This window comes from Mirounga angustirostris, unplaced genomic scaffold, assembly GCF_029215605.1.
Source record: "Mirounga angustirostris isolate CCGP_5_RB_7025 unplaced genomic scaffold, mMirAng1.0.hap1 SCAF_6, whole genome shotgun sequence".
In the NCBI taxonomy this organism is placed as follows: domain Eukaryota; kingdom Metazoa; phylum Chordata; class Mammalia; order Carnivora; family Phocidae; genus Mirounga; species Mirounga angustirostris.
Genome location: NW_026991714.1, coordinates 3212012 through 3284100, shown reverse-complemented (window position 1 = coordinate 3284100; position 72089 = coordinate 3212012). Strand labels below are relative to the sequence as shown.

General features: G+C 42.0%; 1 protein-coding gene and 1 pseudogene across 3 annotated transcripts; both read right to left on the bottom strand.

Annotated features, from left to right (window-relative positions):
- Nucleotides 1-23817: 23817 nt before the first annotated feature.
- Nucleotides 23818-37132, bottom strand: LOC123845622 (T-cell surface glycoprotein CD1a-like; annotated as a pseudogene).
- Nucleotides 37133-49974: 12842 nt separating this feature from the next.
- On the bottom strand, nt 49975-53530 carry LOC123845831 (T-cell surface glycoprotein CD1a-like). Of its 3 annotated transcripts, none has more exons than XM_045876683.3 (6): nt 53354-53530; nt 52519-52785; nt 51546-51824; nt 51078-51356; nt 50655-50745; nt 49975-50508 (listed from the first exon to the last, which is right to left on the bottom strand). In XM_045876683.3, the coding sequence occupies exons 1-6, from the start codon at nt 53412-53414 to the stop codon at nt 50463-50465; spliced, it is 1023 nt and encodes a 340-aa protein (XP_045732639.1). In that variant the 5' UTR covers nt 53415-53530; the 3' UTR covers nt 49975-50462. The 3 variants fall into 3 exon arrangements, with proteins under 3 accessions (XP_045732639.1, XP_054363860.1, XP_054363859.1); XM_054507885.2 differs by having other exon boundaries at nt 51243-51356; XM_054507884.2 differs by lacking the exon at nt 50655-50745.
- Nucleotides 53531-72089: the final 18559 nt, after the last annotated feature.

The following is a 72089-nucleotide window of genomic DNA, read 5'->3' as shown; positions in this document are numbered from 1 at the left end:
GAGAAGTGTCTGTTCATGTCTTCTGCCCATATATTGACTGGATTATTTGTTTTTGGGTGTTGAGCTTGATAAGGTCTTTATAGATCTTGGATACCAGCCCTTTATCTGGAATATAAAAATGTCTATGCTCCCCAGAGCAATTTACACTTTAAATGCAATCCTTATCAAAATACCATTGACATTTTCACAGAGCAGAAACAAACAATCTTAAAATTTGTATGGAACCAGAAAAGACCCTGAATTGCTAGGGAAATGTTAGAAAACAAAACCAAAGCTGGGGGCATCACAATGCCTGACTTCAAGGTATACTGCAAAGCTGTAGTCATCAAGAGAGTATAGTATTGGCACAAAAACAGACACATAGATCAATGGAACAGAATAGATATCCCAGAAATGGAACTTTAACTCTATAGTCAACTAATCTTCAACAACGCAGGAAAAAATATCCAGTGGAAAAAAGACAGTCTCTTCAATAAATCTTGCTGGGAAAACTGGACAACCACATGCAGAAGAATTAAACTAGACCATTCTCGGGGGGCGGAGCAAGATGGCGGAGGTGCAGGAGACCTAGATTTCGTCTGGTCTCAGGAATTCAGCTGGATAGGGATCAAACCATTCTGAACACCTACGAACTCAACAGGAGATCGAAGAAAAGAATAGCAACAACTCTGAACAGAAAAGCGACCACTTTCTGGAAGGTAGGACGTGCAGTGAAGTGAATCCGAGCCGATGATATTCGGGAGGATAGATGGCGGGGGAGGGGCCTCCATCGGCGCTTCTGGCAAGTGATAGAGCCGCGGAGCACAAAATCGCAACTTTTAAAAGTCAGCTCCGCCGAGGGACGTCACTCTGGTGGCTAAGCGGGGGGTGGACCCCTCCGGGACAGTGTGGTCTCAGGACCCTCGGGGTCACAGGAAGACCGGGGGCGCCTGAGTGCGGCAGAGCTCCCAGGTATCGGAGCAGGGAAGCCGGCTGCAGAGGTGGAGCCCAGGCGCGGGCTCTCAGCTCAGGGTGGCCATAAACCGTGATCCGCGGCCCAGTCGGGCCCCTGCTCCTCCAGCAGGGACCCCACAAGCGGCAGATCCGGGGAGACTCCCCTTCCTCCCCCGGGAGGAGCCGCGCAGGAGCGCACTGCGGGGATCTGCTGGGTTTGGAGACTCCACCCGGGGTCGGGGGCCAGAGATAGAAACGCGCGGTCACAGGCCGGGTGAGCACTGAGTGCGGCCGGAGAGCGGGGAGACGGGAGTGACTGGCGGCTTTTCTCTGGGGGCTCCCTGAGGAGCGGGCCCCGAGTTCTCGGCTCCTCCGGGGCGGAGATTGGGAGGCCGCCATGTTCACTCTCGGCCTCCAAAGCTGTACGGAAAGCTCGCAGGGAACAAAAGCCCCGGAGAGCAAACCCGGGCAGATTACTCAGCCGGGAGGGGGCAAGGGCGGGCAATTCCGCCTCCGGCAGAGACATTTGGAAACCACGGCAACAGGCCCCTCCCCAGAAGATCAGCGAGAACAGCCGGCCAAGACCAAGTTTACCGATCAATGAGAATGGCAGAACTCCAGCGCTAGGGGAATAATGCACGTAGAATTCACGGCTTTTTTACCATGATTCTTTAGTCTTTCAAACTAAATTTTTAACTGTCTTTTTTTTTTTTTAATTTTTCTTTTTCCCTTTTTCAACCATCATCTTATCACTCCCTTTTTTAAAAAACATTTTTATTTTTCATTTTTAGAGTCATATTCTATCCCTTCATAGTAGTTACCCGTATTTTTGGCATATATATATAAGTTGTTCTCTCTTTAAAATTGTGACATAGTTTCTTCTAACAAATCAAAATATACCTTAAATCTCTATTGTATGGTTTTTTTCTACTCCCCTGCCTGATCACATTCTCTCCCTATTTTTTCTTTTTTTTTTAAATCCTCTTCTTTCTTTTTTCAAACAACTTCTTATCAATTACTTTTATAAAATTTTTTATAATGTTCATCCTTACAGTCATATTCCATCCCTTCATCATATCAACCCTTATTTTTGTACATATATAAGTTTTTCTTTAGTTAAAATTTTAGGAGGCACTTTCTTCTAACAGACCAAAATATACCCAAAATCTAGTGTGTGGCACTGATCTATGTACCAGCCTGATCATATTTCACCAAAATCTTTTTGTTTTGTTTTGTTTTGTTCTGTTATTGTTTGTTTTATCTTTATCTTTTTCTTTTTCTTTTTCTTTTTTCTCTCTTTCTCTTTCTTTTCCCACTGCTTCAGGTCTTTTCTGAATTGTTTAGAGTGTATTTTCTGGGGACGTTGTTACCCTGTTAGCATTTTGTTCTCTCATTAATCTATTCTCCTCTAGACAAAAAGACAAGACAGAAAAAATCACCTCAACAAAAAGAACAAGAGGTAGTACCGACTGCCAGGGACCTACTCAAAACGGACATTAGTACGATGTCAGATCTAGAGTTCAGAATCATCACTTTAAAGATACTAGCTGGCCTTGAGAAAAGCATGGAAGTTATTAGAGAAACCCTTTTTGGAGAAGTAAAAGAACTAAAATCTAACCAAGTCGAAATCAAAAAGGCTATTAACGAGGTGCAATCAAATATGGGGGCGCGAACTGCTAGGATAAATGAGGCAGAAGAGAGAATCAGTGATATAGAAGACCAAATGATGGAAAATAAAGAAGCTGAGAAAAAGAGAGATAAACAACTACTGGATCACGGGGGCAGAATTTGAGAGATAAGTGATACCATAAGATGAAACATTAGAATAATTGGGATCCCAGAAGAAAAGAAAGAAAGAGGGGGGCAGAAGGTATATTGGAGCAAATTATAGTAGAGAACTTCCCTAATTTGGGGAAGGAAACAGGCATCAAAATCCAGGAAGCACAGAGAACCCCTCTCAAAATCAATAAAAATAGGTCAACACCCTGACATCTAATGTAAAACTTATGAGTCTCAGAGACAAAGAGAAAATCCTGAAAGCAGCTCGGGAGAAGAGTTATGTAGCCTACAATGGTAGAAACATGAGATTGGCAACAGACCTATCCACAGAGACCTGGCAGGCCAGAAAGGACTGGCAGGATACCTTCAGAGCACTAAATGAGAAAAATATGCAGCCAAGAATACTATATCCAACTAGGCTGTCATTGAAAATAGAAGCAGAGATAAAAAACTTCCAGGACAAACAAAAACTAAAGGAATTTGCAAACAGGAAACCAGCCCTACAAGAAATATTGAAAGGGGTCTGCTAAGCAAAGAGAGAGCCTAAAAGCAACATAGACCAGAAAGGAACACAAACAATATACAGTAATAGTCACCTTACAGGCAAGACAATGGCACTAAATTCCTATCTTTCAATAGTTACCTTGAATGTAAATGGGCTAAATGCCCCAATCAAAAGACACAGGCTATCAGATTGGATTAAAAAACAAGACCCATCGATATGCTGTCTGCAAGAGACTCATTTTAGACCCAAAGACACCCCCAGATTGAAAGTGAGGGGGTGGAAAACCATTTACCATGCTAATGGACACCAAAAGAAAGCTGGGGTGGCAATCCTTATATCAGACAAATTAGATTTTAAACCAAAGACTGTAATAAGAGATAAGGAAGGACACTATATCCTACTTAAAGGGTCTATCCAACAAGAAGATCTAACAATTGTAAATATCTATGCCCCTAACATGGGAGCAGCCAATTATATAAGGCAATTAATAACAAAAGCAAAGAAACACATCGACAACAATACAATAATAGTGGGGGACTTTAACACCCCCCCCTCACTGAAATGGACAGATCGTCTAAGCAAAAGATCAACAAGGAAATAAAGACTTTAAATGACACACTGGACCAAATGGACTTCACAGATATATTCAGAACATTCCATCCCAAAGCAACGGAATACACATTCTTCTCTAGTCCCCATGGAACATTCTCCAGAATCGATCACATCCTAGGTCATAAATCAGGTCTCAACCAGTACCAAAAGATTGGGATCATTCCCTGCCTTTTTTCAGACCACAATGCTTTGAAACTAGAACTCAATCACAAGAGGAAAGTCGGAAAGAGCTCAAATACATGGAGGCTAAAAAGCATCTTACTAAAGAATGAATGGGTCAACCAGGAAATTAAAGAAGAATTTTAAAAATTCATGGAAACCAATGAAAATGAAAACACAGCTGTTCAAAATCTTTGGGATGCAGCAAAGGCAGTCCTAAGAGGAAAGTATATAGCAATACAAGCCTTTCTCAAGAAACAAGAAAGGTCTCAAGTACACAACCCAAACCTACACCTAAAGGAGCTGGAGAAAGAACAGCAAATAAAGCCTAAACCCAGCAGGAGAAGAGAAATAATAAAGATCGAGCAGAAATCAATGAAATAGAAACCAAAAGAACAGTAGAACAGATCAACGAAACTAGGAGCTGGTTCTTTGAAAGAATTAACAAGATTGGTAAACCTCTGGCCAGACTTATCAAAAAGAGAAGAGAAATGACCCAAATCAACAAAATCATGACTGAAAGAGGAGAGATCACAACCAACACCAAAGAAATACAAACAATTATAAGAACATATTATGAGCAACTCTATGCCAGCAAATGAGATAACCTGGAAGAAATGGATGCATTCCTAGAGATGTATCAACTACCAAAACTGAACCAGGAAGAAATAGAAAACCTGAACAGACCTATAACCACTAAGGAAATGGAAGCAGTCATCAAAAATCTCCCAACAAACAAAAGCCCAGGGCCAGATGGCTTCCCAGGGGAATTCTACCAAACATTTCAAGAAGAATTAATACCTATTCTTCTGACACTGTTCCAAAAAATAGAAATGGAAGGAAAACTTCCAAACTCATTTTATGAGGCCACCATTACCTTGATCCCAAAACCAGACAAAGACCCCATCAAAAAGGAGAATTACAGACCAATATCCCTGATGAACATGGATGCAAAAATTCTCACCAAACTACTAGCCCATAGGATCCAACAGTACATTAAGAGGATTATTCACCACAACCAAGTGGGATTTATCCCTGGGCTGCAAGGTTGGTTCAACATCTGCAAATCAATCAATGTGATACAATACATTGATAAAAGAAAGAACAAGAATCATATGATCCTCTCAATAGATGCAGAAAAAGCATTTGACAAAGTACAGCATCCTTTCTTGATCAAAACTCTTCAGAGTATAGGGAGAGAGGGTACCTACCTCAATATCATAAAAGCCATCTATGAAAAACCTACAGCGAATATCATTCTCAATGGGGAAAAACTGAGAGCTTTCCCCCTAAGGTCAGGAATGCAGCAGGGATGTCCACTATCACCACTGCTATTCAACATAGTATTGGAAGTCCTAGCCACAGCAATCAGACAACAAAAAGAAATCAAAGGCATCCAAATCAGCAAAGAAGTCAAACTCTCACTCTTTGCAGATGATCTGATATTTTATGTTGAAAATCCAAAAGACTCCACCCCAAAACTGCTAGAACTCGTACAGGAATTCAGTCAAGTGGCAGGATATAAAATCAATGCACAGAAGTCAGTGGCATTCCTATACACCAACAACAAGACAGAAGAAAGAGAAATTAAAGAGTCGATCCCATTTACAATTGCACTCAAAACCTTAAGATCCTAGGAATAAATCTAACCAAAGAGGCAAAGGATCTGTACTCAGAAAACTATAAAATACTCATGAAAGAAATTGAGGAAGACACAAAGAAATGGAAAAACGTTCCATGCTCATGGATTGGAAGAACAAATATTGTGAAGATGTCAATGCTACCTAGAGCAATCTGCATATTCAATGCAATGCCCATCAAAATACCATCCACTTTTTTCAAAGAAATGGAACAAATCATCCTAAAATTTGCATGGAACCAGAAAAGACCTCGAATAGCCAGAGGAATGTTGAAAAAGAAAAGCAAACCTGGCGGCATCACAATTCCAGACTTCAAGCTCTATTACAAAGGTGTCATCATCAAGACAGTATGGTACTGGCACAAAAACAGGCACATAGATCAATGGAACGGAATAGAGAGCCCAGAAATGGACACTCAACTCTATGGTCAACTCATCTTTGACAAAGCAGGGAAGAATGTCCAACGGGAAAAAGACAGTCTCTTCAACAAATGGTGTTGGGAAAATTGGACAGCCACATGCAGAAGAATGAAAGTGGACCATTTCCTTACACCACACACAAAAATAGACTCCAAATGGTTGAAAGACCTCAATGTGAGACAGGAGTCCATCAAAATCCTAAAGGAGAACACAGGCAGCAACCTCTTCGACCTCAGCCGCAGCAACTTCTTCCTAGAAACATCGCCAAAGGCAAGGGAAGCAAGGGCAAAAATGAACTATTGGGACTTCATCAAGATAAAAAGCTTTTGCAAAGCAAAGGAAACAGTCAACAAAACCAAAAGACAACCGACAGAATGGGAGAAGATATTTGCAAATGACATATCAGATAAAGGGCTAGTGTCCAAAATCTATAAAGAACTTATCAAACTCAACACCCAAGGAATAAAGAATCCAATCAATAAATGGGCAGAAGACATGAACAGACATTTTTCCAAAGAAGACATCCAAATGGCCAAGAGACACATGAAAAGGTGCTCAACATCGCTTGGCATCAGGGAAATCCAAATCAAAACCTCAGTGAGATACCACCTCACACCAGTCAGAATGGCTAAAATTACCTTGTCAGGAAATGACAGATGTTGGCGGTAATGCGGAGAAAGGGGAACCCTCCTACACTGTTGGTGGGAATGCAAGCTGCTGCACCCACTCTGGAAAACAGTATGTTTTTTGAGGAACCTCAGGGTTTCTCAAAAAGTTGAAAATAAAGCTACCATATGATCCAGCAATTGCACTCTTGGGTATTTACCCCAAAGATACAAATGTAGGGATCCAAAGAGGTACGTGCACCCTGATGTTTATAGCAGCAATGTCCACAATAGCCAAGCTATGGAAAGAGCCACAATGTCCATCGATGGATGAATGGATAAAGAAAATGCGGGATATATATACAATGGAATATTATGCAGCCATCAAAAGGAATGAGATCTTGCCATTTGCAATGACGTGGATGGAACTGGAGGGTATTATGTTGAGCGAAATAAGTCAAACAGAGAAAGACATGTATCATATGACCTCACTGATATGAGGAATTCTTAATCTCAAGAAACAACTGAGGGTTGCTGGACTGGGGTGTGGGGTGGGAGGAATGGGGTGACTGGGTAATAGACACTGGGGAGGGAGGGTATGTGCTCTGGTAAGCGCTGTGAATTGTGCAAGACTGTTGAATCTCAGATCTGTACCTCTGAAACAAATAATGCAATATATGTTAAGGAAAAAAAAAAAGAAGGAGAAGATAGTAGAAGGGGAAGAATGAAGGGGGGGAAAAACAACCTCTGAAACAAATAATGCAATATATGTTAAGAAAAAAAAGGGGGGGGGCACCTGGGTGGCTCAGTTGGTTGAGCGACTGCCTTTGGCTCAGGTCATGATCCTGGAGTCCCAGGATCAGGTCCTGCATTGGGCACCCTGCTCGGCGGGGAGTCTGCTTCTCCCTCTGACCCTCCTCCCTCTCATGCTCTCTGTCTCTCATTCTCTCTCTCTCAAATAAATAAATAAAATCTTAAAAAAAAAAAAAAGAAGAAGAAGAAGCTAGCAGGAGGGGAAGAATGAAGGGGGGAAATCGGAGGGGTAGACGAACCATGAGAGATGATGGACTTTGAAAAACAAACTGAGGGTTCTAGAGGGGAGGTGGGTGGGAGGATGGCTTAGCCTGGTGATGGGTATTGAGGAGGGCACGTTCTGCATGGAGCACTGGGTGTTATGCACAAACAATGAATCATGGAACACTACATCTAAAACTAATGATGTAATGTATGGTGATTAACATAACAATAAAAATTTTTAAAAAATCTAGACCATTCTCTTATACCATATAAAAAGATAAACCCTAAATGGATGAAAGACCTCAATGTGAGACAGGAATCCATCAAATTTCTAGAGAACATAGGCAGTAACCTCTTTGACATCAGCCACAGCAACTTCTTTCAAGACATGTCTCTAAATTCAAGGGAAGCAAAAGCAAAAATGAACTTTTGGGACTTCATCAAGATAAAAAGCTTTTGCACAGCAAAGGAATCAGTCAACAAAACTAAGAGGCAATCCACGGAATGGGATAAGATATTTGCTTGTGTTGTCTTCTAGGATTTTTATGATTTCATGTCTCACGTTTAGGTCCTTAATCCACTTTGGATTTATTTTTGTGTATGGTGTAAGAAAGTCATCTAGTTTCTTTCTTTTGTATGTGCTGTCCAGTTTTCCCAACACCAGTTGTTGAAAAGACTTTCTATTTCCCATTGCATATTCTTGCCTCCTTTTTCAAAGTTTAATTGACCATAAAATTTGGGTTTATTTCTGGGCTCTCTGCTCTGTTCCATTGACCCTAGTGTCTACTTTTGTGCTAAGTCCATACTGTTTTAATTACTACAGCTTTGTAGTATAATTTGAAATCTGGAATTGTGATGCATCCAGATTTGTTTGTCTCTCTCAAGATTCCTTTGCCATTCAAAGTATTTTGTGGTTCCATACAAATTTTAAGATTGTTTGCTCTAGTAGTGTGAAAAGTGCTATTGGTATTTTGATAGACATTGCATTAAATCTGTAGTTGCTTTAGGTAGTATGGAAATGTTAACAATATTTGTTCTTCCAATCCATAAGCATGGAATATCTTTCCATTTCTTTGTGTCACCTTCAATTTTTTTTCATCAGTATTTTACAGTTTTCAGATACAAGTCTTTCACCTCTTTGGTCAGGTGTATTCCTAGGTATTGAATTATTTTTGGTGCAACTGAAATGGGATGGTTTTCTTGATTTCTCTTTATGCTGCTTCACTATTAGTGTATACAAATATCAGAATGTGTACTCTGCTGTTTTAGGATGGAATGGTCTGAAATATCATTTATTTAACTGGTTCAATATGTCATTCAAGGTCACTGTTTCCTTGATGATTTTCTAATTGGATCATCTGTCCATTGATGTAAATGGAGTGCTAAAGTCCCCTACTATTATTGCATTACTATTGATTACTTCCTTCATGTTTGTTACTAACTGCTTTATGTATTTGGGTGCTCCCATTTTGGGTGCATAAGTATTTACAATTGTTATATCTTCTTGTTGGATTGTTCTCATTATTATTATATAGTGTCCTTCTTTGCCCCTTGTTACAGTCTTTCTGTTAACATCTATCTTGTCTGATACAAGTATTGCTATGTTGGCTTTCATTTCACATCCATTAGCTTGATAAATGCTTCTCCCCTCCTTCACTTTTAATCTCATGTGCTTTTAGGTCTGAAACGAGTCTCTTGTAGGCAGGATAGAAATGTGTCTTGATTTTTAATCCATCCCATCACACTACATCTTTTTATTGGAGCATTTAATCCATTTATATTCAATGTAATTATTGATAGATATGTACTTATTGCCATTTTGTTACTTGTTTCATGTTTGTTTTTGTAGTTCTGTTCCTTTCTCCTCTTTCTCTTTTCTCCAATGGACAGTTGGCTTTCTTTATTAGCAGGATGCTTGGATTCTTTCTTGTTACATTTTGCATACCTATTGCTAACTTTTGATTTCTGGTTACCATTCAGTATGTATAGAACAGCTTTTGTATCTAGATGTCAATATTAAGTTAAGGTCACTTAAGTTTGAACACATCCTTTACTCCTCTCCCATCCACTACCTATGTTTTAGGTATATTTTATCATAATTTATATCCTTTCATTTTGTGAGTTCCTTGATGATGCTTATGAATATCTTTATTTTTATTGCTTTTGTGCTTCCTTTCCTTTTGGTCTTTGCTTTTCATTCAGAGTCCCCCTTAACATTTCTTGTAGTGCTGGATTAGTGGTCATGAATTCCTTTAACATTGGCTTGTCTGGTAAATTCTTTTTTTTTTTTTTTTAATATTTATTTATTTGACAGAAAGAGACACAACAAGAGAGGGAACACAAGTAGAGGGAGTGGGAGATGGAGAAGCAGGCTTCCCACCGAGCAGGGAGCCCGATGTGGGGCTTGATCCCAGGACCCTGGGACCATGACCTGAGCCGAAGGCAGATGCTTAACAACTGAGCCACCCACGTGCCCCAAGTCTGGGAAATTCTTTATCTCTCCTTCTATTCTGAATGATAGCCTTGCTGGATAGAATATTCTTGTCTGCAGATTTTTCCTTTCAGTACTTTGAATATATCACACCATTTTCTTCTGGCCTGCAAAGTCTCTCCTGAAAAATCAGCTGAAAATTTTATGGGTTTCCCTTGGATGTAACTGTCTTCTTTTCTCTTGCTGTTTTTTTTTTTTTTTTTTTTTTTTTTAGTTTTATTATGTTATGTTAGTCACCATCCTTTCTGATGGCTGAGTAATATTCCATTGTATATATGGACCATATCTTCTTTATCGATTCATCTGTTGAAGGGCATCTCGGCTCTTTCCACAGTTTGGCTATTGCGGACATTGCTGCTATGAACATTGGGGTGCATATGGCCCTTCTTTTCACTACATTGGTGTCTTTGTGGTAAATACCCAGGAGTTCAATTCCTGGGTCATAGGGTAGCTCTATTTTTAATTTTTTGAGACACCTACACACTGTTTTCCAAAGTGGCTGGACCATCTTGCATTCCCACCAACAGGGTAAGAGGTTCCCCTTTCTCCACAACTTCAACATGTGTTGTTTCTTGCCTTGTCCATTTTTGCCATTCTAACTGGTGTAAGGTGGTATCTCAGTGTGGTTTTGATTTGTATTTCCCTGATGGCTAATGATGTTGAACATTTCTTCATGTGTCTCTTAGCCATTTCTTTATCTTCTTTGGAGAAATGTCTGTTCATGTCTTTTGCCCATTTTTTGACTTGATTATTTGTTTTTTGGGTGTTGAGTTTGAGAAGTTCTTTATAGATCTTGGATACCAGTCCTTTATCTGTAGTGTCATTTGCAAATATCTTCTCCCATTCTGTGGGTTGCCTCTTTACTTTGCTGTGCAGAAGCTTTTGATCTTGATGAAGTCCCAAAAGTTCATTTTTGCTTTTGTTTCCCTTGAATTTAGAGACAGGTCTTGAAAGAAGTTGCTGTGGCCAATGTCAAAGAGGTTACTGCCTATGTTCTCCTCTAGGATTTTGATGGATTCTTGTCCCACATTGAGGTCTTTCATCCATTTAGAGTTTATCTTTGTGTGTGGTGTAAGAGAATGGTTGAGTTTCATTCTTCTGTATATAGCTGTCCAATTTTTCCAGCACGATTTATTGAAGAGACTGTCTTTTTTTTATTGGATATTTTTTCCTGCATTGTCAAAGACTAGTTGACCATAGAGTTGAGGGTCCATTTCTGGGCTCTGTATTCTGTTCCATTGATCTATGTGTCTGTTTTTGTGCCAATACCATGCTGTCTTGGTGATCACAGCTTTGTAATATAGCTTGAAATCAGGTAACGTGATGCCTCCAGCTTTGGTTTTCTTTTTCAACATTCCTTTGGCTATTCAGGGTCTTTTCTGGTTCCATACGAATTTTAGGATTGTTTGTTCCAGAACTTTGAAAAATGCCATTGGTATTTTGATCGGGATGGCATTGAAAGTATAGATTGCTCTAGGCAGCATAGACATTTTAACAATGTTTATTCTTCTGATCCATGAGCATGCAATGTTTTCCACCTTTGGTGTCTTCTTCAATTTCTTTCATAAGTGTTCTGTAGTTTCTAGAGTATAGATCTTTCACCTCTTTGCTTAGGGTTATCCCAAAGTATCTTACGGTTTTTGTGGCTATTGTAAATGGAATTGATTCCCTAATTTCTCTTTCTACAGTTACTTTGTAAGTGTATAGGAAAGCTACTGATGTCTATTCATTGATTGTGTATCCTGCCACATTACTGAATTGCTGTATAAGTCCTAATAATTTAGGAGTGGAGTCTTTTGGGTTTTCCACATAAAGTATCATGTCATCTGTGAAAAGAGAGTTTGACTTCTCCTTTGCCAATTTGAATGCATTTTATTTCTTTTTGTTTTCTGATTGCTGTTGCTAGGACTTCTAGTACTATGTTGAACAATAGTGGTGAGAGTGGGCATCCTTGTCGTGTTCCTGATCTTAAGGGAAAGGTTCTCAGCTTTTCTTCATTGAGAATTATATTCACTATGGGCTTTTCATGGATGGTTTTTATGAAATTGAGGAATGTTCCCTCTATCCCTGCACTCTAAAGAGTTTTAATCAGGAAAGGATGCTGTATTTTGTCAAATGCTTTTTCTGCATCAATTGAGAGGACCATATGGTTCTTCTCCCTCTTCTTATTAATGTGTTCTATCACATTGATTGATTTGCGAATGTTGAACCACCCTTGCATCCCAGGAATAAATCCCACTTGGTTGTGGTGGATGATCCTTTAATATACTGTTAGATCCTATTAGCTAGGATCTTGTTGAGAATTTTGGCATCCATATTCATCAGGGATATCCATCTGAAATTCTCCTTTTTGATGGGGTCTTTGCCTGGTTTGGGGATCAAGGTAATGCTGGCCTCATAGAATGAGTCTGGAAGCTTTCCTTCTCTTTCTATTTTTTGAAACATCTTCAGGAAAATAGATATTATTTCTTCTTTGAATGTTTGGTAGAATTCCCCAGGGAATCCATCAGGTTCTGGACTCTTGTTTTTTGGGGAGGTTTTTGATCACTGCTTCAATTTCATTATTGGTTATTGGTCTGTTCAGGTTGTCAATTTCTTCCTGTTTCAGTCTTGGTAGTTTATAGGTTTCTGGAAAGCATCCATTTCCTCCAGGTTGCTTTGTTTATTGGCATATATTTGTTGATAATAATTTCTGATAATTGTTTCTATTTCCTTGGTGTTAGTCATGATCTCTCCCCTTTCATTCATAATTTTATTAATTTGGGTCCTTTCTTTTTCTTTTGGTAAGTCTGGCCAGTATATTTTCAATTTCATTTTTTAAGTTCATCACTGATTCGTTCTTTTTTATGCTTTCTATCTCTTTGTTGAGGATCTCACTGAGGTCCTCTACTCCTTTCTCAAGTCTAATGAGTATCTTTATGACCATTACTTTAAATTCTCTATCTAGCATATTACTTATCTCCTTTTCACTTAGTACTCTTGCTGGAATTTGGCCTGTTCTTTCCCTTACATGTATTCCTTTGTCTTCTCATTTTGTCTAAGTCTCTGTGTCTGGTTCTGTGTGTTAGGAATTTTAGGTATGTCTACTGTTCTTGAAAGAAGTGGCCTTATGAAGAGGTTCTGGGGCCTCAGTCACCATTTCTGTGTAGCTACCTTTCTCCAGGGCAGGACTCATGTTGGAGCTGTGTGGCCCATGTCAGGACTGGACGTGCATTGCCAGGAGAGACTGCTTTGAATATACTCTTATCAAGAGCATATTGGAGAGGAGATGTCTGAAAAAGAAAACTAGGATTGGAGGCACAGTGTTAGCAAGAATTGCACAGGTGTGTTGTTGGAGGGGTCTGCAGCCAGTGAGACGCTAACAGGCTGGTTAGGAGGGGGTGGATCCACAGAGGGCACTGGGGCAGGATGCATGGTGTTAACAAGGTTTACACAGGTGTGCTGTGGGAGGGCACCTGGAGCATTAACCTGACCGGAGGGAGTGTGCCTGCAGGGAGACATGGGTCTGTGGTGTGATGATGGCAAGGGAGTTAGTGATTGTTGGCTCAACACAGGTTTCCACAGTTGTCTGTGTGCTCACGCTCAGGGAAGGAGGAGGGAAATGGCACCTGCCAGCTCCTTTATTCCTGGAGGGGTCCCCCAGCTATCTGTGTCCTTCTGGGGAATGCTCTGACATTAGTAAATCACACTTCCTCCCATAAACCTCAGTGTATTTCAAACTGCAGCATCTGTGCTGTTACTCTGTTGGCTTTGGTGGTGTGCTCTTTAAGGGTGGGAGGTTTCAGTTTTCTCTTGAGCTCCTAGCTATCCCAGAACTGAGCCTGCTGAGTTTTTATGTTCCACGTATTCATCCCCGTGGATTTTAAGAACCCCAGAAATTAAGTCCCGCTGGTTTTCAAAATCAATTGTTATGGGAATTCGTCTTCCAAGTGTGGGCTCGCTGATATGAGTCTTTTTCTATGCCTTACCTGCCCCCCACTGCATCCCTTCTTCCTGTGGCCATTGTGCTGGTCCCTTTAGCTCCCTACTGTGTCCCACCCATCCTACCCTGTTCAGTGCAGCCTCTTCTCTACATTTAGTTGTAGAGAGTTAGTTCTGCCTGTCTTTGGGGGTTTTTTCTGGATTGTTTACACTGAAATGGGTGTTACCTAGTTGGGAAAAGGTGATCTTAGAGATTTCCTGCAGCACCATCTTCCCCAGAACTCTGTGCACTGAGTTTCATTATAATATACAAACTCTATCCAACAACATGACTGCATGAAATAATATTTTCTTTTTTTTTTTTTAATTTTATTATGTTATGTTAGTCACCATACAATACATCATTAGTTTTTGATGTAGTGATCCATGATCCATTGTTTTTGTATAACATCCAGTGCTCCAGGCAGTACGTGCCCTCCTTAATACCCATCACCAGGCTAACCAATCCCCCCTCCCCCCTCCCCTCTAAAACCCTGTTTGTTTCTCAGGTCCATAGTCCTCATGGTTCATCTCTCCCTCCAATTCCCCCCGCCCATTTTTCCCTTCCTTCTCTTAATGTCCTCCATGTTATTCCTTATGTTCCACAAATAAGTGAAACCATATGATAATTGACTTTCTCTGCTTGACTTATTTCGCTTAGCATAATCTCCTCCAGTCCCATCCATGTTGATGTAAAAGTTGGGTATTCATCTTTTCTGATGGCTGAGTAATATTCCATTGTATATATGGACCACATCTTCTTTATCCATTCATCTGTTGAAGGGCATCTTGGCTCTTTCCACAGTTTGGCTATTGCGGACATTGCTGCTATGAACATTGGGGTGCATATGGCCCTTCTTTTCACTACATCTGTGTCTTTGGCGTAAATACCCAGTAGTGCAATTGCTGGGTCATAGGGTAGCTCTATTTTTAAATTTTTGAGGAACCTCCACACTGTTTTCCAAAGTGGCTGTACCAACTTGCATTCCCACCAACAGTGTAAGAGGGTTCCCCTTTCTCCACAATCTCTCCAACATTTGTTGTTTCTTTCCCTGTCCATTTTGGCCATTCTAACTGGTGTAAGGTGGTATCTCATTGTGGTTTTGATTTGGATTTCCCTGATGGCTAATGATGATGAACATTTTTTTCATGTGTCTGTTAGCCATTTGTCTGTCTTCTTCAGAGAAGTGTCTGTTCATCTCTTCTGCCCACTTTTGACTTGATTATTTGTTTTTTGGGTGTTGAGTTTGAGAAATTCTTTATAGATTTTGGATACCAGCCCTTTATCTGTAGTGTCACTTGCAAATATCTTCTCCCATTCTGTGAGTTGCCTCTTTGTTTTGTTGACTGTTTCCTTTGCTGTGCAGAAGATTTTGATCTTGATTAAGTCCCAAAAGTTCATTTTTGCTTTTGTTTCACTAGCTTTTGGAGATGTATCTTGAAAGAAGTTGCTGTGGGCGATGTCAGAGAGGTTACTGCCTATGTTCTCCTCTAGAATTTTGATGGATTCCTGTCTCACATTGAGGTCTTTCATCCACTTTGAGTTTATCTTTGTGAATGGTGTTAGAGAATGGTCAAGTTTCATTCTTCTGCATGTGGCTGTCCAATTTTCCCAGCACCATTTATTGAAGAGACTGTCTTTTTTCCATTGCATGTTTTTTCCTGCTTTGTCAATGATTATTTGACCATAGAGACGAGGGTCCATATCCGGGTTCTCTATTCTGTTCCATTGGTCTGTATGTCTGTTTTTGTGCCAGTACCATGCTGTCTTGGTGATCACTGCTTTGTAATATAGTTTGAAATAGGGCAACGTGATGCCCCCAGCTTTGTTTTTCTTTTTCAACATCTCCTTGGCGATTCGGGGTCTTTTCTGATTCCATACAAATTTTAGGATTGTTTGTTCCAGCACTTTGAAAAATGTCATTGGAATTTTGATCGGGATGGCATTGAAGGTATAGATTGCTCTGGATAGCATAGACATTTTAGCAATGTTTATTCTTCCGATCCATGAGCATGGAATATTTTTCCATCTTTTTGTGTCTTCTTCAATTTCTTTCATGAGTGTTTTGTAGTTCCTAGAGTATAGATCCTAGACCTCTTTGGTTAGGTTTATTCTGAGGGATCTTATGGTTTTTGGTGCTACTGTAAATGGAATCGTTTCTTTAATTTCTCTTTCAACAGTTGCGTTGTTAGTGTATAAGAAAGCAACTGATTTCCGTGCATTGATTTTGTATCCTGCCACACTACTGAATTGCTGAATGAGTTCTAGTAATTTGGGGGTGGAGTCTTTTGGCTTTTCCACATAAAATATCATGTCGTCTGCAAAAAGAGAGAGTTTGACTTCTTCTTTGCCAATTTGAATACCTTTTATTTCTTTTTGTTTTCTGATTGCTGTTGCTAGGACTTCTAGTACTATGTTGAACAACAGTGGTGAGAGTGGGCACCCTTGACGTGTTCCTGATCTTAAGGGAAAGGTTCTCAGCTTTTCTCCATTGAGGATGATATTCACTGTGGGTTTTTCGTAGATGGATTTTATGAGCTTGAGGAATGTTCCCTCTGTCCCTATACTCTGGAGAGTTTTAATCAGGAAAGGATGTTGTATTTTGTCAAATGCTTTTCTGCATCAGTTGAGAGGACCATATGGTTCTTCTCCCTCTTCTTATTAATGTGTTCTATCACATTGATTGATTTGCGAATGTTGAACCACCCTTGCATCCCGGGTATAAATCCCACCTGGTCGTGGTGGATGACCCTTTTAATGTATTGTTGGATCCTATTAGCTAGGATTTTGTTGAGGATTTTGGAATTCATATTCATCAGGGCTATCGGTCTGAAATTCTCCTTTTTGATGGGGTCTTTGCCTGGTTTGGGGATTAAGGTAATGCTGGCCTCATAGAATGAGTCTAGAAGCTTTCCTTCTGTTTCTATTTTTTGAAACAGCTTCAGTAGAATAGGTATTATTTCCTTGAATGTTTGGTAGAATTCCCCAGGGATCCATCAGGCCCTGGACTCTTGTTTTTTGGGAGGTTTTTGATCACTGCTTCAATCTCGTTACTGGTTATTGGCCTATTCAGGTTGTCAATTTCTTCCTGTTTCAGTCTTGCCAGCTTATAGGTTTCCAGGAAGGCATCTATGTCATCCAGATTGCTCAGTTTATTGGCATATATTTGTTGATAATAATTTCTAATAACTGTTTCTATTTCCTTGGTGTTGGTCGTGATCTCTCCCCTTTCATTCATAATTTTATTAATTTGGGTTCTTTCTCTCTTCTTTGGATAAGTCTGGCCAGTGGCTTATCAATCTTATTAATTCTTTCAAAGAACCAACTTCTAGTTTCATTGATCTGATCTACTGTGTTTCTGGTTTCTAATTCATTGATTTATGCTCTAATTTTAATTATTTCTCTTCTAATGCATGGCTTAGGCGTCATTTGATGCTTTTTCTCTAGTTCTTTAAGGTGTAGAGTTAGTTGGTGAATTCAGGATTTTTCTTTTTGAGTGGGGCTTGGATGGCTATGTATTTCCCCCTTAGGACCGCCTTTGCAGTATCCCATAGGTTTTGGACCGATGTGTTTTCGTTCTCATTGATTTCCATGAATTGTTTAAGTTCTTCTTTGATTTCTTGGTTGACCCAAACATTCTTGAGCAGAGTGGTCTTTAGCTTCCAAGTGTTGAATTTCTGCCAAATTTTTTCTTGTGATTGAGTTCCAGTTTTAGAGCATTGTGGTCTGAGAATATGCAGGGAATAATCTCAATCTTTTGGTATCAGTTGAGACCTGATCTGTGACCCAGTGTATGGTCTATTCTGGAGAAAGTTCCATGTGAGCTTGAGAAGAATGAGTATTCTGTTGTTTTAGGGTGGAATGTTCTGTAAATATCTATGAGGTCCATCTGGTCCAATGTATCATTCAAAGCTCTTGTTTCCTTGTTGATTTTCTGCTTAGATGATCTGTCCGTTGCTGAGAGTGGAGTATTGAGGTCTCCTACAATTAACGTATTGTTATCAATATGACTCTTTATTTTGGTTAACAGTTGGCTTATGTAGATGGCTGCTCCCATGTTGGGGGCATAGATATTTACAGTTGTTAGATCTTCTTGTTAGATAGACCCTTTAAGAATGATATAGTGTCCTTGTGTGTCTCTTATTACAGACTTTAGTTTAAAATCTAATTTGTCTGATATAAGAATTGCTACCCCAGCTTTCTTTTGAGGTCCGCTGGCATGGAAGATAGATCTCCATCCCTTCACTTTCAGTCTGGATGTATCTTTAGGGTCAAAATGAGTCTCTTGTAGACAGCATATGGATGGGTCCTATCTTTTTATCCAATCTGCAACCCTGTGCCGTTTTATGGGAGCGTTTAGGCCATTCACGTTGAGAGTGATTATTGAAAGATATGAATTAATTGTCATCATGTTGCCTGTGAAGACGTTGTTTTTATAGATTGTCCCTGTAAATTTCTGTTGTAGATCACTCTTGGGGTCTTTCTCCTTTTATAGAACCCCCCTTAATATTTCTTGCAGGGCCAGCTTAGTGGTCACATATTCTTTCAACTTCTGCCAGTCGTGGAAGCTCTGCATCTCTCCATCCATTCTAAATGAAAGCCTTGCTGGATAAAGTATTCTTGGCTGCATGTTCTTCTCATTTAGTACCCTGAATATGTCTTGCCAGGCCTTTCTGGCTTGCCAGGTCTCTCTGGATAGGTCTGACGTTATTCTGATGTTCCTCCCTCTGTACGTAAGGAATCTCTTCCCCCTAACTGCCCTTAAGATGGTTTCCTTGGTGCTAAGATTTGCGAGATTTACTATTATATGCCGGGGTGTTGGCCTGTTTTCCTTGATCTTAGGAGGGGTCCTCTCTGCCTCTAGGACTCGAATGTTTGTTTCATTCCCCAGATTAGGGAAGTTCTCAGCTACGATTTGCTCAAATACATCTTCTAGCCCTCTCTCTCTCTCCACTCCCTCCGGGATTCCAATGATTCTGACATTGGAACATTTCATGGTGTCACTTATTTCTCTGATTCTATTTTCATGGATTCTGAGTTGTTTTTCCCTGGCCTCCTCTTGTCCCTTTCTATCTATTATACTGTCTTCCAGATCGTTTATTCTCTCTTCTGTCTCAGTTACCCTAGCGTTAGATTATCTAGATTGGACTGGATCTCACTGATAGCATTTTTAAGTTCTGCCAATTCCCCTTTTATTTCTGCCCTTAGAGACTCTATGTTGCCATTAATTGATTTCTCCATTCTAGCCATTGTCTTCACAATTGCTAGCCTGAATTCCATCTCCGACATCCTGGTTATATCTGCATCCATTTGTAAATCTGCAGCATAAGTCATAATCTCTGAGTCTTTTCTATTTTGGGGTCTCCTCCTCCTAGTCATTCTGTTGATGGGTGTTTGAGGGAATGTATAGAGTCCAAATTATTGACCAGAACCCAAGCAAGATGCACCTGTTTTCTTGGGACCTTAGGGTTGCTGGCCTCTTGTTTTCCCAGCCTGCCTTCTGCAGGAGGGGCCTGCCGCGCTGTTGCTCAGGTATCCCTGTTTGGGCTGAGTTGCCCTGAGCCCCTGTGGTGGGGGATGGGCTCAGTGGGAATCAGTCTTTGGGGCTTTTGTTCTCTGGCACCTTTCCCTAGCGGCTTTCCGCGTCTCTTCCGCGAGTCAGAGCAGAAGAGACCGTTTCCAACCCTCTGCCTCAGAGCAGAGAGACCGCAGTCTGTTCTCCAGTGAGCTCTCCAGGCCACACTGTCTCCGTTTCTGTCTGTGCTGCTATAAACTGCAGCGTCCTGGGTTGTGCGCCCCTCCGCAGCGCTCCCAGTCCTGCCTCCAGGTCAGGGCCCATCTCTGCCCTTTGTGCTTCTAAAACCGCCAGCTGCTCTCAGTTCACGCGCACGGGACTCCACTGCTTGGGGTCCTTCCTATCCCAGGGACTGCAGTTCACGTGCGCGCGACCGTCGCTCTGGGTTTCTGTCCAGGGGGCTGCAGTTCGCGTGTGCGCAACCCCGCCAGTCTGGTTTTCCACCCCGGGGGCTGCCCTAAAGTCCTTTCCCGATGCTACTGGTCTGCGAGTCTGTGCCTGTCTGCAGCACGCGAGGCTGTCGCTCACCACCGGTGCAGGATCCCCACAGCCAGGCACCCTCCCGCTGCTGTTTATCCTCCGATAGCTGCCCGCAGGATCACGGCTCTCCGCTTCGTACCTCAAAACCAACCTCCTGCAATATTCTGTTTGTAGAGATCCAGATCTTCTTACATCTCAGGCTGGTTTCATGGGTGCTCAGAGTGGTCTGGTAGATATCCAGCTCAATTCCGGGGACCAGTTGAAATAGGGTCCCCTACTCCTCCGTCATCTTTCCCCCCTCCGAAATAATATTTTCTAAAGTGGTGTCCCTTAACTGATGTTTGACCACTCAGAATCGTGACATCATAGGTTGCCTTTGGGTGTTAGATATATACCTGTCTTATAATGGATCCCCAACATCTAACAGAAAGCTTGATAAGTGGTAAGTGCTCATAGATTATTTATTTATTTTTTAAATTAAATTAAATTTAATATAATTTAATTTTTTTTAGAAAGAGAGAGGGAGCATTCGCAACAGGGGTTGGGGGGGCAGAGGGGGAATTTAGAAAGAGAGAATATTGAGCAGGCTCCTCACTTGGTGCAGGGCCCAAAACAGGGCTTGATCTCATGACCCTGAGATCATGATCTGGGCCAAAACCAGGAGTCAGACGCCCAACTGACTGAGCCACCCAGGTGCCCCAAATTCTTGAATGATTGAATAATTTGCTTTGGACATCCAATTATTCTTAAAATTATGGAGATATTCAACTTAAAAAGTTCTTGAGGATCAGAAAGCACTAGTTGTAACCTTATTTGAGGAAATGAGAATCTTACACTGTTTCCTTTAGGATAAGAACATATGCTAATAATTATGATGTTCACACAGAGGGTCCTGTTGTGAATTTTCTATTACTTTAATTAGATACCATGAGACTTTGTAGCAAGTGAAGTTAATAGAGTGTTCTGGAATCATGTATCCAGATTCCCTTCTTACTATTCCTACCTTCATTTCCTCCCCAGAAAATGCCAGTACCCTTATGTCTGGAGGCCAGACAGGGACTACGGCCACTCATACAAAAATTCTTAGTGACAGGACTTTGGCACCCCTGCAATTTGCTTTGTAATACCCCCATCTTGGCGATAAAAGTCCAATAGCTCATATAGAATGGTACAGGAAACATAAGAGCTATCAACAACTCTGTTATTTCTATTTACCTAACCGTTATACCTTCCCAGGACAAATCCCTTTAGACACAGTGCTGGATCTAAAAGAAGCTTTCTTCTGCATCACAGTGCACTGGCTTCCCAGTTCCTTTTTGCCTTTGAGTGGCAAGACCCCTCCACCCAGGTTACTCAAACCTAACTTGGACTGTCTTCCCTCAGGGCTTTAGAGACAGTCCACATTCATTTGGACAGGCCCTAGCCAAGGACTTCTCCACTTTTCAGCTCTCCAGAAGCAGTGTCTTACTTCAATATGCTGATGATTTACTTATCTACAGCCCTAATGAGAACACCTCTGACACAAATACCATCCTGGTGCTTCAGAGCTTCCCTTCTGGGGCTCTAAGTTCTCCCCTTCAAAGGTCCAAATTTCCTCTCAGAAGGTTCAGTGCTTAGGATTAATATTAACTCCAGGGACTAAGAGCCTCTCTGACCACCATAAGGGTCTCATTTTAACATGAAAATTCCCTCTACAAAACAGTAGCTTCATTCCTTTTTTGTATCTCAGGGTTTTGTCGAATATGGATACCCCAATTTGGATTAATAACAAAACTTCTTTATGAGGCCCTGAAGGGACCTGAGGAGGAGTTTCTGGAGTGGGACCTTGAAATGAAAAAAGCTTTTGGAACTCTCCAACAGGCACTTACACGGGCCACACCAGTGTCCCTGCCCGACCTCCAGAAGTGTTTCTCCTTATATGTGCATGAGAGAAGGGGAGTGGCCCTTGAAGTCTTGATCCAAATGCTTGATCCTTCCCAATGCCCATTCACACATCTGTCTAAGAATCTAGATCCTGTGGCACAGGGATGGCCTCCCGGCCTCTGAGCACTGGCATCCATGGCCCTACTGGTAGAAGAGGCCTCTAAATTAACCTTGGGATAAGGCATAACTGTTTATATACCCCAACTGGTATTGGACACCCTAAATTCTAGGGCATTTCATTGGATCTCCTAGGCCAGAATTACAAGATACCAAGCCCTTTTATTAGAAACAGCAGAACAGTGTCTGTCCCCGGACTTCTGCCCTCCTCCTCAGGAGCACTGCAGTGCCCACTGGGCTCCACATCAGCCAAGGTATAGACCTCTAAAACACCAGTTATTGAGCCCCACTGGTTGCACAAACTCACAAATGAGCCCCTGTCATTTTCCCCGTCATTGGCTTTGGGGAAGTGTTTTCCTTGCGTAATCCCCTGCACACTCCTTTCTCCCCACCCCCTCTCCCTCTCTCTCCTGTCTGTGACAAGGGCTCCCTCCCCTCCACAGCACCCATGATCCACTTCCCCAAGTCATGTCTCTGTGCCTCCTACCTTCCATGATGTGGTCTCTTCTCTGCCTCTAACTGTGCAATTTGTTGTGTCAGTCCTCAAATTAATTTCATGGGTATTCAGAATTATTTGATATTTATCATGCTGTGTTTGAGGGTCCAGGCAAGCTTGGGGTCCTCCTACTCCTCCTCCATGTTTACTCCTCCTTCCAGACCCTCTTGCTTCTTTTCTGTTCTTTTCTTTAACATTCTTATGGTGAGAACACTTTAGATATACCCTCCTGGCAAGTTCCATGTATACAATTTCTCTGCCTCCTTCCATGCAAGTTTCATCTTCAGGCTTCCTTCTCTGGTGTTGAAAACTGAATTACACTTGTCTCGGGCTTCATACCCTTACCTTATCATCGGGACAATAGAGAGCATCTCATTCCCCTGCCATCAACCACAAGGATCAGGCAGTGGGTCCACTCCAACAGGTTTCTGCAGTTAAATAACTGGAATGGTCACAGGTAAAACTGTTTCTCCTCAGGGGCTCAGAGACTTCAGAAAAGATCCAGAGGAGTGTGAATTCCCTTGGCCAGGTGACAAGACTTAACAAGAAGAGCATCAAACATATCAACTACTACAAACTTGTCAGGAAGCAAAAGAAAAACCTACAAATGTGGCATAAATTCAACACAGATTTTTATTGAGCACGTATTTCATGCCGGTGAGTGTCCTTGTCAAGGATATACATATTAATAAGACATTGACTTTGCTCTTATGAATCCTAACAATTAGAAGGGACGAGGGACCTAACTGGAGGTAAGGAAGTGTGGGGAATGAGACATAGATTTACAAAAGTTCAGGAAAAGTGGTGGACATTCTCAACAGTAGACTGCTTCTACTTCTGAATGAGGGAGCATTCTCAGGAGGAAGTAACATCTGATGCCTGATGACCCAAGCATGTGCTGGGACTTCATTTCATTCAAATATAAATATTGAGATATAAGTTCCAGAAACAAGTCAGGACAACAAATCCCACTAAATTACACTAAGCTTATATTGACAACTGATCATTAGGCAGAACTGAAAGAAAAAGTTGCACACAGAGAGTGGCAAGCACATCACCGCTGAGCTACGTTTAGGTAAGTCCTGGAGCCTGGGCTGCTGGGATCTCACTCCACAGGGAAGCCGGTGCACTGAGGTCTCCAGTGTGTTTTCCTGGGAGGAACAGAGGAGGAGGTCCCTCTGTAGTAGGAGGTGAGGACTGCAGGGAGGAAGGGCAATGGAAGCAGGAGGGCTGGGGACAGACTGAAAGGTAGGGGGCCACATGGGAAAGAGCAGGAAGGGGGTTCCAAGAGACTTACCAGTGCTTCCAGAGCCACAATGCCAGACCTGCCAGAAACACCAGGGTCACTGCAACTGCCAGGAAGACCAAACCCATGGAGTGGGGCTGCTCTGTGGGTTCGGTGCACAGAGGGTGTCATTTTCCATCCACCTCGGGTTGAACTGCAACACCCTGGTCCTCTTTGGTCCTGTCAACTTTTGCCTCACCAACTGCCATTCCTCTTCTGTCTTCCCTGATCCCTCCTCAGAGATGGACCCTTCACCCAAATCTCCACATCCTCCCACATCTGCAGGAACTTCACCCTCAACTCTTGCATTTCTTGGATTACTGACTTTTTGGTCCTTTGTGGTCTGGAGTCCCTAGAATCCCCAATTTTTCATCTGGCTCTCCTGCTCTGCTAGAGGAATACCCACCCTTTTCCCAGCTGGACCCCAGTCTTTCTCACCCCAGTAGAGGACCATGTCCTGGCCTCCTAGACTGCTGTGTCTCACTCAGCACAACAGGCCAGCTGTGTCCCTGGTTATTACATAAAAGGACATCTGAAGGTACCATGTCCCATCAGCATGGGGCAGGACGTTGCCTTGCTGGGTGCCCTGTTGCTCCTACTCACCCCACATCCACATCACCCACACAGGCTTTGGGTAGAAGCCAGAAACGTGGGTCACCAGCAGCAGATGGACAGAACCGGGACTGGGGCCAGTGGACAACCAGGCCTCTGGCCTCACTGCACAGACAGGACAGGAATTCACAGACTGAGAGGGTAGATATTCACATCACTTTAGATAGACATCTTTCCACCTCTAGAAACCTGTCCCCATCATCCTCTCTCCCTCTTGACTCCTTTTTACCCTGAATTTGAAAGAATGGTACAAATTTATGAGTGCAGAATAGAGAATTCTTGGAGGGAGCAGGACTGACCTTGTTGCTGGAGATATGCCTTCCCTGCATCAAGAAGACCCATCAGGAACCAGGGCAGGTGCCACTGAGGAGCGTGTATAGCATTTCATTGAAAACATGATACTGATTAAATAGTGTGAAGACCTGCTGAGCCCTACTTCCTCCCTTTGGAGATAGCCGCCATGATGTGTTCTGGAAACTCATGAGATCTGATCCTTGATAAGCAATCTGTGCAAAGGCTTCTGATACTTTTCCAAAGTGGGAATCACAGCTCCTGCGATCTGTACCTGGAAAGGATCTGGGGAAGAGAGACTGAGAGTAACAGTACAGGGGGAGAGAAAGAGATGAAATGAGATGGGTGGAAGCCATGATGGTGGAAGCAGAAGAAGAAGTTCAGGGGATTGGAGGGAATGGAGCACAGTTTGGTTTGAGGTTTGAGGGGGCGCTCACACAAAGCAGAAGTGGTGGTGGACGGAGGCAGAGGAAGAGGTGAATGATAAAGGAAGGAACAAATATTGGAGGAGAGAGATGAAGGGTGTGGGCAGAGAATAGGGAAGGGCTCAGTGGGAGAGCTGAGGTAAAAATAATCTAGCTTCAAGGGAGTGCAGTGGGTACAGGGAACACATAGATAAAGTTCACTAATGGGACTTAATGAGGAGACAAGTACAGTTCAAGGAGTCTGTAACAGAGTGAGGGAGGAGAGGTTACAGGCCAGGGAGAGGGGTGGTGTCAGGTGACACTAGTCAGGAACAGAAGAGCACAGCCTGTGGTCAAGAGAGGAGTGAAGTATCAGAAGACATGAAGCTTTTCAAGAATTGGGGTCTGGCTTCTACTCCCTGCCTAGATGAGTGTGATTCAGATTTATGATGGGGAGACATGAGGTTTAGAAGCCACTGGAGGCTCTTTCCCAGAGGAAGATGGAATTCAAGTAGACTCCTACATACACATACTCATACATACTTACACACATATTGAAATGCACACAAGCACATGTTCACACATCACACACAACAAAGACTGTCACAAACACATATGCACACACACACACATGCACACTCACACATGCACCCACTGGGTAGGGCCAGATCTTACCATCTTCACTGTCACCACCTGGGAGGAGAACCACCAGCAACACAAGTTGCAGGAACAGCATTATATTTGCAGATGTTCTTTCTTTTCTTACAAGTCAGCCTTTGGCATCTCTTCTAGCAAACCTACACCACACAGCACCTCTCTTCTGACTTCCTTCTCAACACACAAGCCTTCCCTGGGTCTCTGCAACAATGCAAATGTGCTCCTCCCTGAACCCTGGACACCTGCTCAGACTCTCACTTCCCCTCCTGGTCTGACTCTCCTTCTGGCTCCCAGCTTCTCCCTGTCACCAGCTTCCATCCTGCTCCACATCCCCTAATTCAGAACAAGTCTTACATGGCATGAGAAATTGACCGCACCTCTCAGGCTTTTCCTTCTCCAGAGAGAAACCCATGTAAACACACAGCCCCCTGCACCCAGCACTGGACCCTGCCTTCATTCTGTCCCTCCTGCCCTTGTGACACTCCCCATGTATTTCCTTCCCCATCTCACCCCTACCCCAGCTCATTTACATTTCCAATTTCCTGCTGCTTATGTTAAAAAACAAAAAATCATCCAGGTAAATTTGAATATCCAGTTGTTTTTATTAAGTGATTCAAGAATGGGGTAGCACACATCTGGCAGGTAAAGGGGAACTCTGGAGAGATGTATAAACAGGAAGATTTTATAGGAAGACATTGCCATAAGAAGAAAAAGGAGTGTTTCAGGAAAGGTTACTTTCCCTTAATTGTGAGAGGAGAGGGTCTCACCATTCAGATGACCTCCCCTCCCTGGTGGATGGAGAGGGCCCATATGACAGAATACCTCACTGGTGCTGACCAGAAAAATCTCACTGACAGGTGAACAGGAAGTGGTAACTGTAGTTAGGTTAGGGATTAAACAAGGTTTGGGTACTTGATCTGGCCTGAGGTGCCATTTTGGGCCAATGGGTTTCTTTTTAATGGTTGCTCTATTTGCTTGTCCAAGTTCCCCCATGACTGCATGTGTAACAGTATCGGCAACCACCAGTTCACTATTATTCTTAGGGAGGAACCAGTAGCCATCACAGAGACCATGGGGCATTGAAACATCTGAAGTATACCCCCTCAGTCTGACTTGCATTAATATATACCCACTCACCAGTCACTTAGCACCGGCCTGGATCCAAGGACCTTGCTACACTCATGAAAATACTGTGTTCACAATGCAATCACTTTATACAAGGAGCTTTTATTCTACTTGGGAAGAAAAACACATAAACCAAGAACTATACATTTTGTTGTGCTGAGTTACTTTTTCTTTGTTTGGTTCCTTTATTTTAAGTTCTAGTATAGTTAACACACAGTGTTATATTAGTTTCACAGGTACAGTATAAGGATTCTACAATCCTATACATTACTCAGTGCTCATCAATATAAGTGTAATCCTAATCCCCTTCACCTATTTCCCCCATTCCCCCACCCATCTCCCCTCTGGGAACCAGCAGTATGTTCTCTATAGATAAGATTCTGTTTTTTCCTTTGGCACTTTTTCTCTTTGCTCATTTTGTTTGTTTCTTAAATGCCACATATGAGTGAAATCATATGGTATTTGTCTTTCCCTGACTGATTATTTCACTTACCATCATATTCTAGCTCCATACATGTTGTTGCAAATGGCAAGATTTCAGTCATTATTATTCCTGATAAATATTTCATTGTGGGTACATACCACACCTTTTTTTTTTTTTTCTGTATTCCTCTATCTATGGGCACTTGGGATGCTACCATACATGGACTATTGTAAATAATGCTTCAGTAAACATTCGGGTGCATGTTTATTTTCATTTCACTGTTTTCACATTCCTTGGGTAAGTATCCAGTAGTAGAATTACTGGATCTTATGGTAAATCTGTTTTTAATTTTTTGAGGAACCTCCATACTGTTTTCCACCATGGCTGCACCAGTTTGCATTCCCATCAAGTGTACAAGAGTTCCCTTGTACAAGAGTTCCCTTTACACCACTTCCTCTACAACACTTGTTTCTTGTGTGTTTTTGAATTTAGCCAATGGGACAGGTGTGAGGTGATACCTCATTGTGGTTTTGATTTGCATTTCCCTGTTGATGAGTGATTGTTGAGCTTTTTTCCTGTCTGTTGGCCATCTGAATGTCTTCTTTAGAGAAATGTCTACTCATGTCTTCTACCCATTTTTAATTGGATTATTTGTTCTTCTGGGGTTGAGTTGTCCAAGTTATTTATATATTTTGGAAACTAACTCTTTATCAGATGTTATTAGGAAATATCTAGTCACATTCAGTAGATTGTCCAACCATTTTGTTAACTATTTCCTTTGCTATGCAAAAGCTTTTTTTGAAGTCCCAATAGTTCATTTTGCTTTTGTTTCTCTTGCCTAGTGAGATGTGTCTAGCAAGAATTTGCAGTGGGCAAGGTCAAAGCAATTGCTGCCTGTGTTCTTCTCTAGAATTTTGGTGGATTTATGTCTCATGTTTATGTCTTTCATCATTTTGAGTTTATTTTTGTATATGTTGTAAGAAAATGGTCCAGTTTCATTCTTCTGCATGTGGCTGTCCAGTTTTCCCAGCACCATTTGTTGAAGAGACTGTCCATTTTCCAGTGGATATTCTTTCCTGCATCAAAGATTAGTTGACCATAGAGTTGAGGGTCCATTTCTGGGTTATCTATTCTGTTCTATAGATCTATGTGTCTGTTTTAGTGCCAATACCAACTGTCTTGATGATTACAGCTTTGTAATACAGCTTGAAGCCTGGAATTTTGATGCCACCAGCTTTGGATTTCTTTTTCAACATTCCTTTGGCCATTCAGGATCTTTTCTGGTTCCATATAAATTTTGGTATTATTTGTTCTAGCTTTGTGAATAATGTTGCTGAGATTTTGATAGAGATTGCATTGTATGTGTAGATTGCTCAGGGCAGCATAAACATTTCAACAATATTGTTCTTCCAATCCATGAGCATGGAATGTTTTTCCATTTCTTTGTGTCTTCCTCAATTTCTTTTATAAGTCTTCTATACTCTTCAGAGTACAGATCCTTTACACCTATGTTTAGGTTTATTCCTAGAAATTGTAAATGAGATTGATTCCTTTCTCTTTCTTCTGCCTTATCATTTCCTTATAGAAATGCAACAGACTTCTGTGCATTGATTTTATATCCTGCCGCTTTGCTGAATTCCTATATGAGTTCTAGCAATTTTTTTATTTTCATTTTTTCTTTTATTATGTTATGTTAATCACCATACATTACATCATTAGTTTCTGATGTAGTGTTCCATGATTCATTGTTTGCATATAAACCCAGTGCTCCATGCAGTACATGCCCTCTTTAATACCCATCACCAGGCTAGCCAATACCCCCACACCCTCCCCTCTAGAACCCTCAGTTTGTTTCTCAGAGTCCATAGTCTCTCATGGTTCGTCTCCCCCTCTGATTCCCCCCTTTCGTTTTTCCCTTACTGCTGTCTTCTCTCTCTCTTTTTTTTTTTTTAACATATAATGTATTATTTGTTTCAGAGGTACAGGTCTGTGATTCAACAATCTTACACAATTCACAGTGCTCACCATAGCACATACCCTCCCCAATGTCTATCACCCAGCCACCCCATCACTCCCACCCCCCACCACTCCAGCAACACTGTTTGTTTCCTGACATTAAGAATTCCTCATATCAGTGAGATCATATGATACATGTCTTTCTCTGATTGACTTATTTCGCTCAGCATAATACCCTCCACTTCCATCCATGTCATTGCAAATGGCAAGATTTCATTCCTTTTGATGGCTGCATAATATTCCATTGTATATATATACCACCTCTTCTTTATCCATTCATCTGTCAATGGACATCTTGGCTCTTTCCACAGTTTGGCTATTGTGGACATTGCTGCTATAAACATCAGGGTGCACATACCCCTTCGGATCACTACATTTTTACCTTTGGGGTAAATACCCAGTAGTGCAATTGCTGGGTTGTATGGTAACTCTATTTTCAACTTTTTGAGGAACCTCCATACGGTTTTCCAGAGTGGTTCACCAGCTTGCATTCCCACCAACAGTGTAGGAGGGTTCCCCTTTCTCCACATCCTTGCCAATGTCTGTCATTTCCTGACTTGTTAATTTTAGCCATTCTGACTGGTTTGAGGTGGTATCTCATTGAGGTTTTGATTTGGATTTCCCTGATGCCGAGCGATATTGAACACTTTTTCATGTGTCTCTTGGCCATTTGGATGTCTTCTTTGGAAAAATGTCTGTTCATGTCTTCTGCCCATTTCTTTTTTTTTTTTAAGATTTTATTTATTTATTTGACAGAGAGACAGAGAGAGAGGGAACACAAGCAGGGGAAGTGGGAGAGGGAGAAGCAGGCTTCCCGCTGAGCAGAGAGCCTGATGTGGGGCTGGATCCCAGGACCCTGGGATCATGACCTGAGCCGAAGGCAGACGTTTAACAACTGAGCCACCCAGGCGCCCCTTCTACCCATTTCTTGATTGGATCATTTGTTCTTTGGGTGTTGAGTTTAATAAGTTCTTTATAGATTTTGGATACCAGCCCTTTATCTGATATGTCATTTGCAAAAATCTTCTCCCATTCTGTCGGTTGTCTTTTGGTTTTGTTGACTGTTTCTTTTGCTGTGCAAAAGCTTTTTACCTTGATGAAGTCCCAATAGTTCATTTTTGCCCTTGCTTCCCTTGCCTTTGGCAATGTTTCTAGGAAGAAAGTTGCTGTGGCTGAGGTCGAAGAGAGTTCTAACAATTTTTGAATGGAGTCTTTTGGGTTTTCAACATAGAGTATCATGTCATCTGTGAAGAGTGAAAGGATGGGGTGGCTGGGTGACAGACATTGGGGAGGGTATGTGCTATGGTGAGTGCTGTGAATTGTGTAAGACTGTTGAATCACAGACGTGTACCTCTGAAACAAATAATACATTATATGTTAAAAAAAAAAAAAAAGAAGATAGCAGGAAGGGAAGAATGAAGGGGGGGGAAATCGGAGGGGGAGACGAACCATGAGAGACAATGGATTCTGAAAAACAAACTGAGGGTTCTAGAGGGGAGTGGGTGGGGGGATGGGTTAGCCTAGTGATGGGTATTAAGGAGGGCACGTACTGCATGGAGCACTGGGTGTTATACAAAAACAATGGATTGTGGATCACCACATCAAAAACTAATGATGTATGGTATGGTGACTAACATAACATAATAAACCTAAAAAAAAAAAAAAAAAGAAAGGATGCTATAGGGTGCCTGGGTGGCTCAGTTTGTTAAGTGACTGCCTTCTGCTCAGGTCATGATCCCGGAGTCCCAGGATCGAGTCCTGCATCAGGCTCCCAGCTCAGCAGGCAGTCTGCTTCTCTCTCTGACCCTCCCCTTTCTTGTGTTCTCTCTTTCACTCTCTCTCTCAAATAAATAAATGAAATCTTAAAAAAAAGAAAGAAAGAAAGAAAGGATGCTATATTTTGCCAAATGCTTTTTCTGTATCCATTGAGAGGATCATATGATTCTTGTCCTTTCTTTTATTAATGTGCTATATCACATTGATCAATTTATGGATGTTGAACAATACTTGCCGCTGAGAAATAAATCCGGCATGCTCATGGTGAATAATCTGTTTAATGTACTGTTGGATCCTGTTTTCTAGCATCTTTGTGAGATTTTTTGCATCCATGTTCATCAGGGATATTGATCTGTAATTCTCCTTTTTGGTGGGGTCTCTGCTAGGTTTTGGGATCAAGGTAATTCTGGCTTCATAGAATGAGTTTGGAAGTTTCCCTTCCATTTCTATTTTTTTGAAACAACTTCAAAAGAATAGGTGTTAATTCTTCTTTAAATGTTTGGTAGAAATCCACTGGGAGGCCATCTGGCCCTGGACTCTTGTTTTTTGGAGATTTTTGATTACTTCTTCAGTTTTTTTGCTGGTTATGGGTCTGTTCAGGTTTTCTATCTCTTCCTGTTTCAGTCTTGGTTACTTATTTATATGTTTGTAGGAATGCTTCCATTTCTTCCAGATTGCCTACTTTGTTGGCACATAGTTTCTCATAATATTCTTTTATAATTTATATCTTCAGTGTTGATTATGATCTCTCCTCTTTCATTTATGATTTTATTTATTTGGGTCCTTTCTCTTTTCTTTTTGATAAATCTGGCTAGGGGGTTATTGATCTTATTAATTCTTTCAAAGAACCAACTTCTAGTTTGGTTGATCTGTTCTGTTATTTTGATTTCTATATCATTAATCTCTGCTCTATTCTTTATTGTTTCTCTTCTCCTGATGAATTTAGGCTCTATTTGCTGTACTTTTTCCAGCTCCGTTAGGCGTAAGGTTAGGTTTTGTATTTGAGACTTTTCTCATTTCTTGAGAAAGGTCTGTATTCCTATCTACTTCCTTCTTAGGACCACCTTTGCTGCATTCCAAAAGTTCGGAACTTCATGTTTTCATTTTCATTTGTTTCCATGTATTTGTAAAAAATTCTTCTTTAATTTCCTGGTTCACCTATTCATTCATTAGTAGGATATTCTTTAACCTCCATGTATTTGTGTTCCATCCAAATTTTCTCTTGTGACTGAGTTCAAGTTTTAAGCATTGTGGTCTGAAATACGCAGGTATAATCTCAATCTTTCGGTGCCAGTTGAGACCTTATTTATGACCCAGTATGTGATCTATTCTGGAGAATGTTCCATGTGCACTTGAGAAGAATGTGTATTCTATGACTTTAGGATGAAATGCTCTGAATATACTTCTGAAGTCTATCTGGTCCATTGTGTTATTCAAAGCCCTTGTTTCCTTGTTGATTTATTTTTTTTAATTATTATGTTATGTTAATCACCATACATTACATCATTAGTTTTTGATGTAGTGTTCCATGATTCATTGTTTGCATATAACACCCAGTGCTCCATGCAGAACATGCCCTCCTTAATACCCATCACCAGGCTAACCGATCCCCCCACCCATTCCCCTCTAGAACCCTCAGTTTGTTTTTCAGAATCCATTGTCTCTCATGGTTCGTCTCCCCCTCCGACTTCCCCCCCTTCATTCTTCCTTTCCTGCTATCTTCTTTTTTTTTAACATATAATGTATTATTTGTTTCAGAGGTACACGTCTGTGATTCAACAGTCTTACACAATTCACAGCACTCACCATAGCACATACCCTCCCCAGTGTCTATCACCCAGCCACCCCATCCTTCCCACCCCACCCCCAACTCCAGCAACCCTCAGTTTGTTTGCTGACATTAAGAATTCCTCATATCAGTGAGGTCATATGATACATGTCTTTCTCTGATTGACTTATTTCGTTCAGCATAATACCCTCCAGTTCCATCCACGTCGTTGCAAATGGCAAGATTTCATTCCTTTTGATGGCTGCATAATATTCCATTGTATATATATACCACCTCTTCTTTATCCATTCATCTGTCAATGGACATCTTGGCTCTTTCCACAGTTTGGCTATTGTGGACATTGCTGCTATAAACATCAGGGTGCACATACCCCTTCGGATCCCTACATTTGTATCTTTGGGGTAAATACCCAGTAGTGCAATTGCTGGATCATATGGTAGCTCTATTTTCAACTTTTTGAGGAACCTCCATACGGTTTTCCAGAGTGGTTCACCAGCTTGCATTCCCACCAACAGTGTAGGAGGGTTCCCCTTTCTCCACATCCACGCCAACATCTGTCATTTCCTGACTTGTTAATTTTAGCCATTCTGACTGGTGTGAGGTGATATCTCATTGAGGTTTTGATTTGGATTTCCCTGGTGCCGAGTGATGTTGAGCACGTTTTCATGTAAATCACCCATATTTTTATTGAGGAAATATTCCATGCAAGTGAGACACTTGGCAAAGATAGAAATATTTAAAAGACATGGACATGCTCTCAAGAGACCTAAGAGTTAGAAGGCAAAAGGAACCTAATGGGGGCAACAAGGGCTTGGGTGCAGGAATAGATTAGCCAAAGTGCAGGTCAAGATGGTGGAAATTCTCACAAAGTAGACTAATCTACTTGTGAATCAGGGAATTCTCACTGGAGGAAGTGATATCTGATGCTTGTGACCCATGGAGGTTGCCGGGAATCCATTTTACTTTGAGTTCAATTTTGAGATTTAAGTTGCAAACCAAGTCAGAAGAACAAATCCAGCTAAATTACACTGAGTTTATATTCTCAACTAATCATTAAGCACAAATGAAACACAAAAGTTGCACACAGAGAGTTACAAGGACATCACTGCTGAGCTGGGTTTAGGTATATCCTGATCCTTGGGCTGATGATTTCTCATGCCAGTGGGAGGCCAGTACATTGAGGTCTCCAGTGTGTTTTCCTGGGAGGAACAGAGGAGGAATCATTCTGCAGCAGGTGGAGGTGAGGAATACATGGTGGGAATGACAACAGGAGCAGGAGGAGTGAGGACAGACTGAAAGGTGGGGAGCCACTTGGGAAAGAGCAGGAAGGTGGCTCCATAGATTTACCAGTGTTTCCAGAGCCACAAGGTGAGAACTGCCAGAAGCACCAGGGGCACTATCATTTCCAGGAAGACCAAGCCCATGGGTTGGTGCTGCTCTGTGGGTTTGGTGCAGAGAGTGTGTCATTTCCCATCCACCCATGGTTGAACTGCACCTCCCTGGTCCTCTTTGCTCCTGTCACCCTCTGCTTCACCAACCGCCCTTCCTCTTCTCTCTTCTTCCATCCCTCCTCAGAGATGGACCCTTCACAAACCCTCTGCACCACCCACATTTACAGAACTCTCACACTCAGCTCTTCCATTTCTTGGATTACTCATTTTTGTCCTTTTTGTTATGGAGTCTCTAGGAACCCCAATTTTTCTTCTGGTTCTCCTGCTCTTCTGGAGGAATACCCATCCCCTTTCCCAGCTGGGCCCCAGCTCTTTCTCACCCCAGTAGAGGACAATGTCCTGGCCTCCCAGACTGCTGTGTCTCACCTGGCAGGACAGGCCAGCTGCCTCACTGGCTTTTACATCCAAGGATATCTGAAGATACCATGTCCCATCAGCATGGGGCAGGACGTCACCTCGCTGGGTGCCCTGTTGCTCCTACTCATCCCGCATCCACATCACCCACACAGGCTTTGAGTAGAACCCAAGACATGGCACACCAGCAGGAGATGGCCAGGACTGGGACTGGGGCCAGTAGACAGCCAGGCCTCTGGCCTCACTGCAGAGACAGGACAAGTATTCACAAACTAAGAAGTTAGTTCTTCACATCACTTTAGATGGACACATTTTTTCCACCTCTAGAAATCTGTCACTGTCAACCCCTCTTCACTCTCTCACCATGAATTTGAGGGAATGGTGCAAATTTATGAGTGCAGAGTAAAGAAATCTTGGAGGGAGGGAGCAGGACTGACCTTGTTGCTGCAGATGTGTCTTCCCTGCATCAAGAAGACCCAAGAGGAAATGGGGACAGGTGTCACTGATGTGCGCTTGTAGTCTTACATTGATCACATGATACTGATTGAATAGTCTGCAGACCTGCTGAGCCCTTCTTCCTCCCTTTGGAGATGGCCACCATGACTTGTTCTGGAAGATCATGAGATCTGATCCCTGATACGCAATCCACATGAATCCTACTGATGGTTTCCCAAAGTGCAGTTCACCGCCTTTTGCTGCCTGTACCTGAAAGGGATCTGGGGAAGAGAGACTGTGAGTTTCAGGACAGGGGGAATGAAAGAAATGAAATGAGATGAGTGGAAGCCAAGGATGGTGGAAGCAGAGGGAGAAGTTCAGAGGATTGAAGGAAGTGGAGCAAAGTTTGGTTTGAGAAGAGGCTCAGCCAAAGGAGAAGTGTTGCTTGCTGGAGGCAGAAGAAGAGGTGAAAGACTGAGGAAGGAGCAAATGTTGAAAAAAGAGACATGAAGGGTCTGGGTAGAGAATAAGGAAAGGCTCAGAAGGAGAGCTGGGGTAAAAACAATCAAGGGAAAGGGAGTTCTGTGGGCCAAAGGGAATACATAGACAAACATCACTAATGGGATTCAATGCGGAGAAAGCAGCGTTCAAGGAGACAGTCACAGAGTGAGGGAGCAAACGTGCCTGGATGGAGCCAAGGGAGAGGGGTGGTCATGGGAGACACAAGTATGAGACAGTGAGGATAACCTGCAGTCAATAAGAGGAGGGGAAATTGCAGAAGGCATGAAACTTTTCAAGAATTGGGATCTGGCTTCTACCTCCTCCCCTAAAAGGTGTAATTCAGTTTCATAATGAGGAGACATGAGGTTCAGAAGCCAGTGGAGGCTCTTTCCTAGAGGAAGAAGGAACTCAAGGAGACATACACACCTGCCACCTCCATCCCACCACTGAGGGAACTGAACTCACATTCAAGCTGCCATTCACTGAAATGGTCCTGAAATATCAGAGGAAATCTAATGGAGAATGTATGGAATGACCTTTCCTGTTCCATCAACTCCTTGTTGCTGAAGTTGCCCTTGGATCAAGGCCACAGGCATGTGAAATTGCCAGAGTCACTGTCCCATCCATGAGTCTGTAGCTCATCCAGCCAAGCTGAGCCTAGCTTTTGTGTTTACAGTGTCCATTATAAAAGGATGTGGTCAGGATGATTTGGAAGGAGAATGTATCCTGGAAGTCTGTGGAAAAAGCATATATAGACTATGGGAGAGGAAGACATTGGGAAGAAGAGAGAATGTAGATGTGCCAGGGAAGGGAACCAAAATCTGGATGACAGGAAAGCCATTATTGTCTCAGGAGTTATGTGCTGCCCCAGAACTATGAGCTTCGTACCCATCTGGAGTCAGGGAGCTCAGGAAGGAACCAGGGTGACACTCTCCTTCCCCATGTATGTGCTGGGGAACCCACACCACAAGTGCACACACACACACACCACAAGCATACACATGCACACATGCACAAAAATCCTACACACCCATAAAAAACTCACACATTTACACAGTCTTGAAGAAATAAACATGCAAAGACACACACGCACTCAAGTATACACAGAGACACATATATACACACACGCACATATGTACACACACACATTCACATATTAAAACACACACATAGACACACAAGCATAAACACACACACACACACACACACTTGCACCCAATGGGCAGGGCCAGATCTCACCATCTTCACTGTCACCACCTGGGAGGAGAACCACAAACAACACAAGTTGCAGGAATAGCATTGTATTTGCAGATGTTCTTTCTTTGTCTTACAAAGTCGGTCTTTGACAGTTGTTCTAACAAACCTACCCCACACACAGAGCACCTCTCTTCTGACTTCCTCCTCCACACACCAACCTTCCCTGAGTCTCTGCAACAATGCAAATATGCTCCTCCCTCAACCCTTGACACCTACTCAGGCTCTAACTTCCTCTCCTATCTGACCCTCCTCTCTGACTTCCAGCTTCTCCCTGTCATTGGCTTCCATCCTGCTCCCTGTTCCCTATTTCAGTTGCTATGGAAAAAGTCTTGTGCAGCATGGAAAAATCATCCCACCTCTCATGGCTTTCCTTCTCATCCAGATAGTAAGCCGTGAAAACGCACCCCTCCTAGCACCCAGCCCTGAACCTGCTGTTACTGCCCTTGTGAAACTTCTCATGTATTTCCTTCTCTGTTTTGCCCCCACTCCAGCTCATTCATATCTTGACATCTCACTGCTCCTCTTAAAAAAATAAAACCCAAGCAGGTAAATTTGATGATCTAATTGGTATTATTAAGTGATTGAAGAATCTGGCTGCATCCCATCTAGCAAGTAGAGGGGTTCCATCTGCTGAGAGAAAGGCGGGAACCCTTAGAATGTCCAGTCCCCAAAACTGAAAAACAAAGTACCTGGCTGGGGATGAGACTGGACAAGAACAGAGCTAGTGACCCACTTTCTGCCCCAATCAGGCTAGCCAGCAGGGTACCAAGAGCAGCTCCTGCTGCTGGAGGGGCAAGAGTCTGAAGATACTTGCCCATGAGGCTCTTCCTCTTAGAAAAAGAAAATCACAGGCCCGAAAAATGGTGTCATGTAGACCCACTTCCCACACTGAGGCTTCACACTGGGACTTCATACCCAGTCTAATTACAGTTTCAACCTCCCCCAGAAATTTGGTCTTAACCAGTCAAGCAGGAACTTTTCCTTTCCACCAGCACTACTGAGTGTCACCTGAGTCCTCTCCATATGCCACAGGCAAATGAGGTCATGTGTATGATAAGACCTCTTGCTTTTCTCCAAGAAAACAGGCCTGACCCCTCAAACAATGATCTTTTGCTATTAACTCCCTGGCCCCAACCTCCCTCTACAAAAACCTTCCATTTTGTACAACTCCTCTGAGAGCACCCTTGCATGCCAGATGGGGAGTCTCTTGATTCATGGATCATTTAATAAAGCCACTTAGATCTTCACATATATGTGGTTGACTTCTCTTATTGAACAGTCTGAAGTTTGAATCTAGGTGATTAAATGTAGACATGAAAAAGGAAGGAGCTTAGAGGAAGAGATTATTCCTGATATCTTAAATATCTTCACACAGAGCTGCTTCTCCTACCTGTTGGAACCACTCTCAGAATATGATTACTATACAAATAGTAAAAGCTGAATAAGTGATGAAACAAAAGAATGAATCGATGTATTGTGTCAAGAAGAATTCCATGGACTCTGAAAAACAAACTGAGGGTTCTAGAGGGGAGGGGGGGTGGGAGAATGGGTTAGCCTGGTGGTGGGTATTGAGGAGGGCACATTCTGCACGGAACACTGGGTGTTATGCACAAACAATGAATCATGGAACACTACATCTAAAACTAATGATGTAATGTATGGGGATTAACATAAGAATAAAAAAATAATAAAATAAAATAAAATAAAAATTAAAAAAAATTTTCATCTAACAGCTACAGGGCTATTAACTGGGATTGTATTAAATTTATGGAATAACTTGAACAAATTTGATATCTTATAAAATTTCACCTTTTCATCCAAAAAAAAAAGAATTCCATGGAAAATTTCTTGCATTTTGAGTATTTAACTGTCATTGGCATGACACTTCCTGGTTTATTACATGTGCAGCTTGTCCTTTCATCTGTAGGAAAGCCCTGAAGTATAAAGATTTGCCAGTTACTTAGGCCAACAGCAGACCCAGCACCTCAATTTCTGACCAGTCGTTTGTTAGAATCTATGAAAACCCCCAGGACAGGGATTGCTCCAGATGTCAGGGTTAACATGCAAGACAGGGGAAGAGTGTCACAAGATGAGAACACATGGGGGAAAAAAAGGCAAACAGGCAAGAAAAAGAATAAAGGCATACTTTCAAAAACCAAAGGAAAAGAAGAGGGAAGTGAGGAGGAACCTGCAAGGAAGAGAGACATTAGCCTAGCATCCCCTAGGGGCCACCTCTATCACAGGGGATCTACCAGTCACAAAGGATAGAAATACACCTTGCTGGGTTTAAGCCATATGGGGAATGTATTGGCTGATGGAACTGGGGGCCCAGGGTCATTGGGGATCCAGCCCCTTCTGTGGGTCTGTGTATATGCCTTTGCCTTTCTGATGCTTTGATTTTGTTGTTGCTGCTGTTTTCGGCATCACTGGAGTATGAGGATAAAGGAACATTGGACCTATGGACAGAGTGCAGCTTTCCAGCCTCCCAGGAAGGAAGGTTGGGAGGCACCACAGGCCTTGTGGGCCCTCGCTGGCTCTAACAGATGCAGCAGAGCCTGTGATGTGACATGAAGGAAGGTCATCTCAAGGAAAGTCTTCCAACAATTTCTCAGAGAGGACGGCCTGAAGAACCACAGGAGTCTGGTGCACATGGGGCATGCAGGAAGCCGCACCTGGATGCACACATCCTTACCTATGGAGCCTCCAGTGAGGCATGCAGCATTTTGTAAGGAAAATGCAGAATTGGTCAAGAGAACTTCTATTGAAGCAAATCATGAAAATTAATATTTTATGTAGCATTCATCACATGTTTGAATACTTTTATTTGCTGGCCAATAAACTCTGCTTTCTTTTTAAAAATATAAAATGAAGTAACCACTTGATATTTTAGTGTATGTGCACATGGAGCCATGATGCCCACAGCCAGGCCAATTAACATGGCCACCACTTCACATCCTAACCCTCTTCTTTCTTTCTTTCTTTCTTTTTTTTTTTTATTAAATTCCAGTTAGTTAACATACTGTGAATATTAGTTTCAGGTGTAGAATTCAGTAACTCATCACCTACATACAAGACCTAGTGCTCGGGCGCCTGGGTGACTCAGTTGGTTACGCGACTGCCTTCGGCTCGGGTCATGATCCCGGAGTCCCGGGATCTAGTCCCACATCGGGCTCCTGGCTCAGCGGGAAGCCTGCTTCTCCCTCTGACCCTATCCCCTCTCATGCTGTTTCTCTCTCTCTCTCTCTCAAATAAATAAATAAATAAAATCTTAAAAAAAAAAAAAAAGACCTAGTGCTCATCACAAGTGTCCTCTTTAAAGCCCATCACCCATCTAACCCATCCCCCACCCACATCCCTCCATCAAATCCTCAGTTTGTTCTCTATCTTTAAGAGTCTTTTCTATGGTTTGCCTCGCTCTCTTTTTTTCCCCCTATGTTCACTGGTTTTGTTTCTTAAATTCACATATGAGTGAAATCATATGGTATTTGTCTTTCTCTTACTGACTTATTTCCCTGCTCAGAATACACTCTAGCTCCACCCACATCTTTGTAAATGGCAAGATTTCATTCTTTCTATAGTGAATAATCTTCCATTGTATATATATATACGACATCTCTTTTATCCATTCATCAGTCGGCAGACATCTGGGCTCTTTCCAGTATTTGACTATTGTTGATAAATGTTGCTATAAACCTTGGGGTGCTTATGTCCCTTTGAATCAGTATTTTATAATTTTTGGGTAAATACATGGTAGTGCTATTGTTAAGTCATAGAGTAAGTTCTATTTTTAACTTTTTGAAGACATCCATACTCTTTTCCAGAGTGGCTACACCAGTTTTCAATCTCACCAACAGTGCAAGAATGTTCCCCTTTTTCTGCATCCTCACCAACATCTGGTGTTTCCTGTGCTGTTAATTTTAGCCATTCTGACAGGTGTGAGATGATATCTCATTGCAGTTTTCATTTGTATTTCACTATGATCATTGATGTTGAGTGTCTTTTCATGTGACTCCTGGCCATCTGCATGTCTTCTTCAGAAAAATGTCTATTCATGTCTTCTGTCCATTTCTTAACTGGATCATTAGTGTTATGGGTGTTTATTTTGATAAGTTCTTTATAGATTTTGGATACTAACCCTTTATCATATATGTCATTTTTCAAATATCTTTTTCCATTCTGAAGGCAGCCTTTTAGTTTTGTTGATTGTTTCTTTCCCTGTGCAGAAGATTTTTATCCTGATGATGTCCCAATAGTTTATTTTTCTATTCTTTCCCTTGCCTCGGGGTACCTATCTAATAATAAGTTTCTACGGCCCATATTAAAGTGGTTGCTGCCTGTGTCCTCCTCTAGGATTTTCATGGTTTCCGATCTCAGATTTAGGTCTTTCATCCATTTTGAATTTGTTTTTGAGTATGGTGTAAGAAAGTGGTACGTTTTCATTCTTCTGCATGTTGCTGTCCAGTTTTCCCAACACCATCTGTTGAAGAGAGTCTTTTTTTCCATTGGATATTCTTTTTTTTTATTATTTTATTTTATTACGTTATATTAGTCACCATACAATACATCATTAGTTTTTGATGTAGTGATTCACGATTCATTGTTTTCATATAACACCCAGTGCTCCATGCAATACGTGCCCTCCTTAATACCCATCACCGGGCTAACTCATCCCCCAACCCCCTCCCCTCTAAAACCCTCAGTTTGTTCTTTCCTGCTTTCTCAAAGATTATTTGGCCATAGAGTTGAGGGTCCATGTCTGGGCTCTCTATTCTGTTCTATTGATCTATGTGTCTGTTTTTTTGCCAGGACCATACCGTCTTGATGACTACAGCTTTGTAATGCAGCTTGAATTCCAGAATTGTGATGTCTCAAGCTTTGCTTTGCTTTTTCAAAATTGCTTTGACTGTTCAGGGTCTTTTCTAGTTCCCTACACATTTTAGGTTTGTTTGCTCTAGTTGTGTGAAAAATGTTGGTGGTATTTTAATAGGGATTGGATTAAATGTGTAGATTTCTTTGGGTAGTATAGGTATTTTAACAATATTTGTTCTTCCAATTCATGAGCATGGAATATTTTTCCATTTCTTTGTGTCATCATCATTTTCTTCATCAGTGTTCTATAGTTATCAGAGCACAGGACTTTTCTTTCCTTGGTTTCCATATCTTATGGGTTTCAGTACAATTGTAAATGGGACAGATTCCTTGATTTCTCTTTCTGCTGTTTCATTATTGGTGTGTAGAAATGCAACAGATTTCTGTACATTGATTTTATATCCTGTGACTTTACTGAATTCATATATCAATTCTAGCAGTTTTTTGGTGGAGTCTTTCAGATTTTCTATATAGAATATCATGTAGTCTGTGAATAGTGAACGTTTGACTTCTTCCTTGCCAATTTAGATGCCTTTTGCTTCTTTTTGTTGTCTGATTGCTGAGGCTAAGGACTTCCAGTGCTATGTTAAGTAAAAATGGCTAGAATGAATATCCTTATCTCGTTTGTGACCGTAGCGGAAATGCTCTCAGTTTTTCCCCATTGAGGATGATTTTAGCTGTAGGTTTTTCACATATGTCCTTTATGATGTTGAGGTATGTTCCTTCTATCCCTACTTTCTTGAATTTTTTTTTTATCAAGAAATGTTACTGTATTGGGGCGCCTGGGTGGCTCAGTTGTTAAGCGTCTGCCTTCGGCTTAGGTCATGATCCCAGGGTCCTGGGATCGAGCCCCGCATTGGGCTCCCTGCTCTGCGGGAAGCCTGCTTCTCCCTCTCCCACTCCCCTGCTTGTGTTCCCTCTCTCGCTGTGTCTCTCTCTGTCAAATAAATAAATAAAATCTTAAAAAAAAAAAAAAGAAATGTTACTGTATTTTTCAAATGCTTTTTTTGCATCTAAAGGTCATATGGTTCCTATCCTTTCTTTTATTAATGTGGTGTATCATGTTGATTGATTTGGGAATATTGAACCACCCCTGTAGTCCAGGAATAAATCCCACTTGATTGTAGTGAATGATTCTTTTAAAGGACAGTTAGATTCAATTTGTTAGTCTCTTATTGAGAATTTTTGCATCCATGTTCATCAGGGATGTTGGCTTCTAATTCTCCTTTTTACTGGGGTCTGTCTCTGGTTTTAGAATCAAAGTAATGTTGGCTTCATGGAATCAATTTGTATTCTTCTTCAATTTCTATTTTTTGGAATAGTTTGAGAAGAATAGTTATTAACTCTACATATTTGGTACAATTCCCCTGGGAAGCCATCTGGTGCTGGACTTTTGCTTCTAGGGAGGTTTTTGATTACTGATTCAATTTCTTTGCTAGTTATTGGTCTGTTCAATTTTTCTATTTCTTCCTTTTCAGATTTGGTAGTGTGTATGTTTCTAGGAATTTATCCATTTCTTCCAGATTGCCCCATTTGTTGGCATATAATTTTTCATAATATTCTCTTATAATTGTTTGTATTTTGTGATCTCTCCACTTTCATTTATTATTTTATTTATTTGGTTCCTTTCTCTTTTCTTTTTGATAATTCTGGCTGGGGGGTTATCAATTTTATTAATTCTTTCAAAGAACCCACTTCTGGTTTCTATGATCTGTTCTACTGCTTTTTGTTTGTTTGTTTGTTTCTATATCATTTATTTCTTTTTTTTATTTTATTATGTTAGTCACTGTACAATACATCATTTCTGTTGTAATCATTATTATCCCCCTTCTGCTGGCTTTAAGGTTTATTTGCTATTCCTTTTCTAGCTCCTTTAGGTGTAAGGTAAGGTTGTGTATTTGAGGCTTTCTCACTTCTTCAGGTAGGCCTGTATTGCTATATATTTCTTTCTTATGTCCACTTTGCTGCATCCCAAAGTTTTAGACAATCTTTTTCTCATTTTCAATTGTTTTTATGTATTATTTTATTTCTTATTTAATTTCCTGGTTGATCCATTTATTCTTTAGTAGGATGTTCTTTAACCTCCATGTATTTTTGGTCTTTTCAAATTTTTTCTTGTGGTTGACATAAAGTCTCATACTGTTGTGGTCAGAAAGCATCTGTCATGTGATCTCAATCTGTTTGTATATATAAAGGCCTGATTTGTGACCCAGTATGTGGTCTATTCTGAAGAATGCCTCCTATGCAGCTGAAAAGAATGTGTATTCTGCCACTTTTATATGAAATGTTCTGAATATTAAGTTTATCTTGTCCAGTGTGTCATTCAAAGCCATTGTTTCCTTGTTGATATTCTACTTATATGATCTGTCCATTGCTGTAAGTGGGGTGTTAAAGTCCCCTACTAGTATTGTAGTATTATTAATGAGTTCTTTTATGTTTGTAATTAATTGGTTTACATATTTGGGTGCTTCCAAATTGGAGGAATAAATATTTACAATTGTTTGATCTTCTGTTAGATAGACCCCTTTTATGTGATATAGTGCCTTTCTTCATCTCTTGTTACAGTCTTTGGTGCTATATCTACTTTGTCTGATATAAGTACAGTTACTCCAGCTTACTTTTGACATCCATTAGTATAATAAATGGTTCTTCATCCCCTCACTTTCAATCTGCATGTGACTTTATGTCTAAAATGAGTCCCTTGTGGCAGCATATAGATGGGTCTTATTTTTTCATCCATTCTGACATCCTATGTCTTTTGATTAGAGCATTTAGTCCATTCATATTCAGAGCAATTATTGAATAGATATGGATTTAGTGCTATTTTATAACCTATTTTGTTTCTGTTTCTGGAGATTTTCTCTGTTTCTTTCTAGTATTTGTCACATTTGCTCTTTCTTTCCCACTCAGGAAGTCCCCATTAATATTTCTTGCAAGGCTGGCTTGTTGGTCATGAACTCCTTTAGTTTTTGTTTGTCTGGGAAACTCTTTATCTCTCCTTCTATTCTGAATGACAGCCTTGCTGGATAGAGTATTCTTGGTTGCATATTTTTCCCATTCAGCACTTTCAATTTATTATTCCACTCCCTCTGGCCTGCCAAGTTTCTGTGGAGAGATCTGCTACTAACCTTATTTGCCCTCCTTTGTAAGTTAGGGACTTCTTTTGTCTTGCTGCTGTTAGGATTTTTTTTTCTTTGTATTTTGCCCATTTAACTATGATATGTCTTGGTGTTGGCCTGCTTTTGTTGATTTAGATGTGAGTTCTCTGTGCCTCCTGGATTTGGATGTCTATTTCCTTCCCCAACGCAGGGAATTTTTCAGCTATAATTTGCTCAAATAGACCTTCTGCTTCCTTTTTCCTCTCTTCTTCTTCTTGTATTGCTAAGATATGAATGTTTTTTATACTTTATGGAGTCACTGAGTTCCCTAAGTCTACATTTATGATCCAATATTTTTCTTCCCCTCTTCTTTTCAGTTTCATTATTTTCCATAGTTCTGTCTTCCATATCGCTTCTTCCATTCTTGTGGTCATTACATCCATTTGGTTTCACATCTCAGTTATAGCATTTTTTTTATTTTGGCCTGACTAGTTTTTAGGTCTTTTATCTCTGCTGTAAGGGACACTGGATGTCGTCTATGATTTTCTCAAACACCGCTAGTATCCTTATAATTGTTGCTTTGATTTCTGGATCAGGCATATTACTTATCCATTTCAATTAGTCCCTGGCTGTGACATTTTCTTGTTCTTTCTTTTGGGATGAAATCCTCCATCTTGGCATTTTGCGTAGCACTCTGTCTTCTTCTGTGTTTTATGAAAGCCTGTTATGTTTCTTGTTCCTGGGAGTAATGGCCTTATGAAGAAGATACCATATACTGTACAGGGCCTGTTACTTCAGGGAGTCTTTGGTATGTGCTGTGTGTACTCTGCTACTGTGTTTTGACTGTTCTCCCACTCCAGTCATCTGCAGAGGATATCCTTGACTGTAGTGGAGAGTGTTTGGACCTTATTCAGTGTGTGGTGAGTTTTAACTCTGTGTGCCCTGGTCTGCTTGTTAAATGAGACATGATGTTATTTTCACTAGAACTGAAGTTTTGCAGAACTATATGGTCAGTTGATGTGGTGAATGTGGAGATTTCCCTGGTCTTCTGGGGGAGGAGGCTGCTGCTCTGGTTCTCAGGCACACTTGCCCAAGAAGGAAAGCCCTTGCAGAACTCAGGGAATGGGATAGGTACAAGCAGTATAGACCACTACTGCTGACACTGTCCTGCTCACTGAAGTTAGTTTATGCTGAGTGGCAGGGGAGAGAAAAAGCCCCAGCAACCCCTTCATCCCTAAAAGGGGGATTCCCTACCGCTACTATCAGGGAAGTGCTCCCAGAAGAGCGAACATTCTCCCTTGGTATATTCCAGGTGTCCCTGAGATCCCTGCCTTCACCCTATCTGTTCCTGACCTGCTATCTGCCAGGGAGCACAGTGACCCCTGGGATCAATCCCAGGCATTAAACCTCCAAACATTCCGGACCTGGCATGTCAGGGACCCATGCTGGTTGTCTGAGGGAGGGTCTTGTCACACTGGGACTGGTGCAGGCTTGTCCCAGAAGGGCAGTTGCATCCAGGCACAGGAGCATGGAGTTTGTAGTAAAGTGCAGCAAATAACCAGTGTCCAGGTTAGCCACACGCAGCAATGTCTCCGTGCCGATGCTCTGGGGTAGGGGAGGGCAATGGTGCCCTCCAGCTCTTTTGTCCCCGGAGAGGTGGTGCCACCTCTCCCACATGAACCCCAAAAGGTGAAACAGTCTCTCCCATGTGTCCCAGGGGATCCTCAGATCATGCTATCTATCCCCAGACTTCTGCCCTCCTTCCCCACAGGAGCACTGCAGTGCGCACTGGACTCAACATTAGCCACAGCACAGACCTCTAAAACTCGTCTTTGAGCTCCACTAGTTGCAAATTTCACAAAAATCAACCACTCCCACTTTCCTAGTCAATGGCTGTGGGGAATTCTTTTCCTTCTGTGATACCCTGGGTGCTCCCCACTCTCTCTCTCCTCTGTAGGTGACCAGGCCTCCCTCCCCTCCACAGCACCTCTAATTGTATCTCCCCCAAAGTGTGATGCCCTACCTCCTACCTTCCATGTTGTGGCCTCTTGTCTCCTTCTAGTTGTGCAGTTTGTTCTGTCAGTCCTCAGATTGATATCTTGGTTATTAAGAAGGATTTTATATTCACATAGCTGTGTTCCAGGGTTGGGGAAAGCTTGGGGTCCTCCTACTACTCTGCCAACTTAGCTCCTCCCCAAAGGGTCCCCAAAAAAGACCCCCTTTTTTTCTTTTCTTTTCTTTTCTTTTCTTTCCCTTTCTTTCCTTTTTTTGTGGTGAGAACACCTTGGATCTATGTTCTTAGCAAATTTCACTTATACAATTTCTCTGCCTACTTGCATGCAAATTTCATCCTCAGGCTTGCTTCTCTGGTGCTGAAAAATGGATGGCACTTGTCTCCATCTTTATACTCTGCATCTTCTCATCCAGGACAGGAGAAAGCATCTCTTTTTTCATCGACCACAAGAATCAGACTTTGTGGAACCTGTGCCACCTGGAGCAGGTATCTGGTCTTGAACCATCACTCTGGGTGATACAAATGGCATTTGTCTGATGATTGGCCTCACCTGCCGGTTACCTGCCCATCCTTCAGCCTGTCTCATTGTCAAGGATGCTTTCTCCTGATGGCCTCAGGCTGATCAGAGCCCAAGGCTACACATGAGGATGGAGTCAACCATCCAAAAACCACATGGTGGCCATGTGAGAGTGACAAGGTGGACTGAACTTAGAGAAACAACCAGTCTGATCCAGGTGGGAAGATTGCAAACATCCCATGATTTGCTCTCCCCCGTTCCTATATTTTTAACTTTGCCACCTCTCTCATCCCAATGTTTTGTTTTGTTTTGTTTTGTTTTGTTTTGTTTTGTTTCCAGAAATGTCCACATGTGTAGGGCTGGGAGCCTGCATGTGGTCTCTCTGGATGCCCCACTGCCCTGGGCTCCTCTCTCAGCCCCTAAACAAATTAGAACTAAGTTCCTCTCCCCTAGTTCAATCCACATAAATTCCTGTACTAAGAAAATAGAAACAAAATGAAAAAGGTAAACAAATCAGGAAAGACCTTTTCCTCCCCCACTACTTGACATTCAAGATGTCCCAGCTACATGGCCAGGCTTGAGAATGGTTTGCTGAGTTAATTAATGAAACCGAGAGTAACTGAAGTATAGCCATGGATGTTTCCATTCCCACTGAATGGGAGTCATCAGTCACAAAGGGTCTGTCTTCATTATTCATGGAGTCTGTCTGTGCTGATTGGCTACCTGCTGATGTTGATTTGTAGCCCCCAGACACATGTGCTCACCACTCTTCAAAGAGGCAAGGAGAGAGACCTGAAATGTGTCACCCACTTTATGTATTGACTGGTGAGGCTGAGCCATGTGCCCCTCAGCCTTCCCGTGTTAATTGCCACACTGTAAACACTTGTCTTGCTCATGGCCCATTTGGTGTCACGTTTTCTGAATTACATGCTCTTTCTTGGTGATTTCAGTGTTTAAAAAGGCCCTGAAGCCCAGAGCTTCAGGGCTGACTGGTGTCCTAAGCACAAGAAGGGGGGATGTGCCTCATGACAAAACACTTGTGCAGGTAAGGCTCACTCAGTCTCCCTATGCAGAGGTGTGGGCCATGAGGTGAGAGGTAATGAATTATCAATGCAGTAAATCCAGGAAAAGAAATAAGACATTCATGACATCTATATGGAGCCAGAGAGTGCTAAAGTAACATCTAGGACACTAAGAACACCACAGAAAAGGGGAGAAAGAAACTATACTTGTGGATTCGTAAGATGATGACTATTTCTTGTTTATTTGTTTCTAAAAGCACCATGGGCAATAGCTGTGGGGCTAAAACCAAAGACACTGATGATCACAGCACCCAAGCTGAGAAATGTTATACTTCTGAGCTAGTATTTCAGCATAGGGAAATACGTCACACAATGAATTATTTGGAAATACATATATATTAAGAAGCTGTCTTTAATTGGAGAGAGATAAACCATGAGAGACTATGGACTCTGAGAAACAAACTGAGGGTTCTAGAGGGGAGGGGGAGAGGGGATTGGTTAGCCCGGTGATGGGTATTAAGGAGGGCACGTACTTCATGGAGCAGTGGGTGTTATACGAAAACAATGAATTGTGGATCACTACATCAAAAACTAATGATGTATTGTGCGGTGACTAACTAACATAACAAAATAAAATTTTTTTTAAAAAAGAAGCTGTCTTTACACAGAAACACACATGAATCCAGGCTGTGTACTCACCAGGTGGAAAGTATTATAAGCAGAGGCTCCCAGGAACCCAACCCCAGATTTCTCCCAGAAACAATGGCTCAATATCTGTGCCCTCAGTGACCATAACACAGCAGCCATGAATGCCAGGAGGCACTGAATGCATGGTCCTTGTTGGATCCCCATTCCTTCCTGACCATAGCACTCTTGTTCTCTTTCCTGGACCATCTCTTTTCTGTTCAGGGACACACTTGCCCTGCTACCTCTCAGGCATCACCTATATCAGTGCCTCTCATATTTTATGCCTCTGTGAATCCCTTGCTGGTTTTGCTAAAATGCAAATTGTGATTCAGTGACTCTCAGGTGAGACCAAGACCCTATATTTCTAACAAGCCCCAGTGTGAAAAACTCTGTGGCTACCCCTGAGCCTCACACACAGCAAGTATCCTGCCTTCCTCTTTTTATTCAGAATACTTGGAGCAACAGGTCCACTCCAATAAATGTCTACAGTTAAATAACTCGAATGGTCACAGGTAAAACTGTGTTTCTCCTCAGTCTCAGAATTGACACAAGGAACCATGAGAATGTGAAGTCCCTCGGCAAAAAAAAAGACTTTTAACAAGAAAAGCATCAAATATCTCAATTACTGCAAACATGTCAGGAAGTAAAAGAAGCTGAAAAAGCTATAAATGTGGCAAATATTCAACACAGATTTTTATTGAGGACATATTCCATGTAGGTCAGACACCGTACCAAAAAGTCAAAAAAAAAAAAAAATGGACTTTGATCTCAACAGGTCTAAGTATTAGAAGGAGAAAAGGGACCTCACAGGGGACAATACGGGGTGGGGTCAGAAATAGATTTGCCAAAGTGCAACTAAAAATTGAGGAAATTTTCACCAGGCAGAGACTGCTTCCACTAGTAAATCAGGGAAGGCTCTCGAGGAACTGACATTTGATGCCTGATGTCCCATGGAGGTTCTGGGACTTCATTCCACCAGAGTTAAATTTTGAATTTTAAAGTCCCAGAATCAGGTCACAACAACAAATCCCACGAAATTACACTAAACTTATAGTGACAACAGATAATTAAGCAGAACTGAAAGACAAAATTGCATGTAGAGAGTTGCAAGGACATCACCACTGAGCTGGGCTTAGATAAATCCTGGAGCCTGGGCTGCTGGGATCTCACTCCACAGGGAAGCCGGTGCACTGAAGTCTCCAGTGTGTTTTCCTGGGAGGAACAGAGGAGGAGTCACTCTGCAGCAGGTGGAGGTGAGAACAGCAGGGGGGAGGCCACTGGAAGCAGGAGGGTTGAAGACAGACTGAAAGGTGGGAAGACACACAGGAAAGAGGAGGAAGGTGGCTCCAGAGACTCACCCCCGCTTCCAGAGCCACAACGCCAGAACTGCCAGAAGCACCAGGGGCACTACTACTGCCAGGAAGACCAAGCCCACGGAGTGGGGCTGTTCTGTGGGTTTGGTGCACAAAGCATGTCATTTCCCATCCAATCCGAGTTGAACTGCACCTCCCTGGTCCTCTTTGCCTCTGTATTTCTCTGCCTCACCAACCACCCTTCCTCCTTTCACTTCTCCCATTCTTCCTGAGATGGACCCTTCACCCAACTCTCTCTATCTTTCAACATCTAGAGGGCTCCCACCCTTAGTTCTCCATTCCTTGGTTTACTGATTTTAGTCATTTTTGGTCTGGAATCCCTAGCAACCCAAATTTTCATCTGGCTCTCACACTCTGCTCTAACCACCAACGACCTCCTTTCCCAGGTGGGTCCCAGCTCTTTCTCACCCCAGTGGAGGACCATGTCCTGGCCTCCTAGACTGCTATGTCTCACTCGGCATGACAGGCCAGCTGCCTCACTGGCTTTCACATCCAAGGACGTCTGAAGATACCATGTCCCATCAGCATGGGGCAGGACGTCACCTCGCTGGGTGCCCTGTTGCTCCTTCTCACCTCGCATCCACATCACCCACACAGGCTTTGGGTGGAAGCCAGAGATATGGCACACCAGCAGGAGATGGCCAGGACCAGGACCGGGGCCAGTGGACAGCCAGGCCTCTGGCCTCTCTGCAGACACAAGACAGGTATTCACAGACTGAGAGGGTAGATCTTCACATCACTTTAGATAGACACATCTTACTACCTCTTGAAACCTATCACCAACCCCCATCTCCCTCTTGGCTCCTTCTTTGAAGGAATGGTGTAAATTTATGAGTGCAGAGTAGAGAATTCATGGAGGAAGGGAACAGGACTGACCTTGTCGCTGGAGATCTTCCTTCCCTGCATCAAGAAGACTCAAGAGGAACCGGGGGCAGGAGTCACTAAAGAGTGTGTGTAGTCCCTCATTGGTCATATGGTACTGATTGAATAGTTTGCAGACCTGCTGAGCCCTACTTCCTCCCTTTGGAGATGGCCACCATGTCATGTTCTGGAAGCTTGCGAGATCTGCCCCTTGATAAGCAATCCACACAAATCCTACTGATGCTTCCCCAGTGTGTAGCTTACAGCCTTCTGCCAGCTGTACCTGGAAGGGATCTGGGGAAGAGAAGTTGTGAGTTATAGGACAGGGGGACTGAAGGAGATGAAATGAGATGAGTGGAATTCCTGGAGGGCAGAAGCAGAGGGGAAAGTTCTGGGGATTGGAGGGAATGGAGCACAGTTTTGTTTGATGGGAGGCTCACACAAAGAGGAAGTGGTGGTCACTGGAGGCAGAGGAAGAGGTGAATGATAGAGGAAGGAAAAAATGTTGGAGGAGAGACATGAATGATGTGGGCAGAGAATAAGGAAGGGCTCAGCAGGAGAGCTGGGGATAAAAAACAATCTAGGGTGAAGGAACTGCAGTGCAGTACAGGGAAAACATAGACAGAATTTGCTGATGGGATTGAATGGGGACAAAAGTACAGTTCAAGGAGTCAGTCACAGAGTAAGGGAAAAGAGGGTGCCTGGTTGGAGGCCAGGGAAAGTGATGGTCATGGGAGACACTAGTGGGAGACAGGAGAGCACAGCCTGTGGTCAATGAGAGGAGTGGGAATTAGCAGAAGATATGAAGCTTTTCAAGAATCGGGGTCTGGCTTCTACCCCCTGCCCAGAGGTTGTGATTCAGATTTATGATAGGGAAACCTGAATTTCAGAAACTAGTGGAGGCTCTTTCCTAGAGGAAGAAGGAACTCAAGGAGACACACACACACTTGCACATCCATCCCTCCTTCCCTGAGGGAACTGAACTTACATTCAAGCTGCCAGTGTCTGACATGGTCTTGAAACACCTGACGAAATCCAATGGAGTATGTGTACAATAACTTTTCCAATTTCATCAGCTGCTCAGTGGTCCAGTTGCCCCTGGACCAAGGCCAAAGGAAAATGAAAGCCCCAGTCTTATTGTCCCAGCCATGAGTCTGCAGCTCATTCAGCCAAGCTGAACCCAGACTTTGTGTCCAGGAATGGTTGTAAAAGGATACGGTCAAGATAATTTGGAAGGACATCGGCTCCTGAAAAGCTGTGGAAAAAGGACAGACAGACTGAGGAAGAGGGAGTCATTGGGAAGGAGAGAGAATGGAGAAGAAGGTGCCAGGGACAGGAACCAAAATCTGGAGGACAGGGAAGCCATAGTTGTCTCAGGAGACATGTGCTGCCCCAGAGCCCTGAGCTTCGTACCCATCCTTCAGAAGAGCACAGGACACTGGGGTCAGGGATGCTCAGGAAGGAACCAGGCTGACACTCTCCCTCTCCAGCTATATGGTGGGGACCCACACCACAAATGGTCACATACACTCACAAACAAACACACTTACAAAGTCACACAACTTTACACACTCTTGCACAAACATACACAGATACAAATGCACACATGTATACAGACACAGAGACACACATATGTACATATGCAAACACAGACATACAGACACACACCCACGGGTACACATATGTAGACACACACAGAGTTGCACACCTATACACAAATACACAAACACATACTTACACACATATGCATACATAGAGACACATAGGCATGTGTACACACATCATACCCACATGCACCCACAGGGCAGGGCCAGAGTTCTCACCATCTTCACTGTCACCACCTGGGAGGAGAACCACCAGCAACACAAGTTGCAGGAACAGCATTGTATTTGCAGATGTTCTTTCTGTCTCTTAGAAAGTAGGTCTTTGACATCTGTTCTAGCAAACCTACCCTACACACAGCCCCTCTCTTCTGATTTCCTTCTCCACACAGAAAGCTTCCCTGGGTCTCTGCAACAATACAAATGTGCTCCTCCCTCAACCCTGGACACCTACTCAGACTCTCACTTCCCCTCCTGGTCTGACTCTCCTCTCTGGCTTCTAGTTTCTTCATGTCACCAGCTTCCATCCTGCTCCACATCCCCTAATTCAAATGCTACAGAATGAGTCCTGTGTGGCATGGAAAAGTCATCCCATCTCTTGTGCCTTTCCTTCTCATCCAGACAGTAACCCATGAAAACACATGGCTCCCCAGAACCCAGCCCTGGATGCTGTTGTCCCTCTGTCCCTCCTGCCCTTGTGACACCCTCCATTTATTTACATTCCTATCTCACTCCCACCACAGCTCATGCACATCTCTTGTTTCTCACTGCTTGTGTTAAAAAACAAAATCAACCAGGTAAATTTGAAGATCTAGTTGGTTTTATTAAGTGATTCAAGAATGGGGCAGCATCCAGAAGGGGGCGGAGCAAGATGGCGGAGGAGTAGGAGACCTGGATTTCCTCTCCTCTCAGGAATTCAGCTGGATAGGGGTCAAACCATTCTGAACACCGACAAACTCAAAAGGAGATTGAGGAAAAGAAGAGCAACAACTCTCTCATCAGAAAAGCGACCACTTTCTGGAAGGAAGGACGTGCGGAGAAGTGAAACCGAGGCGATATTCGGGAGGATAGACGGCGGGGGAGGGGCCTCCATCGGCGCTTCTGGCAAGTGATAGAGCCGCGGGGCACAAAATCGGAACTTTTAGAAGTCTGCTCCGCCGAGGGATGTCACTCTGGGGGCTAAGCGGGGGTGGAACCCTCCGGGACAGTGGGGTCTCAGGACCCTCGGGGTCGCAGAAAGACCGGGGGTGCCTGAGGGCGGCAGAGCTCCCAGGTAACGGAGCAGGGAAGCCGGCTGCAGAGGCGGAGCCCAGGCGCGGGCTCTCAGCTCAGGGTGGCCATAAACCGTGATCCGCGGCCCAGTCGGGCCCCTGCTCCTCCAGCAGGGACCCAACAAGCGGCAGATCCGGGGACACTCACCTTCCTCCCCCGGGAGGAGCCGCGCGGGAGGGCACCGCAGGGATCTGCTGGGTTTGGAGACTCCACCTGGGGTCGGTGCCAGAGAGAGAAACGCGCGGTCACAAGCCGGGCGAGCACGGGGTGCGGCCGGAGACCGGGGAGACGGGAGTGACTGACTGCTTTTCTCTGGGGGCTCACTGAGGAGCGGCGCCCCGAGTTCTCGGCTCCTCCGGAGCGGAGATTGGGAGGCCGCCATTCTCACTCTCGTCCTCCAAAGCCATAGGGAAAGCTTGCAAGGAACAAAAGCTCCCAAGAGCAAACCCGAGCAGATTACTTAGCCCGGACCGGGCAAGGGCAGGGCAATTCCGCCTCCAGCAAAGACTTTTGGAAACCATGGCAACAGGCCCCTTACCCAGAAGATCAGCAAGAACAGGCAGCCAAGACCAAGTTTAGCGATCAATGAGAACGGCAGAACTCCAGCGCTACGGGAATACTGCACATAGAATTCATGGCTTTTTTACCATGATTCTTTAGTCTTTCAAAGTTAATTTTTTTTTAACTGTCTTTTTTCTTTTTTTTTTTTAATTTTTCTTTTTCCCTTTTTCAACCAACATCTTATCAATCCCTTTTTTAAAAAATCATTTTTATTTTTCATTTTTAGAGTCATATTCTATCCCTTCATAGTAGTTACCCACATTTGGGCTTATATATATAAGTTGTTCTCTCTTTAAAATTTTGAGATAGTATCTTCTAACAGATCAAAATATACCCTAAATCTCTAGTATATGGTTTTTTTCTACTCTCTCTCTTTTTTTTCTGCCTGGTCACATTCTCTCCCTTTTTTTTTCTTTTTTCTTTTTTTAAATCCTCTTCTTTATTTTTTCAAACAACTTCTTATCAATTCCTTTTATAAAATTTTTTATAATTTCCATCTTTACAGCATATTCCATCCCTTCATCATATCAACCCTTATTTTTGTACATATATAAGTTTTTCTTTCTTTAAAATTTTGGGAGGCACTTTCTTCTAACAGACCAAATACAACCAAAATCTAGTGTGTGGCACTGATCTATATACCAGCCTGATCATATTTGATCACATTCTGGTTTTTTTTTGTTTTGTTTTGTTCTGTTTTTGTTTGTTTTTATCTTTATCTTTTCCTTTTCCTTTTTTTTTTCTTTTTTTCTTTTTCTTTTTTCTCTCTTTCCCTTTCTTTTCCCACTGCTTCAGGTCTTTTCTGATTTGTTTAGAGTATATTTTCTGGGAGTGTTGTTACCCTGTTAGCATTTTGTTCTCTCATTAATCTATTCTCCTCTGGGCAAAATGACAAGACAGAAAAAATCACCTCAACAAAAAGAACAAGAGGTAGTACCGACTGCCAGGGACCTACTCAATACGGACATTAGTACGATGTCAGATCTAGAGTTCAGAATCATCATTTTAAAGATACTAGCTGGGCTTGAAAAAAGCATGGAAGTTATTAGAGAAACCCTTTCTGGAGAAGTAAAAGAACTAAAATCTAACAAGTCGAAATCAAAAAGGCTATTAATGAGGTGCAATCAAATATGGGGGCACTAACTGCTAGGATAATTGAGGCAGAAGAGAGAATCAGTGATATAGAAGACTAAATGATGGAAAATAAAGAAGCTGAGAAAAAGAGAGATAAACAGCTACTGGATCACGAGGGCAGAATTCGAGAGATAAGCGATACCATAAGATGAAACAACATTAGAATAATTGGGATCCCAGAAGAAGAAGAAAGAGAGAGAGGGGCAGAAGGTATAATGGAGCAAATTATAGCAGAGAACTTCCCTAATTTGGGGAAGGAAACAGGCATCAAAATCCAGGAAGCACAGAGAACCCCTCTCAAAATCAATAAAAATAGGTCAACAGCCTGACATCTAATAGTAAAACTTATGAGTCTCAGAGACAAAGAGAAAATCCTGAAAGCAGCTCGGGAGAAGAGTTATGTAGCCTACAATGGTAGAAACATTAGATTGGCAACAGACTTATCCACAGAGACCTGGCAGGCCAGAAAGGACTGGCATGATATCTTCAGAGCACTAAACAGGAAAAATATGCAGCCAAGAATACTATATCCAGCTAGGTTGTCATTGAAAATAGAAGGAGAGATAAAAATCTTCCAGGACAAACAAAAACTAAAGGAATTTGCAAACACGAAACCAGCCGTACAAGAAATCTTGAAAGGGGTCCTCTAAGCAAAGAGAGAGCCTAAAAGCAACATAGACCAGAAAGGAACACAGACAATATACAGTAACAGTCACCTTACAGGCAAGACAATGGCACTAAATTCCTATCTTTCAATAGTTACCCTGAATGTAAATGGACTAAATGCCCCAATCAATAGACACAGGCTATCAGATTGGATTAAAAAACAAGACCCATCGATATGCTGTCTGCAAGAGACTCATTTTAGACCCAAAGACACCCCCAGATTGAAAGTGAGGGGGTGGAAAACCATTTACCATGCTAATGGACACCAAAAGAAAGCTGGGGTGGCAATCCTTATATCAGACAAATTAGATTTTAAACCAAAGACTAATAAGAGATGAGGAAGGACACTATGTCCTACTTAAAGGGTCTATCCAACAAGAAGATCTAACAATTGTAAATATCTATGCCCCTAACATGGGAGCAGCCAATTATATAAGGCAATTAATAACAAAAGCAAAGAAACACATCGACAACAATACAATAATAGTGGGGGACTTTAAGACCCCCCTCATTGAAATGGACAGATCGTCTAAGCAAAAGATCAACAAGGAAATAAAGACTTTAAATGACACACTGGACCAAATGGACTTCACAGACATATTCAGAACATTCCATCCCAAAGCAACGGAATACACATTCTTCTCTAGTCCCCATGGAACATTCTCCAGAATCGATCACATCCTAGGTCATAAATCAGGTCTCAACTGGTACCAAAAGACTGGGATCATTCCCTGCCTATTTTCAGACCACAATGCTTTGAAACTAGAACTCAATCACAAGAGGAAAGTCGGAAAGAACTCAAATACATGGAGGCTAAAGAGCATCCTACTGAGGAATGAATGGGTCAACCAGGAACTTAAAGAAGAATTTTAAAAATTCATGGAAACCAATGAAAATGAAAACACAACTGTTCAAAATCTTTGGGATACAGCAAAGGCAGTCCTAAGAGGAAAGTATATAGCAATACAAGCCTTTCTCAAGAAACAAGAAAGGTCTCAAGTACACAATCTACCCCTACACCTAAAGGAGCTGGAGAAAGAACAGCAAATAAAGCCTAAACCCAGCAGGAGAAGAGAAATAATAAAGATCAGAGCAGAAATCAATGAAATAGAAACTAAAAGAACAGTAGAACAGATCAACGAAACTAGGAGCTGGTTCTTTGAAAGAATTAACAAGATTGATAAACCCCTGGCCAGACTTATCAAAAAGAGAAGAGAAATGACCCAAATCAACAAAATCATGACTGAAAGAGGAGAGATCACAACCAACACCAAAGAAATACAAACAATTATAAGAACATATTATGAGCAACTCTATGCCAGCAAATTCGATAGCCTGGAAGAAATGGATGCATTCCTAGAGATGTATCAACTACCAAAACTGAACCAGGATGAAATAGAAAACCTGAACAGACCTATAACCACTAAGGAAATGGAAGTAGTCATCAAAAATCTCCCAACAAACAAAAGCCCAGGGCCAGATGGCTTCCCAGGGGAATTCTACCAAACATTCCAAGAAGAATTAATACCTATTCTTCTGAAACTGTTCCAAAAAATAGAAATGGAAGGAAAACTTCCAAACTCATTTTATGAGGCCAGCATTACCTTGATCCCAAAACCAGACAAAGACCCCATCAAAAAGGAGAACTACAGACCAATATCCCTGATGAACATGGATGCAAAAATTCTCACCAAAATACTAGCCAATAGGATCCAACAGTACATTAAAAGGATTATTCACCATGACCAAGTGGGATTTATCCCTGGGCTGCAAGGTTGGTTCAACATCCGCAAATCAATCAACGTGATACAATATATTAAGAAAGAACAAGAATCATATGATCCTCTCAATAGATGCAGAAAAAGCATTTGACAAAGTATAGCATCCTTTCTTGATCAAAACTCTTCAGAGTATAAGCATAGAGGGTACATACCTCAATATCATAAAAGCCATCTATGAAAAACCTACAGCGAATATCTTTCTCAATGGGGAAAAACTGAGAGCTTTCCCCCTAAGGTCAGGAATGCAGCAGGGATGTCCACTATCACCACTGCTATTCAACATAGTATTAGAAGTCCAAACCACAACAGACAACAAAAAGAAATAAAAGGCATCCAAATCTGCAAAGAAGAAGTCAAACTCTCACTCTTTGCAGATGATATGATACTTTATGTAGAAAACCCAAAAGACTCCACCCCAAAACTCCTAGAACTCATACAGGAATTCAGTAAAGTGGCAAGATATAAAATCAATGCACAGAAGTCAGTGGCATTCCTATACACCAACAACAAGACAGAAGAAAGAGAAATTAAGGAGTCAATCCCATTTACAATTGCACCCAAAACCATAAGATACCTAGGCATAAATCTAACCAAAGAGGCAAAGGATCTGTACTCAGAAAACTATAAAATACTCATGAAAGAAACTGAGGAAGACACAAAGAAATGGAAAAACGTTCCATGCTCATGGATTGGAAGAACAAATATTGTGAAGATGTCAATGCTACCTAGAGCAATCTATACATTCAATGCAATGCCCATCAAAATACCATCCACTTTTTTCAAAGAAATGGAACAAATCATCCTAAAATTTGTATGGAACCAGAAAAGACCCCAAATAGCCAGAGGAATGTTGAAAAAGAAAAGCAAAGCTGGCGGCATCACAATTCCAGACTTCCAGCTCTATTACAAAGCTGTCATCATCAAGACAGTATGGTACTGGCACAAAAACCGGCACATAGATCAATGGAACAGAATAGAGAGCCCAGAAATGGACCCTCAACTGTATGGTCAACTCATCTTTGACAAAGCAGGAAAGAATGTGCAATGGAAAAAAGACAGTCTCTTCAACAAATGGTGTTGGGAAAATTGGGTAGCCACATGCAGAAGAATGAAAGTGGACCATTTCCTTACACCACACACAAAAATAGACTCCAAATGGTTGAAAGACCTCAATGTGAGACAGGAGTCCATCAAAATCCTAAAGGAGAACACAGGCAGCAACCTCTTCGACCTCAGCCGCAGCAACTTCTTCCTAGAAACATCGCCAAAGGCAAGGGAAGCAAGGGCAAAAATGAACTATTGGGACTTCATCAAGATAAAAAGCTTTTGCACAGCAAAGGAAACAGTCAACAAAACCAAAAGACAACCGACAGAATGGGAGAAGATATTTGCAAATGACATATCAGATAAAGGGCTAGTATCCAAAATCTATAAAGAACTTATCAAACTCAACACCCAAAGAACAAAGAATCCAATCAATAAATGGGCAGAAGACATGAACAGACATTTTTCTAAAGAAGACATGCAAATGGCCAACAGACACATGAAAAAGAGCTCAATATCGCTCGGCATCAGGGAAATCCAAATCAAAACCTCAATGAGATACCACCTCACACCAGTCAGAATGGCTAAAATTAACAAGTCAGGAAATGACAGATGTTGGCAGGGATGTGGAGAACGGGGAAGCCTCCTACACTGTTGGTGGGAATGCAAGCTGGTGCAGCCACTCTGGAAAACAGCATGGAGGTTCCTCAAAAAGTTGAAAATAGAGCTACCATATGACCCAGCAATTGCACTACTGGGTATTTACCCCAAAGATACAAAAGTAGGGATCCGAAAGGGTACGTGCACCCCGATGTTTATAGCAGCAATGTCCACAATAGCCAAACTGTGGAAAGAGCCAAGATGTCCATCGACAGATGAATGGATAAAGAAGAGGTGGTATATATATACAATGGAATATTATGCAGCCATCAAAAGGAATGAGATCTTGCCCTTTGCAACGACGTGGATGGAACTGGAGGGTATTATGTTGAGCGAAATAAGTCAAACAGAGAAAGACATGTATCATATGACCTCACTGATATGAGGAATTCTTAATCTCAGGAAACAAACTGAGGGTTGCTGGAGTGGGGGGTGGGGTGGGAGGAATGGGGTGACTGGGTGATAGACACTGGGGAGGGTATGTGCTCTAGTAAGCGCTGTGAATTGTGCAAGACTGTTGAATCTCAGATCTGTACCTCTGAAACAAATAATGCAATATATGTTAAGAAAAAAAAAAGAAGAAGAAGAAGATAGCAGGAAGGGAAGAATGAAGGGGGGGAAATCGGAGGGGTAGACGAACCATGAGAGATGATGGACTCTGAAAAACAAACTGAGGGTTCTAGAGGGGAGGTGGGTGGGAGGATGGGTTAGCCTGGTGATGGGTATTGAGGAGGGCACGTTCTGCATGGAGCACTGGGTGTTATGCACAAACAATGAATCGTGGAACACTACATCTAAAACTAATGATGTAATGTATGGGGATTAACATAACAATAAAAAATAATTTAAAAAATTGAATTTAAAGTGAAAAAAAAAAAGAATGGGGCAGCATCCGTCTGGCAGATAGCTCTGAGGAGTGGTGCAAATGAGAAGTTTGTACAGGAAGGAACTTGGCAAAACAAGAGAAAGGAGTGTTTCAGGGAAGGTCACCTTCCCTTAACTGGGAGAACAGGGGATCTTACCATGCAGATGCCTCCCCTCCTTGGGGGATTGAGAGGACCCACATGACAGAATACCTCACTGGTGCTGACCAGAGAGTTCTTCATTGACAGGTGAACATTTATGGGGAGGTGGGAACCATAGTTAGGTTAGGGATTAAGCAAGATTTGGGGACATGGCCTGGCCCAAGGTGCCATATTAGGCCTCTGGGTTTCTTTTTTAACAGTTGCTCTATTTGCTTGTCCAGATTCCCTCATGATTTCCTATGTAACAGTATCAGCAATGACCAGTCTGCCATTATTTTTAGGGAGGAGCCAGTAGCCATCACAGAGACCACAAGACATTGAAACATCTGAAGAATACCCCCTCAAGTCAGACCTGAATTAATATATATTCTTTCACCAGTCACTTAGCACCTGCCTGGATCCAAGCACCGTGCTACTCTCATGAAAATAGAGTGTTCACAGAGCAATCACTTTATGCAAGGAGGTTTTAGTCTATTTGAGAAGAAAAACCATAAAGAACTATGCATTTTGAGGGCGCCTGGGTGGCTCAGTTGGTTAAGTGACTGCCTTCGGCTCAGGTCATGATCCTGGAGTCCCAGGATCGAGTCCTGCATCGGGCTCCCTGCTAGGCAGGGAGTCTGCTTCTCCCTCTGACCCTCCTCCCTCTCATGCTCTCTGTCTCTCATTCTCTCTCTCAAATAAATAAATAAAATCTTAAAAAAAAAAAAAAAGAACTATGCATTTTGGTGTGCTCAGTTTTATTATAATGTGCAGACTCTAGACAAACACATGTCTGCTGGAAACAATATATTCTAAAGTAGTGATCCTTGCTGATGTTTGCCCACTCAGAATCTTGACTCACTGTTAGGCCTCGGGTGTTTCTACCCCCTGGTGATCCCCACATCTAACATAGGACCTGGCAAGTGGTAGGTGCTCAGTGATTATTTCTGAATGATTGAATAATTCAGTTCTGGGATCCAATTACTCTTAATTATTATGGAGATCTTCAACACAAAAATTTTTTAAGCATCACAAAATGTTAGTTGTAATCCTACTCGATGAAATGAGAATCCTACACATTTTTTCTTGAAAATAAAGAAATATGATAATGATCAGGAAGTTTACACAGAGATTCCCACTGTAAATCTCCTATACTTGTCATACAAAACCATAAGAATTTATAGGAAGTGGGGTTAGTAGAGTGTTCTAGAATCATGTCTCCAGATTCCCTTCTTACTGTTCCTGCTCAAATGTTCCATGCTTGCCTTACTATGACCTGGCCTCTCCTAGACATGATGACCTTCCTCTTTCATGGTGTTCTTAAGTGTTTAAAGGCTGTTCAATATTTATTTGTGCTTTATATCATTTGGATAAATGTGTTTGAGCTATTTGTCTTGTTATTTCTTGGCTAACAAGTAAACAGAAGTAATCTCAAGCTAATGTTAGAAAGATAATATTTTTTTGGAAAGGGTCGATTGGAATATAGAAAGAGTCACTCCCATAGTTAAGATTTTGAAAAGTAGGATAATCAAAATCATGTCTCTTGAATCCATCAGAGCTGAAGGATCAGGGAAAATTGTTAACCCAAAATCTAGGGAAAGACAGACTCCTCTGAGGGTATAGGGTATGCAAACCCTTGCTTTCTTGGGACAGATGCTCTATAAGTCAGAAAGAAGAATTCAGCTAAAATTGTTAACAAATGACTGAAGGTTAGCATGAGTACCTGGAGCCCCCGAGAGTCAAGAGACTCGGGAAATTCTCTGTATCTCCAGGCTTTTTTCCCTTGACCTCACCAGGGGTTCCTGACAAGCTGGAATCCAGGATACAGACCAGAGAACTGTTCTCTCCTAGTACAAGCCTGTGGACTGAGATCAGTTGCTGCCTGAGAAGGTCGGGAAGGCCACCATCTCCCACACAGAAAGAATCCTTAACCCAGTGTGAGAAGGCAGGGAATTGCCTCAGGGCAGAAGTGAAACCACACTGCAGCTGAGGGGAAGGACCAGTTGGGGAAGGAGAGTACCACACCCTGTGCCAGAATAAAAGATTCCGCCTACTGAGGGAAAGGTGGGAACCCTTAGAAGGCCCAATCCCAAAACTGAAAAACAAAGCACCTGGCTGAGGATGAGACTGGACCAAAAGAGAGCTAGTGCCCCACTCTCTGTCCCAGGCAGGCTAGTGAGTAGGGTACCAAGAGCAGCTCTGCTGGTGGAGGGGCAAGAGAATGAAGACAGGTCGCCATGAGGCACTTCCTGTTATAAAATTGTAAATCCAAAATGATTTCATGAAGTGAGTTCCCACGCTGGGCTTCATACCCAATCTAACTAATTTAACCCCATGAGAAATGTGACCTTAACCGGTCAGTGTCAGTAAATTTTTCTTTCCATCAGAGCCAATGAGTCTGTGTAAATAAAGGCTGTTACTAGTGGGATCTCAGAGGTCAAACAGCCCAAAGTTGGTGGGTGCACATCAAACACTGAAAGGCTGTTAGAGCCCTTGCCACCTCCAGAAGCCTCCTGAGATAGGATAAGTTGGTCACCAAACTGGTTAGATTGACAATAGGTCACCTGCCAACCTCAAGAAAACTTCTGAGCAACGAGGTACACTGTAACATATGCACAGCCCAGTCCCACAAACTGTCCCTTGTAGGTATTACTGCAGCTCCAGGAAACCCAGAAGCTTATTTAATGGGGGTCCTTAAATGTGCCACCTTCTGGGGCACCCATTCAGTTCATGTCTAAGAAGTAGAGTCCTGGAAGTTGTACTCATGGAGCAAGATTAAAAAAAAAATTATTAAAAATAACCTAGAGTTACAGTGGCCCCTATGGGGAACATTCCACTTAGACCATTGTTCATTTAGGAAGTGCCCTTGAAAGTAAGGGTTCCCAAATTCAATAAATGGACGCCTATATTAATTGGCATGCAGAAAATTCCAAGAAGCATCAAGATTCCAAAATAGTCTCATTGAAAGATTTGTTACAAAAAGCTGATAAAAAACCTAAAATACAACATGTGCCTAAGAGAAAAGAGAAAGGCTGATATAGCTCCTAATGCCCCTCTACCCTTCCTCACCTGAGGACTCACTGTCTCATTTTCTATCTCAACCACCCCTCCACTCTGAAGACACTGGTCCCTTTCAAACAAAACCTCCTGAGGTTACAGGTGATCCTCCTCAGAGATCTTCCACTCCTTGGTCAAAGACTGAACAAAGGGCCACAGCAAAATAGTTCTTCAACCTAGAGAGGGTCCTCCAGAATTGTTTTAAATAGATTACTTCCTGACCCCAGTAGTCAGGGAAATAAAAGTTCACATTAGTCCTTCCTTTCCAAATCCAAACCCATTGACTACTAATCCTTTTCTGAAATAACTATTTCCTTCTTGCTCATCTCCTTTGACATTCTAAGAACATGGTTTGTGGCTTTCTGCTGCCTGGGATATGCAGGTTGTTGGTTCTTTCTTTGGTGATCTTGGGGGGTGGCTCTAGATCTGGTAAAAGTGGTATCTTTGTGGATGCCTCTTGGGTCCATAAGGTTGTACTGCCAGAATTCTTTACCGTTTGTCCCAGCTACATCCTGATAAAATAGTTCTAAAAATTTAATAACTCCATAATAGAAAATTGGGCCAAATTAAAAGCTGATATTCAGAGCTTGATAGAAAATGTTTTAGGCCTCCTCTCCTCAGCTAAAGGTACCCAGAGGAAAAGAAGACTTTCTCATACGTGGATGGATGTGTCAAGTCCTTTGATATCTTTCAGGCAATTGGGAAATTCTTTGAGAAACTAAAGACAGCTGTTCTTGTTTTACACATCTAGTCTTTATGGGGCCAGAGGTATGGTTCCAAAGGAATTCAAAAACTAACAATCCTCTTTTATCTGAAAATCCTATATGTATTCTAACCATTCTGGCCTTAAAAGATCAAAAGACCTTCTAGAAAGGACTTGAATTTATTTTCTGTGTCTTTCAATTGTAAATATACAGAGTTCTGCCTGGTCTTCTCCAGGAATTCCTTTCAAATGCAAATTTCAGGGAGATAATCCTTACCAACTACAAATAAGAGGGGAAAGCCCATTTAAAAGGTGACTTGCCCAGGTGCTTGAGTGGCTCAGTGGGTTAGAATGACTCTTGACTTTGGCTCATGTCATGATCTCAGGGTCATGAAATTGAGCCCTATGTATAGCTTTGAGCTCAGGGTGGAGTCAGCTTGAGATTCTCCCTCTGCCCCTCCCCCCCACTTGTGCTCATTCTCTCTTTAAATAAATCAATAAAATCTTTTTTTAAAATTAAAAAAAAAAAAAAGAGTAAAACCTGAATTGCCAAGGACAAATACAAATCTTAAGTGTCTTTTCCACAAATACTTTTTAAAAAAATCTTTAGCCATCTAGACAAATCATGGTCATTTATTCCATCTGCCCAAAACAAACAAAATACCTCAAATGCAACTTTTATAATTAGCGAACTTTGCACCTTTTTGATGTCAGTAATTTAAAAACAGAAGCTGTAAGTTCTACCTCTGTCTTGTATGTTCATATCTGTCCATACTGTGTTGTAAATATGTTTCTGCCTCGGGAAGGCATTGCTAAAATTAATTTGTGAAAGAGCTATTTACTGGGCTTGAACACAAACAGTTGTGAGGATTGGGCATTCTAAAACTCAAAAAGATAGAAGCAGACTCTGATGTTGTTCAAGTTTGTGTGAATTGGAAAATATTTAATATAAAAGCTAGTTTGAGATTGATGGTTTAATTAAAACAAACATGTTTTTAGAGTTCTCAGCATTAAATATAACACTTCTACCTGTTTTGCTAACCGAGTAAGGGTACCTTATCTTGTATAAGACCCATCAACAACAACAATAACAAAACATATATGTTGGCTGACTTCCTCTAATGCCTCATGAGTTTTGTGGGTAATTTGTACATAATTGTTAAGAACAATTAAATTAAATAGTTGTGAAAAAGATTAAAAGGTTTGTAAGTAGACTTCCAAATAGCTCCAAAATCTTTGATAATTTAAAAATCAAGTTTTGCTAAGTCAAACAATTGAGTTAAGTTCAAGCCATTAAATGTTTAGATCATTTCCAGATAAGACAAAATCCTGGAGCATGCATTACTAAACACAGGCTTCCCTACTTTAGGCTTAGTACAGAAAAACTAAAATACTTGGGTATGTCAATGTTAATTACAAAATTCAGGTGACACACGTTTCTAGAAATTTTAAATATCTCCATAAATTTTCAAGTTTAAAAAATGCTGATAGAACAAACAGTTCACAATGGCTCACTTACTAGTTTTTCATAGAAAAGAAAGTTCACGAGGGTTAAGAATTCTAAGTAATATGTGTAATGAAAGCTACTAGAAATCATATGGGAAATATCCTCATATACCAGAAAAGTAGGATGTGTTTATGGTCAGAAAGGGTGTAAGGAATGGAGATGCTTTTTTTTTTTTTTGAGATAAAGAAATTAATTTTGTCCTAAAACAAGGTTAATTCTTTAAAGAAAGACATAGGACAAAATAGAATATAAAAAAAGATAATTGTAGAAGGTTTATGGGAAATGTAGCTTTAAAAATAAATAATAATGTGAGGTCAAACTGGGTAAAACTAAAATAAATTTAAATGAGACTGTGATCAAACACTTCTCCTTAATTCTTAAAATTATTGCAAAATCTGCTAAAGCAAGAGCAGGACAACAAAGGTCCTTAAAATCTCTAGCCAAAGTTTTCTTTGATAAGAGAATAACTCTTGATCATCTTTTAGATGTGCAAGGAGGTGTCTATCTGATTCCAACATCACCTGCTAGGCCAGGAAGGACACTTCTGGGGAAGCTGAAACTCCATTGCATAAGAGCAAGCCACTGGGCTTACAAAACTGATGCCTTCCTCAGGGTGACTTGATGCTCACGACCAAGCCAGTTAACAGGGCTACCACCTCACATTCGGACCCTCTCCTTTTTTTTTTTTTTCCTTTTTTCAAGATTTTATTTAAATTCCAGTTAGTTAACATACCCTGTAATATTAGTTTCAGATTAGAATTTAATGGCTCATCACTTATATATAACACCCAGTGCTCATCACAACAAGTGCCCTCCTTAATACCCATTCCCTGCCCACCCCCCAGTCACCTTTCTCCATCAACCCTCAGTTTGTTCTCTACGGTTAACAGCCTGTTTTATGGCTTGCCTCTCTCTTTTTCCCCCTATGTTCATCCGTTTTGCCTGTTTTATGGCTTGCCTCTCTCTTTTTCCCCCTATGTTCATCTGTTTTGTTTCTAAAATTCACATATGAATGAAATGTTATTTTGCTTTCTCTGACTTATTTTGCTTAGCATAATACACTCTAGCTCCATCCACATCATTGCAAATGGCAAGATTTCATTCTTTTTATGGCTGAATAATATTCCATTGTGTATATACACCACATCTTCTTTATCCATTTGTCAGTCAATGGACATTTGGGCTGCTTCCATAATTTGGCTATTGTTGATGATGATGCTATAAACACCTGGGTACATATGTCCTTTGAATCAGTATTTTTAAATCTCTTAGATAAATATTTAATGTCTATTTATGTCTTCTGCCCATTTTTTTGAAAGATTTACTTATTTATTTTAGAGGGAGAGAGCACCAGCAAGGTGGGGGAAGGGGCAGAGGAGAGAATCATAAGGACACTCCCCACCGAACATGGAGTCCAACATACGGTTCAATACCATGACCTACAAGATCACGACTGGAACTGAAAGGAAGAACCAGATGCCCAACCTACTGGGACACCCAGGTGCCCCCTGTGCATTTCTTAACTGGATTATTTGGCTTTTGAATGTTGAGTTTGATCAGTTCTTTACAGATTTTGGATACTAATCCTTTATCAGATATGTCATTTGCAAATATCTTCCATTCCAAAGGTTGCCATTTAGTTTTGTTGTTTCCCTCACTATGCAGAAGCTTTTTTATCTTGATGATTCCCCAGTAGTTCATTGTCACTTATGTTTCCCTTACCTTCAGAGATGTATATAGTAAGAAGTTGCTAAGGCCAATATTAAAGAGGTTACCGCCTGTATTCTCTAGGATTTTGATGGTTTCCTGTCTCATTTTTTGGTCTTTTAACCATTTTGAATTTATTCTTGTTTGTGGCACAAGAAAGTGGTCCAATTTCATTATTTTGCATATTGCTGTCCAATTTTCCCTACACCATTGGTTGCAGAGACTGTTTTGCTTTTTTTTTTTTTTCCTTTGGATATTCTTTCCTCCTTTATCAAAGATTAGTTGACCATATAGTTGTAGGTTCATTTCTGGATTTTCTATCCTGTTCCATTGATTTATATGTCTGGTTTTGTGCCAGTACCATACTGTCTTGATGACTACATCCTTCATTGTAATATAGCTTGAAGTCTGGAATTGTGATTCTTCCAGCTTTGCTTTTCTACTTCAGGATTGCTTTGGCTATTTGGGGTCTTTTGTGGTCCCATATAAATTTTAGGATTGTTTATTCTAGCTCTGTGAAAAATGGTGGTGGTATTTTGGTAGGGATTGCATTAATGTGTAGATTGCTTTGAGCACTATAGACATTTTAACAATGTTTGTTCTTCTAATCCATGAGCATACAATGTTTTTCCATTTCTTTGTGTCATCTTCAATTTTTTTCATAAGTGTTCTATAGTTTTCAGAGTACGGATGTTTTACCTCTTCAGTTAGGTTTATTCCTGGGTATTTAAGGTTTTTGGTGCAATTGTAATTGAGATCAATTCCTTGATTTCTCTTTCTGCTGCTTAATTGGAATGTGAAACTCTGAAATAAACTGAGATGTAATTATGAAGGTAACTGGACACAAAAAACTATCAGAAGTGGCTATCTAGAAATTAAAGATAAATTGATGATGTAATGAACTCCTTGGGTATGTTGAATAGCGTAATAGACCTAGCTGAAGAACGATTTAGAGGGAAGGAAGATATTTTTGAGGCATTTGTCCAGAATGCAGTAAAAAGCAACAAAGAAATGGAAAAATATAAAAGAAGGGATAAGAGATACAGAGAAAAAAAGAATGAAAAAGAGAGAAGATAGCTTACAGGATTTGTGGGACACAACCAAGCAGACCATACACCCATTATTAAGTGGGTCTCAGAAGGAGGGAAGAGAGAAAAGGGGACAAAGAGCTTGTTCAAAGAAATGACTAGAAACCTCCATAGCGTGGGGCAGACGTCCAGATCCAGGAAGCCCAAAGAAATTACCCAATAAAATAAATCCAAAGTGACCTACACTAAGATACATTGTAATTCTATTGTCAAAAGTTAAAGACAAAGGAGTTAAAGTGAAAGGAGATCAGAAAAGAAGCAAAAGATAAAGGAATTTGTTACATACACAGAAAGCCCCATAAAACTCCGGGCGGATCATCCAGCACAGGACTATGTGTTTTATGCGAGCCTCAGGATGACTACAAAGCAGAACCCCTAGTAGGTACCAGAAAGATAGAGAGGAATCAGAGCACACCACTGCAGAAAAGGATAAATGTTTACATCTCCACATACTTGGTTTAAAAACATACTTCCAGGGAACTCGTTAGTCCAACCAGAAATTATGCTGAAAACTTAGAACTCAGGACTAAGTAACAGTAAAAACAGAACCCATTAGAACGCGATGTGCTGCCCAGTTCGCACGCAGATTCTATGCGTCCACTAGACTCATGTCTTTATTCTGTTGTGCATATCTGTGTGGGTGTTTTTGGCTCCTGGCTTTACTAACGATAGTGGGAATTGCGTTGAAATCACCCTTGAAGTTCCCTCCATTTTTGCATGAAATAGACCTGAAAATGCTTATATCAGAACAAAGAAATGCTGAAAACCAATGAGATAAGTCACTAACGTAAGAGACCACAGAAAGGCCTGGGTGTACTTTGGTGGCTGTGGTGGGACCAGCACCAGCCTACGGGCTTGCAGACCCAGGACGGGCGGCTGGGAGGGGGTCAGCCGAGCAGTTTTCTGCACAGAAGGGGTGACTCTTTGCAATGGCCTGAGTATTTCATGGCAGTGGCCTTCTTCTCGACACAGAGAAGCAAAAATCCCATTTGCCAAGTCAGAGCCTGAATCGTGAGTGCAAACAACATGACTGTAGGGGCTGGGTACGGAGGAATGCAGAGCGGCTGTCACAATGATCTGTTCCCCTGGAGGAGACAGCAGAGAGCAGGCTAAACGCCAGAGACCCTGAGAGGCGCCGTGCCCAGCAGAACGCCATCCTAAACGCAGAGTCAGCATGCTCTACGAAGGCCGCACTACGCATGTCACCTTGTTCCCATGTGACGGACGAATGTGCCAAGCCCATCATCCAGGAAGGTATGAAAGGAGTTATTCTCACGTCTGAGGATCTTCCCCAGGATGGTGACGAGACAGTAACTACCAGGCTTCCGTTTGACATGGCTGGGGCTGCATTCAGGAAGTATAGGCAAGATTTTCATGGATCTTTATTCAATTAACAGCAGACCTAGACAGAAGCTTCAGTGAGTCACAGATTAAATCTCCAGGAGCCCGGAATTACCCTCTGCGGAGAAGCTGCTGATGCTTTCATCTTGAAGTTACAGTAACTTTTTAATTGTCAATACAGCGAGAGTAAGCATCCAAAGACTGGAAAGCCGCACATCTTCCTGTCCCTTCTGTCACATGGAATCTACATCTGTTTTAACTATTGACTTAGGGTTTAAAATGAAGGAGTCTGTAGATGGCCTGTCATATGGGTGTGGGACGCCCCCCCTTCTGTCTCCTGGTTTGCTGGGGTGCCGTGCCTCTGCAGAAGGGCATCTGCTCTCATCCCGTGCATTTCAGCAGCTGCGCTTCTCGGCTACATCACTGGAAGGACCCATAAATAATTGTGTGCCCTTAGTGGGGATGAGCAAACACACTGATTTGAACATCTGGTCCCAATGAGGCATGTAGTGTCCTTGGAGAAAAAAGGAAGACCCAAACGGCAGTAGCATTAAAGTCTTTGCTTTCAAGGGCTAATGGAAACACCCACCCACCCAAAATTCTAGATAAGATGGCATGTGCCCTGGCAGATGATGAGCCTACCTGAGCCAGGGACACGGTCTGTGCTCCTGCTGTCCTGCTACACACAGGGTCACCGCACGTTGTCCCTCTGGGGCCGGGACCCCTGTTGTTCAGCTTTTTGGTTTGGTTTGTTGGTCCGGGAGCTCTTACCTTCCATTTACCTACATAATGAATTGTTCCTGGGGGAGACAGCCCGTCTCCCCTGTCGTCCCCAGGACCACGCCGGCTGTGGCAGCAGGAAAGGCCATATGGATGGGAGGAAGGGAGCATCCACTCACTTTCCCCATGTGTGGCACTTCCCCGGGGCCAGCACGGTTAGCTCCCAAGACCTCTCTGTAGACAACAGGAGAGTGTAAGTGAAGAGTAAGAAATCAAGCCCCTTGAGGCAGCCTATTCCAGCTCAGTAGGCGGCGGGAGCTCACTGGTGTTCCTTGTGCTGTGTCTTCATCAGTGTGAGTCCCAGTTCCTAACCACGGTGCGCTGGGGAGTCCATGGTTGTGTCCCCATCTGTAATCTCACTTAATCTTTATTAAGCACACTCGGTACCTTTGTTGAGAAAATGTTGCAGTATCTTAACGATTGTTACCGTTTTAAAGTGCTTATATTTTCCTGCCCATAAACGAACAAGCATGAGTCTTCACGGTGGGGTGTCAGAGGTGACTTGGGTCCCCCAAGGTGAGTGACGGATGCTGTGTGGTGGACACGCCTCCTCACACAGCGACTATAAACAGCAGGTTAGATAGACACATGGGGGCAGGATGAGGCTTCAGGCAGTGTTTGGGGGAACAGGGGGGAAGAGTCAGAGAGATGGT

Coding starts and splice junctions, on each gene's coding strand:
- LOC123845831 (XM_045876683.3), bottom strand. CDS start 53,414: ATGCTGTTCCTGCAACTTGTGTTGCTGGTGGTTCTCCTCCCAGGTGGT. Junction 52,786..53,353: donor AGGTGGTGACAGTGAAGATG/GTGAGAACTCTG, acceptor CTTTTTCCACAG/CTTTTCAGGAGCCGATGTCC. Junction 50,746..51,077: donor GGACATGGTCCTCCACTGGG/GTGAGAAAGAGC, acceptor CCAAACCCACAG/AACAGCCCCACTCCGTGGGC.